Below are 50,712 nucleotides of genomic sequence, written 5' to 3'. Positions count from 1 at the left end.
TCAAACTGGTATATGTTTAGATAGGCATTACAAATGTTTCTAGCGTATTATCTCATTTTTCATGTCCTTTCTGTTTTTATCACCTTTAAGCTACCGAGCCATGAAAATAGAGAAGCAAAAATTACCATGTTTGCAGATGATACACAACTTTATAATGAAAATGACCAATCCATCACACATGCCTTTGAAATTTTGAAATTATATGAAAAGGCGTCTGGTGCAAAAATAAACTACGAAAAAACTGAAGGTTTATACATTGGGGCTTCCAGAAATAAAAATCCAACTTTTGACTTAATTAAATGGACTAAAACAAATGTCAAAACTCTGGGAGTCCATCACGGGTATGATATTGATGATGATAAAATATGGAGAACAAAAATTACAAAACTAGAAAATTGTATACATATCTGGAAGACAAGAAATCTTACATTCAAAGGAAAAATACTTATTATCAAAACCTTTATAATATCTATGATAGGATATGAAATTGAAGCTCGAGGAATTCCCCAGAAATATGTACAAGAATTGAACAGCCTCATTTGGAACTTTCTGTGGGATTGGAAAACACATCAATTAGATAGAAAGATATGTTGTAGTAATATAGAGTATGGAGGTATGGGAATGATAGACATTGAAACCTTCATACAGTGTAAACAGTTAAAAACAATTTTCAAAATACTCCATTCAAATATGGATAAATGGAGTATTATTGGTAAACATTTTTTAAGAAAATTGGACGAGTTTGGTTATGAATACTTTCTGTGCTCCTGCTCAGATCTAAAAGGCATAATCAATGAACAAACAATTTCTAAATTTTATTTAAATTGTCTAAAGGCATGGTCCAAATTTTTAAGTCAAGTACAAATACAGGTATACAGTAAAACTGATGTACTTAACCAAAATCTCTTTGGTAATATTCATATTCAATATCAGGGTAAACCGCTTTACTTCACTTCTTTTCTAAAAAGTGGCATGAAAAAAGTTTCAGATATTTGGGATATTGAAAATAATGATTTCATAGTAAGTGAGAGACTTTTTGAAAAACTTGTATCTAGGAGAAACTGGATAGCTGAGTATGCTCAGATAAAAAAAATCAATTCCAAGAAATTTTATTAGAATTGTAAAGGAAGATAACCAAGAGATTGTAGATACTCAAGCATCAAATCCGAAACAAATTATATCCATTAATGACAATTTTGAACTGCTACTTAGACAGAAATGTAACACTAAAACAATGAATTCAAAAGATTTTAAAATCCAACTGATACAACAGGTCATGTTACCAAACAATAGACCAAAAGCAGAATCTAAATGGGAAACTGAATTTCAAAGAACATTTAATTGGAAAATAATTTGGACAAACAGTTTAGGTAAAATGACAGCAACAAACAACAAGATAAAAGAATTTAACTGGAAATGTTTGCACAAAATTATTTACACTGAATATAAATTAAGAATCATGAACAGATCCAATGGCAAATGTCACATGTGTAATAACCAGATAGAAACACAAAGTCACATGTTCTACCACTGCCCGTTCGCAACACAGTTATTTCAGTTAATATGTGATTTATTAGCAAATTTGATCGACACACGTTTAGAAGACAAGGACATTTTGATTGGTGTAGACGACGATGAAAATCCGTTTGTCAGTACAATAACTTTCACTTTTAAATGGGTCATATGGAAAGTTAGAAATATAATTAAATATCAAAACAAACGACAGACACCCTAATCAGCCTTCAAAATATTTAAAGCGATCCTATCAGAAAACCTTCACTTATTTTTACAAGTTAATAATAGGGTCCACTTGACTGGAACCAAAATTTCAACCCTCCTAGAAAAATACTCCGAACTCAAAAACATTCTGACATAATCAGCTGATAATTATGTAACCACTGCCTATAGTTTCCAATTTTTCTAATTTTTCATAATCACAGACAATCAAAATACTTTGACTAATGTGTAATATGTAAGACATGATAATATGATACAAATGTGGATATATATTTACCATTTTATTCAGCGTTAGAATCTAGTATAATCCAGGACCTCGTGTTTTTGAACCGGATGTTATGTGGTACTACCTAATAAGTTTTGCTATGGATCCGGAAAGGTGTATTATATCCGGATTTTCTATCAATGTACTTTTTTCTCTGACCGTCTTCTACTTACTTACTTACTTACCAAAATAATATCAATATAATATACTAAGTAATTACAAAAGGCCTGGTCAATTGTACAGATAGCCAGATCGATGTGGCTAGAGTTGATATGACCAACACGGAAATTTGGCTCTCTGTGCAATTGATCAGGCTCCGCGCGCCTTCGCCTGCTTTCGTTATATGCTTACATTACTTATCAGCATCCATGATGGATGAATTGTATTTATTTCTTTACTTATTAATATTTGAAAAATATGTAAATAAAATAATAATCGTTCACCCACTATGATGAAACGAGAATATTAAGTGAGCAAATTAAACTAATCAATTATATTATTTGATGAATGAGTGATTATTTTCAAATGTTACAAAAGGTATTTAGATGTAGATAATAAATGTGTACAATATGTATGTATGTATGTATGTATGTATGTGTGTGTGTGTGTGTGTGTGTGTGTGTGTGTGTGTGTGTGTGTGTGTGTGTGTGTGTGTGTGTGTGTGTGTGTGTGTGTGTGTGTGTGTGTGATGGTGTGTGTGTGTAGGTATGTAAGTATGTATGTGAGTGTGTGTGTGTGTGTGTTTGTGTATTTGTGTATGTATGTATGTATGTATGTATGTATGTATGTATGTATGTATGTATGTATGTATGTATGTATGTATGTATGTATGTATGTATGTATGTATGCATGTATGTACATGTATGTATGTATGTATGTATGTATGTATGTATGTATGTATGTATGTATGTATGTATGTATGTATGTATGTATGTATGTATGTATGTATGTATGTATGTATCTATGTATGTATGTATGTATGTATGTATGTATGTATGTATGTATGTATGTATGTATGTATGTATGTATGTATGTATGTATGTATGTATGTATGTATGTATGTATGTATGTATGTATGTATGTATGTATGTATGTATGTATGTATGTATGTATGTATGTATGTATGTATGTATGTATGTATGTATGTATGTATGTATGTATGTATGTATGTATGTATGTATGTATGTATGTATGTATGTATGTATGTATGTATGTATGTGTGTATATTGCATGAATCGGTATTTTTATGAAAATGAAAAGAATAAAAGAAAATGCTCAAAAAATTAATATTCTCAACTCTGAGTGGGAAAAAAAAATAAAAAAAAAAAAAAAAAAAGTATAGAATTGAGTTTGATCGTTTTATCGGATTTAAATACCAGTTTTCATTGTCTGCTCTATTACGGTAAATAGTAACTTCCTTGTACAAATAACTGTAAATCACGCGTCCTGATAGATACGTAAACACAAAACCATTTAAAATGTTAATTAAAGAGTAAATGTATTTCTTTAAAACGACATGTGACATTGGTTGTCAGGACCAGAGAGAAGTTTGATATGATTTATTGGTCTTACCAAGGACAAATATCTCAAATATTCGCTAAACCATATTTAGGTATCTTTATGTTTCTCCGTGATCCATTGGTTTGACATCATAATCGGAATGTGATTATTTTTATTATTATTAAATTCAAACTTAATGCCAAACTGAATGTCTTTTTAAGAATCTGACATTGATTTGCTCTTAAAGCCCGGATCAAGAATGTCACGATAAATTCTTTTGTAGAATTGTATCATAGATAGATATGTAGTGGTATCCAGACGTTACCAATATTAAAACTGTTTGCAATCGAAATCGACTGACAAAAATGTCTTGTAGTTAACTCAAACATTCTGATCAAGTTTATCCAGTTCCTCAATGACTCAGTGCCTATCCAACCTTGGTGGGTAAATCGAAATCACAAAACGTTACAGTTATCTTATCTTGAATGTATTTTTTAAATTTCATTTTGATATTATGCCTTAATATTGTCTAAATCTATCGGTTGTTATTTTGATTCATTAATAATGCATGATTTTCCTTTGTTTTATGCTTCTCACCAGATGTGTTGAATCAAACGTACACAAGCAAGACAATGTTCGACCGACGACTAACACAATCTCACAACTGCTCATTTTTCGTAAAGGAATTGTCGATCGAGAGGTGGAAGTCCTCAATATACAGGAAGACACATTATACGATTTGGCTACCAAGGTCCCTAATGGTAATCCATTTTAGAAGGTCACAAGGTCTGCAAAGACGATGTCCTAGATTTTCCAAGCGGGAAAATTGATTTTAATTAAATAGTTTAGCAATATATTGAACGTAAACAAGATTTCTGCAAATGTATGTCTAAATATGGAACTTAACGATTATATGCCAAGTTCTCTATCGTGAATATAGCTTTGTCTGTTGATGCGGTTCTAATACTTTATATGTGTCGCTGTTCACCATGATCTTAATTGGTAGGAGCAATAAAAGTACCTGTGAAAATCTGACTCGTCTAACGTAAGGTGATACGAAACACCTCACACGAGATAATTAATATTCTGATATCCTATTAAAGAGACAATTGTAAAATTCTAGTGTATATATTATCTTTATTTCCCCTGGTCATCCATTTAATTATATTTTGAATGTAATCACAAAACGTATTCCTTAAATTATCTTAACTATTATTATGACAAAAATGTATATTTTTGTAGGTTTTACGGACTGTAAAGTAACAATAATCTACATTTCTCGGTGAGACTAACATCATAAATGTCTGTAAATAAAGTAAAATCAGTTATTTACTTACCTCTGTCAATGTGAGCTTACAAAGTATGACATATATTCCAAAATATTATTTCAAATGATCTGTATATCATATATACAGGTGTAAGGAGTCAAGGTAAGTGAATAGCACGTATTAGACTCACCTGTATATATCATCAAGGAATGAAAAGCATTTTCCTCCGAACCCAATTGAGTGAAGTCCACTAACTGTATATAATACAATTAAATCTTTTCCGACCAAGTCAATAAAAGTCAACGACCATCGCATACCATGACTCAACTAGCAAATCAGAAACATGAAAGTAGAGTGGATATGGGTTTTCTTTTTCTCTGATCACTTGGTTGATCGCGCAGCGTAATATACTGAACAGGTAACGTTATATATCGCTGATAGGTCTGAACGGTATGCACAATGGATCGCATGGTGGTATCCACGGCACTTTTAAAACAGTTGTGATTCTCTATACGCTGGAGATTGTGTTATATTCATAATCCATCTCACTCGGGTTTCAAACGGATCGACTGTGTATAGAGCAAAACGGGATCTACACTAGCACATATATCCATGTAATTTAAATATCGATATGTTGATTTTCTCATCTGAATTTGATTATGTGGTTTTTATTCATATACATATTTGTGTGTACAATCAATCATTTCTATGTTTTCGTCTACAAATACAAAGAGATTATATATTGTATTTTAATAGCTCTTGATAGAAAAAGTATGTACCTGTGATTTACCTGAAGTTTGAATGGCGGGAGTATTATGTTACCAGATTCGCGAGCGATTGTGTGCATGGGACGAGTCTATTGACTTATATGACTGTCATGACGAAGCCTGACACACCAATTAACGAAATAAAAATGTATTTAATACACAAAAAAAAAAAAAAAAAAAAATGTTGAAGGCAGGTATTGGTACGTATTTCACGTCGCAATCTGTACATGATTCCGCCACGTGCGCCAGCAACTGATGCAGACTTATTAGTTGATAGTTTTTGTCTTCTGGAGGTACATTCTACCTCTTATCTGAGGGACACAGACGTACCAGTGGAGATGACATTTAGCGAGACGGTGTTTTCAAAAAGTGATTCGCGGAATGATTCGTGTATTGTATTGTTGCGATTTGACCCTGATGGTTGAATTTAGTTTACCAGTCCACACAAGGCTGTGATATTCAATGCAAGATCAAATGGATTGATCAAGAAAAGGTCAACTAAAGAAATTAGCTACTTACGGAAACAAATATAGTTGGAATATCAAAGAGGATAAAAGTGAAAACTTTTGATTTGCAAGCCATTTAAAATTCTGGTTAACTAATAGCCCGCAGTGAAAATAGTATTTTGACAACCGAATCGCTAAAGAGAGAGAAAAAAAAAACTTCGAACTAACTTTCTGTAAATTAATATATATATTTTATATAATTATATTTGCAAACATATACAAAAAAGCTCAATGTTACAAGACCCATTAAAGGTCTATATTCTCCTTTTCATGAAAGAAACGTCATTGACTGATTATGTAGTTCATAGTCACAATGATTTGAATTATGAATTAATAGTTACATGGAGTTGTGCTTGAATTGTATATAGCAAAGGTAGTTATTTGACACACTATCTGGATTTAGAGAAATTGGACTGTTTTGACCAAGCATAAGACACACTGAAAATTCATAGTTACACATAGTCTTGTTAAAAGAAGCAGCGCATATTTTCAAACATTTTCCAAATTTTGTAAGACCTCAAAGCTTTATTATAAGTATTGACTAACATTTAAAAAATAGCATTGCATCTTAAAAGCAGAAGGGTTAATCATCACAAAAATGGAAACACCGAGTCAATATGCTATATATTTAACGTCACGTGACCATGTATTAGCCAATGAAAATCGTGGAAAATCAGAGCATATCTAATATACACTGATAATTGTTTTAACAACAGTCACAGATGTCGTCAGTACATGCAATTTGCTCCATCACTGGAACAAGTATCTTGCAACGGCAGCAATGCCCAATGTCACCATAAGTCTCCCAGCGGCATGTATCTCTGAAGCATATTAAAATAATTTATTGAATTGAAATGGACATATGGGATAAATGTTTCAGCAATATTGAGAGAAAAACATGATGATTTACCTCCTCCCATACTACAATTTGGAATTTCTTCCAATCCAAACGTTGTATAAAGCTCACCTTAATATTCTTGATATAAATGACTGTGATTGTAATTTTATTCAATGTAGTTACTCGTCTATTCTTTATTTTTAGAAACTGAAAATAACTTATATTCAAATATTGACCATACGACTTTCAATGCACAATATTTTGACAAAATTGGCAAGCGCACGATATATATATAAAAAAAACTAATACCTGTGGCATCACTTGTGCGAAATTGGTCTTTTGTACTTATTACTTGAAACTGTAGGTTTGCTTTCATCATTTCAGCTTTGTTTCGTTTTCTTTTCCTCGATGGCTGTAAACGATGATCATACTAATTGTAGGCGGTAGATATATACAATTTCTGATGTTACTATGCATATCAAACTGATAGTTTAATACTGCCCCATATTTTCCTTTCATTTGATTTATTAAGTATCAATTTCAGTAAAGGTTATGGCAGAAAATTCAAATACATGGCAATAATCATCGTTTAAAGGATTCCATGCAAATAAAATTGATATCTTTTATTACATTTCACATTTTATCATTTGAAAATCAATAGTTTCAATAAATTTCTCTTAACTGTTAAATATGTTGAAATATTACTTACTGGACAGCCAGGCGTGTCACATAACTGGATGGTACATTCTAGATACACAGAGGTCGATTGCACTAGTCGAAAACCTGTCATTTTTACCAACAATGGGTGTTTGTCAATGCCAGCAGAAGGCGCAGGAGTAGGATTAGGTATAGTCATGATATCTATCGTGTCACTAAAAAACAGAGAATACATTCTCTAACATATGTTGGTTATTTATATTTCCTATAATACGAATCTTAATCACTTGCTGTTTCTGTATTACAAGAAGTGAGATGAATTGTGCTCTCCGTTCTTTTAGTATTTTATATTTAATTTAAATGAACATTTTACCAACCTGTCAGAAGTATAAACTGGAACAGCATGTTTCATGTCGCTATTGGCATCCGCATGGCAGCTCTTTAATTTCATGAAATGATCTCCTATTAAATAGTTAAACAAATCAACGTTAATAGCCTATATGTTGTATTTGAAAGTAATGTATCGCAACTGCTTAATTAGTACTTCGGAATTTTTAACATGATTTTATTATATGGTGTAATCTAGTATATTTGACTTGAAAATGACGTTTCGTTTTTAAAATGTATAGGATGGCTGCAACGTCATATAACCCGAAACGATAATAATTTGTATTTTATCCAATATACTACGAAGTTAATATGTAAATGTGACGCAGATAAATGCTACCCAGCACTGACGCAATAAATACATTGACTTAAACCCTCCAGTGATATACATATATATGTGACTGACGGGTGAGCTTTGAACCGATGGTTTGTTGAGTAGGATAATTAACCGATTTGTATCGATTGAAATAATCTGATTTACCCGGACAGAGATACCTGTACTTCCAGTGAGGGTAAAATATCTTCCTTACCCAGGACAAAACAGCCTACACGCGTAGAACATATTCGCGTGGTAAAGCGGAAATTGTAAAACATCAACTACAAATACACGTTAACTTGTACAGTCCAAGTGGACATGCTATATCACATTTGACCCCAAGTCAGTGAAAAACGCGTGTGCTGACCTAACGATCATCGCAGTCGGAAGTCAACCTGCCTTCACATATTGTGTTGATGTTTACCGAAGAAAACGCCTTATACATACGGTTTTTGATAAAAAAAACATATTAAAGTTTCTTTGGTCTAAAGTTTTTCAAAATGATTTATATTAGTATTTGTCACAGTGTAGAAAAATTTACAATGTTAAATTGCGTATACATTGTATGTAGTTTTTAAACCTTTTTTTTGGAAATTACTGAACAAAAACAACAACTACTACTACCACTATTACATTATATAAATAAAACTAAAGCTATTTTCAACACTTTCATATTAAACTACCTGAAATGTTAACGACGTACATATATTTAGAAATGATTGACTGTGGTCAATAGTTTGACTGTCGACCAGTCATTGTTTACGTCATTAACATTTAAGCGTCGCAACCATGTTTTCTTCAGACGTATGTCTTTTTAAATGGTAGATGTAGAGTTTAATAACTAAGCACGTTATAAGGAGAGAAGTGAGAATTTTCACGGAATTATAAGATTAAAATAATATTTATACCGGGAAGGCACCATAGGCCAGATCTTATTCACGGACACATTAAATAGATAATAATGTTAATGTATTGTTTATTAAGTGGTTCGTTATTCATCTTTTCAATCATCAAGTCATTCATAAACATAACAATATATTGAAATATATAGATATTCATGTTTCTGGAGTATTAAGGTAACAAAGCACGTGTGTCCTCAGCCAACAGTCAAAACTATTCCCCCGCGTTGTTGGGACCAACCCCAAAAACAAAATATTTGGCCAACATGACCCATCTGCATTACGTTTTACTGGTACTGTTACTGCAAGTACGCTATAGTAATTAATATGGTTAGAACTAATTAATAATTATTGAATGGCCACTTTCGTCTACTTTTCGATTTATCTCATTTGTATTTATAACTTGCAAAAGAGACGTACATGGTTCCTCTAGTTATATGCTACCGTGGTTATTTGAGTTGATTAACGGGATCAGGAAAACTCTTTTAATGACCAGAAGAATACATTAATTAGCAATAGGACACCGTAATGGTTAAAAATGTCGCAGTTTATTTTACTTAGACACTGTAAAAACTAACTATGTATCTTATAAAGCTTAAAGATAAAAAAAGTATTTCCAGAATCGTTTATGATGCATTCCTCTGTCGAAGACCGCATTGTCTTTCTTTGACAGCATCCCAAGGCACTCACCGACCTTTATATAAAGCCAATGGACCATTATATATACGCACAACTAGCTGGTGTCCACCATCCCTACCTGTAAGTTGTATTCGGGCTTGTCTTCGCGAGAGGCATAATTTCTTTAAAAAGATGCATTTTCTTAAAATAGAAACCCCACATAATCAAATAAAATTATGAAATTCCAAATATCAATATCCATTTCTCCACGCTTAACAACAAATTCGGCATAAATTCATTCAACTTATCTTTCAATTTACTTAGTTGTATTCTGCTGGAAATTAACTATTCGGAACATCTTGGGCGTCTTATACAAATTAACAAGGACACTGATGTTACATGTAAATTCAAACCATGAACCCACTACATATTGGAGTGGTTTATCAGTGATTATTGTCTCTTACTGGGCATTTATTGGGACCTAGTTGATAGTACCTATTACAATAACACACTGTAAGGTCAATACAAAGCTTATTTTCAGTTTGAAATGTTACCGAAGTAAGTATGAATGCACGTGTTACAATTGCCGTGCATTATATAGGGGTCGATCAGAGCACTGGTTTCCAAGCAGCGCAAACAAAATGGCTACTCACTTCTTCGGATACGGCACTATTATGATATGGCAGTGTCTCAGCAACGATTTTGGAAAACATTATATTTCGATGAAATTATCAGATGGATTTTTCAAATGCATTGTCAGATTTAACTTTTCACCCATACGTTATCATTAAAGTCCCATTATGCTTTCATCAAACTTTGCTAAAATATACATTAACATCCCTTATAAAAGGTTCTTCATTTGGTTTCTTTCCATTAAAGATAATTACGCAATAATCAATTAGTAAAGAATTCTTAAAATAGCACGGATTGGTTTGCATAGTTAGAAATATCTCGTGTATACGTATATGTTCGATACCCGGATATATAGTAAACGAAACAAGCATGGCCGAGAGAGAGGGCAGTTTTGAGCAAACGTTGGGTAATACAATGTTATATAATTGTTTTAGTATATGAAACATATCAGATTTCACAGATTATAAATGTGTCCTATCAAAGGTTACGTATAGGTTATATAAAGCTTAGTACAAAATACGTATTAATCGAAAAATAGTGGATGTAAATACTAAAATGCATACATGGGGCACAATATATGGGGTATTTTATCGTACAAATATAAACACGTGGCCTTGTCAATTTTGGTGATGATCGGTTGATATCCTTTCCTCTCGTGTAATAATTTGAGATAAATACAGTATTTATCCCAAACTATATATATATAAAAAAATATCATAATACTACTAATCTATTCATAATTTGAGAGTTGAGAGAACACAATTAATATATAACATACTTAAAGAGGTTGACTAATAGCTTACTATATACATGTATCATAACTGCTTTATATTTCTTCTTATTCTATATTATGATACTGTGTTTCTTTGATATTTAATATTTACTAAACACAATGTATCATATTCACTATGTGTTGTTGATCCAAAGATTTAATTTGACAATTTCCACAGTGATCATGTCAGCATATCGAACCGACTATCACTTCGTCATTGAAACATCCTTTTTTGGGGATGTGGATGTGGCGCAGTGGTAGAAGGCGCAGATATGTTTGGCTAGGCGATTGGGTGCTGTAGATCGTGAGTTCGAGGCCCGGATAGGGCACGAGTCAATAAATTGTCATGCTTTGTTAAATTGTGTTTCTTTGATATTTTATATATTATATATATATATTTACACTTGCTAAGCTTGGTCACTATACGCTAATACTAGCCGATTTTGTTTACCATAACTGCATGGTAACATTGAACTTTGAACTTGCGTAAGGAAATGTTCTGTGCAACGTAAAAGGACTACTTTTTTTAAAAGAAACACATGGCTTTTGTTTACATTTTGACAAAAGAAACATTACGTGTATATTGTTGTTTTTCATAGAATTTTGGAAAAAATGTAAACAATATATACATGTTTTATATTTATATGTGATTCAAACAATTTTTAAATTAACAATTGTATAAAGAAACGGAAAAATATCCCGACCGGGGCGACGTGCTTTCATTTTTGTTAAAAATGATGGGTGTCAAATGTAAACATTACCTCTGTGCCTATGTTCGTCCTACGATCGAGCCTTTGGGGTGGACGGGTGTGAGACCCTCTGATAGAGGTCAGTTATAAACATATCCTCTTGTCTTTGTTCTTTGAGTATTTAATCATGTGTATTATAAAACATGCACCGCTAATAATCCACGTGTTGACAGTTCCGCGTCACCACAAATACATTGTATCCATCGAACACAAGTGAATTTGTTTCATCTATCGAAGGCGATATGGATCTAAGCGTAGATTATATAATCACATGGCTCCCAAGGATGTAATATCGTCAAGTCAGACGACATCTCAAACACATAGAGCTACTTGAAAAATGCATTTAGTTTCATAAGCAATTCACGCCATCTTGCAGGATAGTCGTGTAGAAAGAACGCTTGAACAACCATCGCTTTTTTTTCTTTGAAGTAATATTAAAACGAATTACGGAAACATACTTTAATCTGTCCTGATTCGGACGCCATCTTTCTGATAAAGCATGGTAGCATAGCGCTTGTGTAACGGGAGGGGTGTACTCACACGTGCATCCGCTCCGCGCACATGTGTGTACTGACCAACCCACGTTCGAATTGAGGTCACCGATGATCGACCCAGTCCAATCCCGCTACACTTGCATCCGTTCAGATTTCAGTGTAGGACAAGTCTTTTCAAAAAATTAATCGGGCATTTTAAATGAAATCTGGTTCCATTTACAGATGAAACAAATATATCTGTAGTAGTTGTATACTATGTTCGAGACATTACGTTTATATTTCTCATTTAATTTAGATTACCATCGTGTAACAATAATAACCAGACAATGCGTAGATGCTAATTAACGGGACACAAAAACAAATGACAGTGCGTACCAAAAAGCGGAAAGAAAACGGAACATAGAAAAACAGAGAAATATATGAAATATTTTCTTTGTCTTTTCTTTGAGCTTAGCAATCTCTGCATAAACCCTTTTTATTTTGTTAGTAGCAAAAGCAATATTAAAACTGTTCGTCTGTCTGCATAAACCCTTTTTATTTTGTTAGTAGCAAAAGTAATATTAAAACTGTTCGTCTGTACAAGACCTGGCTACCTTGCACTAAACAAGCTCACAAATTATAAAATGGCTTTCAACAGAACAATTAAAATCAGCAATTACCATTGTAATTATAAGTTTGCTAAATGCTTGCTTTCCATTCAAGAACAAAAACTTTTTGAATAGTTCTAATAGAATCGCTGAGATGTATGTGATGAGTCTTCAGTGCGTTCGACTTGATGTTGAAGTTTGTTAGGGAAATTCCACTTTTTATGTGCCAACGCATGCGTACTAGATTGTTTTGGCTCTGGGGCGGAACTGCGGATTCCCCCCTCTCCGAAGAGGGGTTTTCTATTGTTTTTGAAAAACATGGAACTGTTGGGCATTTTTATTAGCGGATATTTCATAAGGATATATGCTCTACCATTCAGCAAAGTTTGGTACTTCATGACGATATTTTTTCACCCCAAAAGATAATGGGGCTTTAACAAAGTATCGAATAACAATGTATTCGAAAAATCACCAATAAATAATATCGTCAAAGGAATTTTAAAGAAATATAAATAGATTATATACGCACCAGCACCAGTAATCTTCAAGTCATATGTTGTACCTATAACAACAGTTGTTGTTGCCGTAGTTGTTCCGTTGTTATATAATGACATCGAAAGCTGAATAGATAGTTTTGCTGTAACGGGTGTAGCAGCAGTACCACTGTCAAAAAAGACAATATTTTTCATATTTATTAGATATCACCATTGAAAACAAGAAACATATGTTAAAATGCAGTGATGGTAGAGTATTGCGAAAAGTTACCTTTCCGAAAACGAAACTTGCGCCTTATATTTCCCGTTACCAAAAGTGCATTTCAAAACAATGTCACCAGCAGGATCTTTCACGGTTGCAGGTGTCGGAACAGTATTATACAAATGAATAATTGTCGTATTTCCCTACAACAAAAAATCGATACATTGAAAATATGTTAGTAAACATTGTAGATTTTTATCATTCCCTTTTTCGTATTTGTTACATCTTGTATATTCGGATTTTTTCTTCATTTTGGTATTTTTCAAATCGCCTGTACTCTGTGGTCTATATGATCCGTCCGTATCAAATTCTTGTTACCGCTGTTTTTCGGCAAGTACTAAAGAATCCTGTCTTTAGTATAAATACATAGTGTCCCCTTATGCCATAGTGATGCATATTGGAACCGATAATTCAACAAGATGGCAGACAGACAGCTCTCTTGGAATTTGATTGTTGTATTTTGTTAACACTGTTTCTCAAACGTTATTTAAGGGACGGTTGTCAAAATTTCATTTATAGAATCCTCGAGGCCCCTACGATTTTGACAATGTAGTTTGCTACTTTTGATCTTTCTCATTTACTTCATGCACAGATGTTTCCGTCTTGAATTTGTTAAGTGCTCATGGGTAGTGTCCTCATGGTATAAAAGATTCTAAAGGAAAAGTAAATAAGTGAAAAGAAAAGAAAAAACTATTTCTTTGAGTTGAAAGATAATGATTTGTCATCGGTAGCCGTCTTACTGGGATGATATCTTGTTAGTTATTATTTGCCTAGTTCTGTTTTTGTCAAAGTCGTCTCTCTGAGGAATATGAGCCACAACGTTTTCTCTCTAAATAGACCATTTAGTCTTTTGAACAGCATACATTTTAATAACACGTTTTCTCTCATACCTACACGTGTAATACTGGTTGGTCTAAGGCAATTTACTTGTGTCGCCTGAGGATGTATTGCATGGTTACCCATGCAATAAAGCCTCGTTACGTCATAGCGTTAATAAAGTTAATACTTTTTGGGTACAATTTTAACAAGGTTTTTCAGAAATTATTTTGTTTTTACTTGAAAAGATACAAGCAACGGGAATTGAGTTGAAAATATCACGTAATTTTCATGTATGGAGAATTGACTTGCAGTCCCGTTTTCATTAGAATTGATTTCAAAATGGCAGAAAAACCATAGTAATACATTTCAATAAAACGTCGAGGTATGAGAGAAAATATACTCTTTCATACGTGGATATGACGGATAGGGATATTCTACCCTCGGGATCATAAAATTTGGTAAAACTTTCGGCAAGCCTCGGGTCTTACAACATTTTGTGAACCTCGATAGACTATCCCTATCCTTCATATCCACATATGTAAGAGTCTTATATTATCAAATGCCAAATTATCCGCTGAAATTCTGTCAAAGTTCTGTAACGCATTGTTATTAGAGACAGTTTCCATTCATGTTAAATACTTTTAAAACATATGAACTTTACTCAAACAAAGATTTCCTTGTTACAATAGGCCTGAGTGCATACGTACCGCAGAAGATAAACAAAATAAATACGCTTAATAAATACACTCACTACTTGGCACCCCGTTATTGTCACCGTCTTCGCAGTTTGGTTCAGGCTGGCTGTACCGCAAGATGTGGTAACCGACTTAACATCTGCTTTTGAGTGCGTGTAGGTTATTGTTCCAGCCGAATTGCAGGCTAATTAATGTTAAAATATATTTTCATATTAGCAAATTAATTATAACCAATTTTTGATACAATTGACTGTGATAAACGATAAAATACTTATCGATGCCCGATATAACATTTTAAATATGCGCCCCCGCATATTATTATTTTATTTTTATTATTTTATTTTTTAAGACATGATGGGTTAGTGTATAAAAGTGAACTTTAATGACAGAAATCATCTAAAACATAATTTAAATTTTATTAAAAAAGGAATATAGGTGTGATTAAAAAATCTTTTGGTATTAACTTTTGGTAACAAACCACATTTTGATGCGATGATATAACCTAACGGGTTTGGCGTTGTCGGCACATCTGCAGTTACTTCGTCCACTGATACATAATGAAAGACGTATACACAAAGGAAAATGCACAACATCTGCATGTTTATCTTTATTAGTGGACACCTTGACAAATCTGAATAAAAAAGGGCGTTTCATCAGTGGAAGGTGCACGCACTTCTTATCAAGGATATATATCCTTCTCTCATATCACGCTATGTTATAAAGGGTTTGCCCATGTAAGACAGCTATGTAAGATTATAAGACTCTTTCATATGTGGATATGAAGGATAGGGATATTCTACCCGAGGGTCACAAAATGTAGTAAAACCCGAGGCTTGCCGAGGTTTTTGCAACATTTTGTGATCCCGAGGGTAGAATATCCCTATCCTTCATATCCACTTATGAAAGAGTATTTTTCTGTCATACCTCGAGGTTTTATTGCAATTTTACAACTATAATATCCGCCATTTTGAATTAAATTCGAAGAAAAAACCACGACTGCAAGTCAATTTTCAATATATGAAAAATTACATGATATTTTCAATACAACTTTCGTTGTTTGCATCTTTTATAGTAAAACCAGTCAAGTTGGTGAAAAAAAATGTGAAAATTAAGCGAGAAAATAGTTATTTGGGTAGCCATGCAATATAGCTTCAGGCGACATGAATGTATTGCCCTAGACCAGCCAGTATTACATCCCTAGGTATGAAAGAAAAATCTGTCTTACATGGCATTTCACGCGCGCGGATTAATTTGTGTTAGTTTAATAAAGAAAATGTGTGTTATTGTCAGGTTCGGTTCGGACCGTTGGTAACGAGTATAAATTGCAGGACACAAAACGAAGAATTCAATTGGTATTTGATTTTCTCTTGTATTTCTTTCTCATATATCAAACGTATGTGGCACATTACATAGAAATAAAATGAAAGTTCACTTGTATTGGTAATCCAACGAAGACACCGAATTAGTTGTCCGTAGATGGCGATCCACCTTATAAAAGTTCCGAATTTGAATAATGTTCACACACAGTTCACTATGTATTTGGTAATCCAAGAAATATCCGTAGTGACCGCTTTGAAGGTTGGGAATCCAACTGACGTTCATAAATCAGACATGGGTTTTTTTATAATAAAATGACCATTGTCCAATAGGTAAACCCGGATGTAATCAAGATTAATAGCATAAAGATATTATCACAATTAAACGACTTGACAATATATCGACAGTTTGATATGAAATATATCTACTTAAGCTTATCAATGGCACCATTGCCTCAAGGAAGGTTATAAACACTTTGACATGTGAATAATATGTGTAACTGTCGGTCGCTCCACAAAAGTTAGACCATAATGCCTTAGGGTAGATTTTAAACTTATCAACACATCTATAGGTAAAATATACAATTATATAACAACAAAGAACATCTCAAATTCCTCTATGACAACTTCCTTCTCGCTCAGGAAGACTCTGTCAGTCAGAGTTGATAATCTAAATACACCTAGGCTTTTCTCAACTGTATAACGTTCATTCAATAGATTGTCCATCAAATTAACACACATGTAATAAAAGTGGATACTGTTGTTTTCAAGAGACTGTCATTGAATTTCATTTACTTCTTCAAATCTAGAAGTAAAATTAGCTTAAGCATGGGTTAAGCAAAACCGCTAAAAATTTAATAATAGCCGAATTGATTTCCAAAATTTCTTCGTCTTCGATTTGGCCGAAATGATTGGTTATGATTGGGAGGTGCGTAATATTGACAATTTTGTCGAGGCGTTTGAGAATTTACAAGCGAATTTTCTCTTTCGAAATTCTGAATCTTGCTTTCAAGATTAGCGATTGTTTCCTTGTATTTTGTTTTATCTTTTTCGAGACGATCTATTTGACCAGATTTATCGTTGTTTCTTTTTTCAAAAAATGCATTCTCCCGTTTTAAAACGCTCATGTTCACTCTGGTACAAATTAAAAGTTTCTGCAAAGCTTACTCTTAACTCATTGGTATAAGTTTGATTCTCGTTTAGTTCTAATTTCAAGCGTTCATTTTCCGCTTCAAGATTTCCATTGGTGATTTTGAGCTCTTTAATTTCCAGCTCGTTTACATTTGTGCCATTGTTGCTTTTGATCGGTGTTACAATTTGCACTTGAATTTGATTTCTTTTGTTTATTTTGGTGAATTCTGAGTCAGAAAGGTCCGAAAATGGAAATGCACATACGATTGATTTTCGTAAGATGAACTCTGACATGCGTTTTGCGTCCCTGCTTTTGTGAAATTTACTTTTTGATTTACGATTTTGGTTTGATTGGTCCGAAATAGGGCGCTTTGAAAAACAAGCCCGTGAGAAATGTCCGAATTTGCCACATTTGAAACATTGGGCTGATTTTGCCTGACAAGTGATTTTAACGTGCTCTTGAAAACAATGGAATACCCACTTACCACATCTAAAACACTGATTCCAAGGCGACGATTTTGGACCGATTGATGACATTGGGGGGTCCCTGGTGCCTTGTAGCCGTTGTTTGACAGGCTTCGTCAGGTGAACGTGTCCATCTTCGGTTGAAAGGTAGATTTGGTAGAAACGTTGTTCGTGTCGTTGAGGGGAATGCTCTTTGGTACGACATTTCGTTGGGGTCTCGCTGAGGTTCCCGGGGATCTTGTGCGTAACTTGGCTTACCAGTGGCAAGTTACTCCGGATTCTCTCACCAATTTTAATAAAGAAAATGTGTGTTATTGTCAGGTTCGGTTCGGACCGTTGGTAACGAGTATATAATTGCAGGACACAAAACGAAGAATTCAATTGGTATTTGATTTTCTCTTGTATTTCTTTCTCATATATCAAACGTATGTGGCACATTACATAGAAATAAAATGAAAGTTCACTTGTATTGGTAATCCAACGAAGACACCGAATTAGTTGTCCGTAGATGGCGATCCACCTTATAAAAGTTCCGAATTTGAATAATGTTCACACACAGTTCACTATGTATTTGGTAATCCAAGAAATACCCGTAGTGACCGCTTTGAAGGTTGGGAATCCAACTGACGTTCATAAATCAGACATGGGTTTTTTTATAATAAAATGACCATTGTCCAATAGGTAAACCCGGATGTAATCAAGATTAATAGCATAAAGATATTATCACAATTAAACGACTTGACAATATATCGACAGTTTGATATGAAATATATCTACTTAAGCTTATCAATGGCACCATTGCCTCAAGGAAGGTTATAAACACTTTGACATGTGAATAATGTGTAACTGTCGCTCACTCCACAAAAATAAGACCATAATGCCTTAGGGTAGATTTTAAACTTATCAACACATCTATAGGTAAAATATACAATTATATAACAACAAAGAACATCTCATCAAATTCCTCTATGACATTAGCATGGAGACAACTGTTTATACGTCATCTAGGCCTACCTGTTGCACAGGGGCATGCATATGCTGTTAATATAATATTTGATCATGTATCAGTACCGTGTATCGTATTCGTTTAGGATATGATGTACATGTTTATCGACTAGGCCTAGTATACATAATCATTATTGAATATTTTGCATACCCCTGTGTCTGTTGTGAACGTGTCCAACCCGTACGGCTAGTCCAAAAATGACGGGACACACATGACCTGGCAGTACGGGACTATCATGTCCCGTAGGACCCCTACTGCCAGGTTGCTGTTAACATACTGGCCACAAAAACACAACATTGCTGAATGATTATAGAACTCTGAATGATAGACACAAATTTACGATTTCAAACATGAAAAACACATAGCGTACGGTATCCTACCATCTGAGCGAGAACAGTCCTCCTCTTCGCTTCTAAACAAGAATGACAATTCAATAACGCTAACAAGAAGCAAAAATATGACATACATGTATTGTTCTACATCCCTTATGAAACATATGTATAACATGAAATATTGACAAAGTCTACATCATTGTGAAGTATTTTAATTGATACCGTTGACATTCTAAATGGTTATAGCAATACGATTAAGAACTAATATGTACGCTGTACCAATACCCCAGCCAATATCACGAACGTTAAACAAATAAAATACATAACCATTGAGGAGTTGGTGAAATGATTTTTGAGGCAATTTACCTTGCACACATATCACCGCCATTGGCTTTTCTAGCATATCACAGTAATACTAACCAATATTATTTCCATTAGAACTAGTTTGTGTCCGATATATGTGCAAATATTAGAACACTCTTAGACTGAATTGTCCCTTTAAATACATAATCCTGTATCACAACAAAGGTCGGACATTCGTATCAAAATCTTGGTCGATCCTATATGAAATAAATGATAATATACCAAAACAAACTCCAGAACCAAAATATCGTCTAATCATAGTGACCGAGAGCGATTCAGAGTAGGCTTTATCACCAATATATGAATGGAATTCCGACGAAAGTCGTTACGTCACGTATGGCGCAATGCTTTGACTATAGTGACAAAACAGTATTTTTTTCCGCTACATTTCTTAAAAATGTCAACAATGTTATATTTAAAATTGAAATACCTGTAACACATAAAATCAATCATTTCTCTTTGATTTTTCTTTCGTTCTGAATATCGGCGTTATAGATTTCGCGAATGTTCACATGCGTGTACGATGTGATTGGGTACAGGGAAAAAATCGGTCAGGGTCACAAATTATTTTTCAGAGAATTATACATCCACCTGGATAAGATACGACAAAATTATCTTGTTTCGTCCGCAAAGTTTCAGTTTGCCATAAACGGGTATACTCTTTAAGAATATATATTTATCTTATATGAAATTATGTAATACAAATTCTGAAAAAAAAAGTAAAATGAATGACCGGAAGTTATTTTAACGGAAATCTGATATAATGATATGAGAGAAAAAAATACTCTTTCATATGTATACATGGAGGATAGGGGATACTCCACCCTCTGGTCATAAAATGTGGTAAAACACTCGGCAAGCTTTGGGTTTTACAACATTTGTTGACCCCTCGGGTGGAATACTCTTATCCTCCATGTATACATATGAAAGTTCCATTAATTTTAGGGGAAGAGCCCCTGTGTAACATACATATGTGGCAGTAGCTGTGCCTTATCCAACTAACGGCATGTCGAGTGTACTACAGTTTTAAACCTTCGCGACAAAATATCGGGTGCGTTTGGATTTCTAATCATATCTAAGTAATAGATATTATGAATATCCTTATCAAGACTGACAAGTATTGCATGGGTTCCGCTCATAACGATTACAATACCCCTGGACTATCTCTATCAACACGACAAGGCGACAACACGACAAGTCGACAACTCGACAACACGACAAGTCGACATTTTACCGCGACAACACGAGATTCTGTACGCGCTAATTAGCGTGTTTGAAATGTCGACTTGTCGTGTTGTCGACTTGTCGTCTTGTCGTGTTGTCGACTTGTCGCGGTTCGAAAACGCGACAAGTCGACATTTTAACTGTTAAATCTCGGGTTGCCGCAGTTTGAGACCGCGACAACTCGACAAGGCGACAACACGACAAGGCGACAACACAACAACACGAGATGGCCGTAATCAGCCACCATAATTTAACGCCATTTTCTGGATAAGTAGTTCTAATTCATTACAGTCGCGGTTCTGATCTTCTGATTTGCTATACTTCATACGACATTTGTTCTAGTTAATAAAGCTAACAAGATATTGCTAAGAATAGATCACTACCGATACGGAGAAAGCGAAATCCTAAGATCACAGCATTATACAGACCACATCTATATCTTTGTGGTTTCAAATTATTCCAAATAAAAAAGTATCATAACGAGTTTGCCTTTTTAATTGATTGGAATAATAGGCAATGATCGATAAATTTTCGGCCAATTAAAAACTTAAAGTAATGACTATATGATTTAAATGTAAATCGTATAGTAATAATACGCAATGGTTAATACAGATATCTACATTAATTTGAAAACCATTTTTAGGAAATAATCCCCATGACATTGTACTGTTAACATTGTCGTCTATCTGGCTGGAATGCGCAGTTAGCAAAGAGGACATCACGAGATGACATTGTATATTTTGTCAGTTGTACTCTTGAATCTGACTACCATCATTTGATAGGTTTAAAAAACGTGTCATATTTCAGTTTCTAAAGAAATGGATTACGACCGAACAACAAGATAAACAATAAAGTAGCATGTTATCACCATAATTGACAAGAAGTATAAATTGTCTCTATCATTTACTGAAATGTAAACTAATATTCAGTAGAATATCAAATTGAAATGTTATCTAAATCAATTAAAATAAGTATAATAGAATGACGATGATATCATACCTGCGGACGTCAAACTGCCGGTATCCGGTATTACATGTGTATTACTGTGCCCACCCCAGGTGGTCGGTTTTATATGTCTTCTGATACGAGTGAGATATGCATAATGTAGTATTTGGACGTCAACAGGCATGCGCTTCGAGTTTTTATCACAAACTATATCAGTGTATGCGTCTCGGTTAAATTATTATTCCAACCTATACTGGAGGGAATTATTATTGTAACTGATGTAATTAATGGAGTTTGATGTTGTTATAACGTTAACATAGTCAAATCATAAGATGGCGATTTCTGGGCTAGTATTCGTTTCATAAATTATTTCCGTAATAGTGTATCAATCTCTCATAAAATACATGATACCTAATAAGGGTTTAAGCGTATTTTGATAACTTCAATACTTACACACAAAAAAACGATTATCATTCTTACAATTGCGTATTTTAAGTTATAGTAATAATAATTTACGACAATTTCACACGAAAATAGCAATTGAAATATTTCAAGTTACTCGATAATTGTATGCATGGGTAGAAGGTGTTAGGAGCTACCCTAAATTAAAACAATTTTAAAGGTCATAATAATTAACCTGTAATAATGAACGGAAATCCTCACTGATGACAAAAAAATCCCTTGTACGTACCGCTGCTCTAGTTGTATACAAATTGCTATGAAAATTGCTTACCAAACACTCTGCAGATGCCGATTTTGTTTTTGTTGAATATATGTGAATATGTGAACATGTGTGATATGTACTTTGTGATTTTAATAAAATTTCACTCTTTTTACAATAGACACAACAATCAACAGCAACATCGTCCGAATGGGTTGTTGATATACATGTATTAACAAAATCAGTGAATGCTCTGAGAAATAATGGTAACATACATCCAATTCGTTGTCTTTATTGACAATAGCAGCATATATTATTTATAACTCTAACATTACGTGTATGTGATGGCACATGTGTATTTGTGTAATTGAATCTGCGAACGACGAATATGTCTCCTCCTGTGAGAGGACATTCATGTATTGCTATTCTGAAACGAGAGGCCCATTGGGCCTGAATCGCCAACCTATTTCAGTCTAAGAACACAAGCTACCAACTTGCTTTAGAATTGGTGTTACTTTACACCAGATCCTAACTTGAAAGTGTAACCTTACACCACAGTGGTGTTACTTTACACCAAAGTCTAATTTGAAACGGTAACGTTACACCTCAGCGGTGTTACTTTACACCAGATCTTCGTTTGAAGTGTAACCTTACACCACAGTGGTGTTACTTTACACCAAATCATAACTTGAAAGTGTAACCTTACACCTCAGCGGTGTTACTTTACACTTTACAGATCTTCGTTTGAAGTGTTACCTTACACCACAGTGGTGTTACTTTACACCAAACCATCTTATGACGTGTTACATTAAGAAGAACAAGATGCTTTTTGGTTTGTTTTGTATTTTTTTCAGGATGTAGATGGTGCTATAAACAAACGTGTACAGGAACCACACAATTTGGGAAGACGGTTACACCGATCTTGGATGAAGGTTACACCAATGTGGGAAGAAGGTTACACCGATCATGGATGAAGATAACATCAATTTGGGAAGAAGATTACACCGATCTTGGATGAAGGTTACACCGATTTGGGATGAACTTTACACCGATCTTGGATGAAGGTGACACCAATTTGGGAAGAAGGTTACGCCGATATTGGATGAAGGTTACACCCATTTGGGATGAAGGTTACACCGAAACTGGATGAAGGTTACTCCAATTTGGGATGAAGGTTACACCTATTTTGGATGAAGGTTACACCAATTTTGGATGAAGGAAACACCAATTTGGGATGAAGGTTACACCAACCTGGGATGAAGGTTGCACCTATTTTGGATGAAGGTTACACCAATTTTGGATGAAGGTTACACCTATTTTGTATGAAGGTTATACCTATTTTGGATGCAGGTTACACCAATTTGGGATGAGGTTACACCGATCCTGGATGAGGTTACACCTTTTTTGGATGAAGTTTACACCAATTTAGGAAAATGGTTACACCTATTTTGGATGAAGGTTACACCTATCCTAGATTAAGTTGACACCAAAAGAGGTGGCACCACAGCTGCCTCCTTTTTTGGTGTAACGTTACACAATTTTTTTAGGATTAAGGTTACACCAAAAAAGGTGGCACCACAGCTGCCTCCTTTTTTGGTGGAACTTAACACCAGTGGTGTAACTTTACACCAGTGGTGTGACCTAAAAATTTGGTGTAACATTGCACCAAAAAAAGGAGGCAGTTGTGGTGCCACCTATTTTGGTGTAACTTATCACTCAAAAGTTTACAGAGAAGGGTCCCGCCTCCAGGCCCCTGGGGGGACCTGACCCATCGTTTTTATAAAATGGGTTTCCCTTCACCCAAAGGAGCTTCAGACCAAAATAGAACTAATTCCCTTCACTCCTACGGAAGAAGAAGGAATTTAAAGAATTTGCTATATTTCCATATAGGGTCCCGCCCTCCAGGACCCTTGGGGGGACCTGACCCAGCGTTTATACAAAAATTGGTTCCCCTTCACCCAAGGAAGCTTCAGACCAAATTAGAACTAAATCCCTTCATTCCTACAGAAGAAGAATAATTTTAGAGAATTTGCTATATTTCCCCTATTGGGCCCCGCCTCTCAGGCCCCTGGACGACCAGGGTCACCGTTTATACAAGATTGGTTCCCCTTCACTCTAGGAAGCTGCAGACCAAATTGGTGAAAATCCATTCACTCGTTTATGACTACTTGGGATTTTGTTTGAAAAGTTGACGGACGACGGTTGGCGGACGATGGATGCCGCGCCATTACATAAGCTCACCGGCCAGAGCTAAAAAAACCCTAATCGTTCCAATTCGTTTTGTTAAACGGGGATTTTAAGAAATGATCCGATTGCCGACCATTTTTAAAATGTGCATTTTTTCGCTTTGCGTAGAGCCAAAGTTTTACCATTTTTTGCTTAAATTGTTTTTACTTAAATGATCATTGCGCCATTGTGTTTAGGTTTATCGAGCACATTTTTGCTTTAAATCTTTACTAGGTTCGTAGTAATTAAAATATTAAGCATGGATGTGTGAAATGAAACGATTTTGTCACTTTACATTTAATGGCAATTTAAGCATATGATTTTTTACTCTAAAATACAGAAAAATAATAAACATTTAAATCGGGCAAAAATATGCACACGGGCCCCATTTTTATGCCTGGATTTAGAAACAGCAATCCTTTCCTAATGATAAATGAAATATTTTCTAAAGTTTAATACAAGCACTGTTTCTATAAAGGGTTAAATATGGCAAAAATGGCTAAAATGGTGCATTTTGTAGCTCAAAATTAAGGGGTAGGTGTAGCAAATGTAATTCCTCTAAGAAAATATATGATGTCAATTTAATCATACCTGAATATTGTTAAAGAAGACCACTAGAAAATAAATTCTGCAAACATCCGTGCATATCAAACACCTCATCAGGAAATTATGGCTTTAATATCTTGTGTATATGGTCAAAACGACATAATTCCCATAAAATCCAATATTTGTCAATTAAGTATCTTTGAATGGCAATAGCGCAAAAACAGACACACGGACATATGCTTTTCTTAATTTTTCTTCTATGGTATGACCTCATATTTCAAAAAAAAGAGAACAAAAGTTCAATAAGGACATTTTGACTTCTCAAAGGTTTACAACCTTAAAGATATCTTCCCTAAGGATTTACATTATCTAACAGGTTTCCTTTTAGTGATAAGTGGTCCGAAATGCTCATCAAATTAACGGATGCAAATAATGTACAGTTTAAAAAGACATTTAAAATACATTTTGATTACCTGGCAATATTGGCTTTGGACCAATATCATGATCGGATTACATGTTTAATGTCCACCACTTTACTTGCCAACTTAAGTAAGAACATCCGGTAAGCACTACACACGTTCTCCATAATTATTCACACTTATGAATATGAAAAAAAAAAAAACAGAAATGTAACAATTATTAAAAACGTCTCAGCATTGTAAAATGATGGGGTTCATTTCTCTTCTTCAGAGGCCGCGGTGGCCGAATGGCTAAGATGTCTCGACATATAACCACAAGCCTCCACCTCTGGGATACCGGTTCGAATCCCATGTGGGGCAGTTGCCAGGTACTGGCCAATGTTCTGTGGTTTTTTCTCCGGGTACTCCGGCTTTCCTCCACCAACAAACCTGGCACGTCCTTATATGACCATGGTTGTTAATAGGATGTTAAACTAATAAAACCAAACCAAAAACATGTCTCTTCTGAATCAGTAAAGCAACTGTTTGATGTATTCAGTGTTTGGAGTTTTATCTTTTAATATTCACAGTTATTAAAACATTATTCGCTAAAAGGTGTGTCGTTAAAACAATTAAACCAACAAAACACAAAATGGATCAATATGTTGCGTATCTGTTTTTATTTTTTTTTTATATATTTTTTTTTCACATGTCGAGAGCTCAAAACAAACAAGTTTATGTACTCACTATAGATTCCACAGTGATAAACAGAGGCGAAGTCAACTATAAAAAAAACCCCATATATAGCAGCTCCGTAAACGTTCGGATTATGGAGAGAGGTATAAAGGAATCGGTGGTTTATTTTTCATTATATGTTTAATTTCATAACGATATTCTTGAAATAAAGATATAATTGTCACGAGTCCAGTATTCATTCGGCGTAATTGACGTAGCCCAAACTTTTACGATTATATGAAGTGCGACGTGGTCTTTTGAATACGTCACGTGACATTTTCTAAGACACATTTAGCAGTGTAGACATGCTTCAGTGTATTTTCTACCTTTTTTACATTAGTTTGTCTATCAAAATATTCAAATAATTATACTGACCATATCAACACCAACCTAGTCTCAGTTCTACTTAAAAGTCGAATACTATGTGTGCATATACTATAATTGTTCACAATTTGAATCGTTATAAATAGCTGCGTATCACCCATACTTGATCCTGCCTAAAACAAGGAATCCTAACAATAATACAGTATTCACTTGTTTTTCTAAGTGTTTTCTCTATGTCATGTCATGAATCGACGGTCACAAATAGTTTACATGTAAGACTTAAACAGCGCCCTAAAATCCACACTAGCATCACTGCCATATCTCAATGTCAATTTTTGGTGATAAACTTTGATAACCTTATATTGATTAATAGATACACGGTATGTGTTAGAGTCACTATGTTAATCAGTTGGACGTGGTAGATATATCTTGTATTACACGAAATCGTGATAATTTTGTCAGTTTTCATATTTCATATCAAGAGTAATCTTTCTGTAAACATTGTTGTCTCCCATATGCTAATTGAATGACAGTTATATTCCGGGTAGATATAGTCCATCCTTCCGCCATTACCGAGAATTTCAAACGACATCTCTACATAAGTTATCTCATTTGACAATATGGGTCCTCATCTCTCTTCATTTAAAGATACTACTCGAGTAGCGGCGTCTCTTGTCATATTATTAAGTTGGCTGATAGGGACTAAACCAATGCGGCATCTAATAACCAGTAATCTATATGCATGAGGCATTTTCTTGTTGTTGTTTTTTAAACCTGCATTTTGCAGAATTCGGAAAACATGCGTTTGATTATACAGCTGTATATATAAACAGATTGAACAATACCGGTTACACACTGTAAGGATGTGTTGGATATCTGGAAAACGTTGTAAGGATATTGTTTATTTCTATGTCAAGAAGGTGTCTAGCATCGATATTATATTTTCGAAAAAAAAGAAAGAAAAAAACTACAAAAAACAAAACAAAAAACAAAAAACACAATAAAATAAACGGGAGCAAAAAGACTTCTATACCAGTTATGAAGCAGCATTGAATTACAAATGGAATTGAAATTTGAAATAGGTACAAAGGCATGTTTACTATATGTACATTACTTTGTATTGGACATGCTTAATTGTTGCAGATCTAAATATAAGAAGAATTATGAATGCACACTAAGACCCATATAAAATCTGACACGTATTTCAGTGATTGGTGATATGGTGATCTCGTATTTACCTCCTTTGTTTCGTAAAGAGTTGTTTTCATTCTGTTTATGATCAGCAGGCATTTTACTGTAGCATTAAACTTTGACCAAGAGATTCTGGCATGGCGGGAAATGATGACCATCAGATATGTAGCTACTCCTTTGATGTCTTAGAGATTATATCACCTACTTTCTGATTGGGACAGATGATATTTGTTGACTTTACCGTAGACTCTTGACATCAAATGACTTATTATTTTTGGGCTTTCCAGATGTCACAGAAAATATGGCTACTCCCCTTCATGTCAAAGCTTACATATAGCACTTCACATTGTTACACTTTAGGCATTTGTCTTCCAACGATATTTTCCCTGTGGGTGTTTTCCTTTGGTGAATTTTCTTCTATCCTAAATTTGTCTGCTCGTTGGGATTTTAGGATTTGATAGTTACGACTACGAAAAGATTATCATAAAATCATATCCCCGAAAAATGTCAAAATGGCGAAGTTTTGACCACCATATTTTTGTGAAAAATACGTTTGTGACAAATCTAAGACACTCCATAGGAAACAGTTTTATTCTTATTTATTTATTGTAAAATTAATTTGTCTGTCTTTAAGCGTTTGATAATACATTTTAGATTTAGTATTAATTGTTTATATAATTAATGTAAAGAATATGTGAAAACTTCTTACAGTCATAGAATTAAAAAGATAAACTTATTGATATACGTATATAGAAAATAAATATCAGGTAGGTTTTAAAAAAATATATACAGGAAATTGTACCTATTCCAACATTGTCATACGGAGAAGACTTGGGATCTAAGCGAGAAATATTTTCGTTATTTATCTTTATTTTGGACACATTTCTTTCCTCTGTCTACCTTGTCATAGCCTTATAACTGACCGGAAGATTGATCTCTGTCGACATGGTTGTGAAAATTATTTGATTTTAAGGCATACGCATTCAAGAATGAGCGCAGCTACATAGGCTATATAATAGGATTCTAACCATAACTCTTATAACTCTCATAAAATATTTCAATGACATGCAAATTTCTATTTTCTTTTCTGGAATAGTTCATATATTCAATTTTGAGATTAACATGCATGCTAAAAAAATTCTGTGCCGTCATGACATGCAAATTATATTTTGGAAACTAACATTTATTGCGTTGTTCTTGTATTGGGGTATATTAAAACAAAGAAAATTCAAAACAATTTATTTCCAAATCGGATAGTTCAATGTACTTCAATTTTGTTTTTATCCTAGATAGTTAGCAGACGAGAAAACTAGGCTTCATTTGTTCAGGAATTCAGAAAAACAGTCAGGTTGCCATGCTGACATAAGATACGCGCGAATCCTGTGCCGTCATTTGAAGTGTCGTCGATGTTCAATATCACGAGGGCTTTGAACCATACTTTATACTGTTGTCTATTGATATATTGGTGTGTACCAACTATAGTCATTTATTGCGTAGTTCTTGCTATATGTTAAAGCACGCGCGATTGGGTTTATATTAAAACTAGTTGATGATGTGTGTGTGTTTGGGTGTGTGTGTGCAGTTAGATTTTATACAGCGTATTAGAACAACGTTGTGGATAATTGTGGACACCAAATTTATTGTACTTGTACAGAAATTATCAAAACCATCTCTGTGTAAATGACCGTAAAGTGTGTGCGAGTGGAGTGTGTGAAGTCTTCATCACATACACACTTAATTGCGTTATTTATCTGGGTCACGGGTCACCTGCAGCTGTTGCTGCTGCAGTGGCTAGTGTAGGTCAGTTCCTTATCAGTAATGATCTTCACATGCCAAAAGGGTTTTAGGGGTACAATGTGGGGCACTTTTATGAGTTGTACATTGAATAAAACTCTATGCCACATTATTAACCTACCATGAACCCCACAAGTTTCCCGCAAAAATGTCAAGTAAGCTGAGTAACCAAAAGTCCAGTTTGGCTGCTGATGGTACACGTGGACATTGGTAAGTTACATTTTGTTTTCTTTCTTCTTCCTTCCTTTTGATAAGATATGTTATTTAATTGTGAGTGAAAGGCATTGGATCAAAAGGTTGTATTTCTATAATAGTTTCCCTTAAATTAAAGTGAATTCGAATGGTACGTGTACTTTATATATATATATTTAATCACATGTAAATATTGAAGGTACTATATAATTAATGGAAATTCATATTAAAGCAAAATGTAAAATAAAGATCCGTTTGAAATATTACCTTAAATAAAATTAAAAAAAATATATCACTTGATGCATAGACAAAAAGTCATATTTGGGTTTTTTTATCTAATGGTCAACGCTTTTGTTTTCTTGCTAGGGTGCTAATTTGGAATTACATATAGAATGGGAAAGCGGAAGAAAATTCTTAAATCAGATTTTGCGTTGAAAACACCGATCAATGAAAAGAATGTAAGTATATACAATATATACTATTCTATACTTATATATAATATCACCACATACAGATAAATGAGGCAACGAACGGCCTTCTATCAATATATCATGCCATTTGATTAATCTCTTCATTTCGAATAATAGAAGTAGAACACCCGATTTCGGCTTAACTTATATATATATATATATATATATTTATACCAAGACTTAAGTGCCATATGTAAAATACATCCATACATCCTATATGTGTATTAGATGTACTTGTATTTCTTTCATCGATATAATTGTAATTGCATGCTGACTGCCATAAACATAAATCTATAAATCATACTAAGATAGATATGAATGTGTAGTTTCGATTCCATGCCTTATACATAAAAAAGGTAACCAAGGAAAATGAGTTTGTTGGGTTATTTATATTGATTTGTTATCATGAAAAGACAGAAATCGTTGATTGTCTAATACCTGAGAAATATCGTAACTCAATGTATCTACGCATTAAGGTCGGTATTGCCCCTCGAAAGAGGAGACGATGTAAACCAGAGGACACTGCAAAAACATTTCTCCTTAAAAACGAAGATCAACCTGGTTTTGAGGATCGTTATATAAATGATTTCATCGGTAAGTTAGCGTTGATAGTCTAAATGGATACTTGTTAATACGTATCCTTAATATTTTATTAGTGTTTACATTTATAGATTGCTTTACATTTTCAAATGAAGAGGAATTAATACTTGTAAAAGTATTTGCAGCTAGATACAACACGTATAATCGATTAATATTATTTGTTAATGTTCATATAACAAGTTTTCATTAAATAGTCAAAACAATCATTCCATGCTCTAAAACATTCATTAATACATCATACGTTTTGGTACCTAAGCCTAAATGTATATGTTATTGAAAATCATCTTAATACTTCACAACAAGTATTAAATGCGAGTGGTGTGTTTCAGGTAGGGGAGTATTTGCTCTCAGATTCATCTCTAAGGGTGATTTTCTTCTTGAGTATGCCGGGAAACTCATCGAAGGAAAAGCTGCGGAGATAGTTCCTGATACCAATTACACATTCCACTTTGTTTTTAAAGGAAGGAAAGCATGGTAAGTATATCACTGTAGAACATGACGCTAAGCTTACAACACTACTGAAAAGGCAGATAGAATTTAAAATCAAATTCATATTCATGTAAATGACTTTCTAGAATATGGAAATGTGGATGTTGTATTCATGTAATCGTCTACTACAATTCTAAAAAAACACTGAAAAAGAAACACCTTGTGCATATTCACATATCCGTCAAAAATTAAAAGAAATAAATTCCAACCTTTGTGTTTTTCTGAAGTGTTGACGCTACGGAAGAACCTACCGAAGGAGCACTTCTTGGACGCCTGGTAAATCATGCGAAACGTGGAATAGCAAATTCAACAATGAGATTGATTGATTTAGATGGCACGCCACGTCTTTGTCTTTTCAGCCTTCGGTAATTGGTTGTATTATTTTAAATTGAACCCAGTTAACATACGAAAGTTAAAGTAAAATGAAATACTATCAATTGATTCTATTTCGAAACTATTATTATATACTTAAAGATGAGAGCAATATGTGTATATTGTTATTTTTGCTTACATTTATACTAGGCCAAATGAAGAGTGCCTTTAGAAAGGATTAATGAATTCTTAAAATTGAATTCCTCGAATTATGAAAAAATAGCTCTCTAACCACATTTGCCAAGAAGATATTTCCCAATTATATTGATATGTTTTAAAGGGATATTGCACAAGGTGAAGAACTAAGATACGACTATGGTATCGACAAATTACCTTGGGAGAATCAATTTGCTGAGGTGAGTTATAATCAACACTTTCTTAATCTGACAGAAAAGCAATGTCTACATTATTTGGCTCATTTTTCTCGTCTTACATTGTTTTGTTTGATAATGTATTTTGATAGTGTTAACTGCAATGAAAATTCAAAGGGAATGACTAAATCTAATTTAGAAATGTTTATAATTATATGTTTACAGTTTCTTATCATATATTTCAATGATTCTATACCAAACAATTAGGTACAAAACCGTTTCTCGTAATCTTTAAAGATAAATAAGACTTTAATTCTTTTCATATTAATGTAGTTTGAGTACAGTGCCTCATAAAAGATATAGATAGAGCTCTTTAACGATTTTAATTTTTATCAAAGTTGGTATTTTATTCATAACTTCCGGATCATTTTCTATTTCTGATTTACTTCATGATTTGGAAATCAACCAAAACAATATCGAATGTAGTTTACTGAGTTTATTATAAAATAATAATGATACTTTTTTTTTCATTTATCAGCAGGAATCATCGGAGACGATACATTCAATACCTGAAGATGAAAACGATGATATGGCTATTGGCAGAAAGGTAATTATTATTCTTAATATATTTTTTTACTTCATTTTTGATATTAGAAAAGAATAACGATATTTCAAGCTGAATTTCCACCATCTTTAAATAAGGTTTTGCAAATAATATGTTTACGGAGATATCTCATTTACTACACAGGGAAACAAATCATCTCATATTTATCCATTTTATTATCGCTATTGCGGAGAGGGCAATATTTTCGCCATTTTTTATTTGAATTAATATGGAAACAACTGCTTAATCAGTTTGATAGTAATACGCCGCAGGTAAAACAAATAGTACAATGTAGTCATAATAGATTGCGAGTTGTATTCTCTTACATCATGTTTATCGTTGAAATATAAAATGATATTTTTCATCCCTAAAATAATCAGCGTTATGTAAAGATGTAAACTATATCATCCCAGGCAATGATTTGACAAATAGGATGCTGCAAATAATTACAGCTGTGTCTGTTTTCATATTTCCTGTATGTGTGGTTACATTGTGGACACCGTGTCCACAAAGCAGGATTCTATACCAAACATGTGTGTGAAATAACATTGCGGATAATTTGGTTCAAAACTTTTCTTGTAAATTTTGTAAGATAAATATGACTTTTATTTAGCTCTGTTCAGATACATTTAGCTTGAGTACAATGTCTCATAAAAGATATAGATTAAGCTCTTTAACGTTTTATATTTTTATTAAAGTTGGGTTTTTATTCCTAACTTCCGGATCATTTTCTATTTGTTATGTTATTTACTTTATGACTTGGAAATCAACCAGAACAATATCGAATGTATTTTACTGAGTTTAACATACAATAATAATGTGATACTTTTTTTCATTTATCTGCAGGAATCATCAGAGACGATACATTCAGTACCTGAAGATGAAAACGATGATATGGCTATTGGCAGAAATGTAATTATTACTCTTTATATTTTTTACTTCAGTTTTGATATTAGAAAAGAATAACGATATTTCATGCTGAATTTTTACCATCTTTAATAAGATTATGAAAATAATTTATTTACGGAGACGTCTCATTTACTACACAGGGAAACAAATTATTGTATCCATTTTATTATCGCTATTGCGGAGAGGGCAATTTTTTCGCCCTTTTTCATTTGAATTAAAATGGACACGACTGCTTAATCAGTTTGATAGTAGTACGCCGTTGTTACAATAAATAGTACGATTACGATATAGTCAAAATAGATTGCGAGTTGTATTCTTTTAATTCATGTTAACTGTTGAAATATAAAATGATATTTTTCATCTCAAAAATAATCAGCCGTTATGTAAAGATGTAAACTATATCATCCCAGGCAACGATTCGACAAATAACATGCTGTCAATAATTACAACTGTGTCTGTTTTCTTCTTTCCTGTGTGTGTGGTTACATTGTGGACACCGTGTCCACAAAGCAGGATTCTATACCAAACCTGTGTGTGAAATAGCATTGTCGACAATTTGGTGCAAAACCTTTTCTTGTAATTTTATGCGATAAATATGACTTAACTTCTTTTCAGATACATGTTGTTTGGGTACAGTGTCTAATGAAAGATATAGATTAAGCTCCTTAACGAGTCTATATTTTTATTAAAGTTGGTTTTGTTAATAACTTCCGGATCATTTTCTATTTGTGATTTACTTTTATGACTAGGAAATCAACCAGAACAATATCGAATGTATTTTACTGAGCTTATCATAAAATAATGTGAAACCTTTTTCATTTACCAGCAGGAATCATCAGAGACGATACATTCAGTACCTGAAGATAGAAACGATGATATGACCATTGGCAGAAATGTAATTATTACTATTTTTTTTCTTCATTTGTGATATTTAAAAAGAATAATATTTCATGCTGACTCTTCACCATCTTTTAATAAGGTTGTGCAAATAATACTACACAGGAAAACAAATTATTTTATATTGTATGCATTTTATTATCGCTATTGCGTATAGAGCAATATGTTCACCTTTTTATTTGAATTAATATGGATACGACTGCTTAATCAGTTTGACAGTAATACGCCGCTGATGCATAAAAGTACGATGTTGTCAAATAGATTGCAAGTTGTATTCTTTGAATTCATATATAGCGTTGAAATATGAAATTATATTTTTATCCCAAAATGATCAGCCGTTATGTAAAGATGTAAACTATATCATCCCAGGCTTCGATTCGACAAATAACATGTCGCCAATATTTACAACTGTGTCTGTTTAAATCTTTCCTGTGTGTTTGATTACATTGTGGACACCGTGTCCACAAAGCAGGATTCTATACCAAACCTGTGTGTGAAATAGCATTGTGGACAACTTGGTGCCAAAACGTTTCTTGTAATTTCATAACATAAATATGATTTTAATTAAGCTCTTTTCAGATACATGTAGTTTCAGTACAGTGTCTCATAAAATATATAGATTAAGCTCTTTAACGATTTAATATATTTTTTTCATTAAAGTTGGGTTTTTATTCCTAACTTCCGGATCATTTTCTATTTGTTATGTTATTTACTTTATGAGTAGGAAATCAACCAGAACAATATCGAATGTATTTTACTGAGCTTATCATACAATAATAATGTGATACTTTTTTCATTTATCTGCAGGAATCATCAGAGACGATACATTCAGTACCTGAAGATGAAAACGATGATATAGCCATTGGCAGAAATGTAATTATTATTCTTAATATTTTTTTACTTCATTTTTGATATTAGAAAAGAATAACGATATTTCATGCTGAATTTTCACCATCTTTTAATAAGGTTTTGCAAATAATATGTTTACGGAGATATCTCATTTACTACACAGGGAAACAAATTATCTCATATTTATCCATTTTATTATCGCTATTGCGGAGAGGGCAATATTTTCGCCCTTTTTTATTTGAATTAATATGGACACGACTGATTAACCAGTTTGATAGTAATACGCCGCTGATACAATAAATAGAACGATGTAGTCAAAATAGATTGCGAGTTGTATTCTCTTAATTCATGTTAACTGATGAAATATAAAATGATATTTTTCATCCCAAAAATAATCAGCGTTATGTAAAGATGTAAACTATATCATCCCAGGCAATGATTTGACAAATAGGATGCTGCAAATAATTACAGCTGTGTCTGTTTTCATCTTTCCTGTGTGTGTGTGGTTACGTTGTGGACACCGTGTCCACAAAGCAGGATTCTATACCAAACCTGTGTGTGAAATAGCATTGTGGACAATTTGGTGCAAAACCGTTTCTTGTAATTTTATGCGATAAATATGACTTTACTTCTTTTCATATACATGTAGTTTGAGTACGGTATCTAATAAAGGATATAGATTAAGCTCTTTAACGAGTCTATATTTTTATTAAGTTGGTTTTGTTCATAACTTCCGGATCATTTTCTATTTGTGATTAATTTTATTAGTTGGAAATCAACCAGAACAATATCAAATGTATTTTACTGAGTTTATCATAAAATGATAATGTGATTGTTTTTTTTTTATTTATCAGCAACAATTATCAGAGACGATGCATTCAGTACCGGAAGATGGAAACGGTGATATGGCCATTGGCAGAAATGTAATTATTACTTTTTATATTTTTTACTTCAGTTTTGATATTAGAAAAGAATAACGATATTTCATGCTGAAATTTCACCATCTTTTAACAAGGTTGTGCGAGTAATATGTTTACTTAGACCTCTCATTTACTACACAGGAAAACAAATTATTTTATATTGTATCCATTTTATTATTGCTATTGAAGAGAGGGCAATATTTTCTACCTTTTTAATTTGAGTTGATATGGACAGACTGATGAATCAGTTTAATTTGTTAGTAATACGCTGCTGATGCAATAAATAGTGCGATGTAGTCTAAATAAATTGCAAATTGTATTCTCTGAATTCATGTTAACTGTTGAAATATAAAATGATATTTTAATCCCAAAATGATCAGCCGTTATGTAAAGATGTAAACTATATCATCCCAGGCAACGTTTTGACAAATAGCATGCTTCCAATATTAACAACTGTGTCTGTTTTCATCTTTCCTGTGTGTTTGATTACATCGTGGACACCGTGTCCACAAAGCAGGATTCTATACCAAACATGTGTGTGAAATAACATTGTGGACATTTTGGTGCAAAAACGTTTCTTATAATTATATTAGAGAAATATGACTTTAACTTAGCTCTTTTCAGATACATTTAGCTTGAGTACAGTGTCTTATAAAAGATATAGATTGAGGTCTTTAACGTTTTATATTTTTATTAAAGTTGGGTTTTATTCTTAACTTCCGGATCATTTTCTATTTGGGATTTACTTTATGACTAGGAAATCAACCAAAACAATATCGAATGTATGTTTACCGAGTTTATCATAAAATGATAATGTGATACTTTTTTTTCATTTATCAGCAACAATCATCAGAGACGATACATTCAGTACCTGAAGATAGAAACGATGATATGGCTATTGGCAGAAATGTAATTATGAATCTTTATATTTTTCACTTCATTTTTGATATTAGAAAAGAATAATGATATTTCATGCTGACTTTTCACCATCTTTTTATAAGGTTGTGCAAATAACATGTTTACGCAGACGTCTCATTTACTATACAGGAAAACAAAGTATTTTGTATTGTATGCATTTTATTATCGCTATTGCGGAGAGGGCAATATATTCGCCTTTTTATTTGGATTAATATGGACACGACTGCTTAATCAGTTTGACAGTAATACGCCGCTGATGCAATAAAAAGTACGATGTTGTAAAAATAGATTGCAAATTGTATTCTCTGAATTCATGTTTACCGTTGAAATGTAAAATGATATTTTAATCCCAAAATGATCAGCCGTTATGTAAAGATGTAAACTATATCATCCAAGGCTTCGATTCGACAAATAACATGTCGCCAATATTTACAACTGTGTCTGTTTAAATCTTTCCTGTGTGTTTGATTACATTGTGGACACTGTGTCCACAAATCAGGTTTCTATACCAAACATATGTGTGAAATAACATTGTGGAAAATTTGGTGCCAAAACTTTTCTTGTAATTTTATAACATAAATATAACTTTAATTAAGCTCTTTTCAGATACATGTTGTTTCAGTACAGTGTCTCATAAAATATATAGATTAAGCTCTTTAACGATCATATATATATTTTTTTTTATTAAAATTGGGGTTTTTATTTTTAACTTCCGGATCATTTTCTATTTGTTATTTACTTTATGACTAGGAAATCAACCAAAACAATATCGAATGTATTTTACTGAGTTTAACATACAATAATAATGTGATACTCTTTTCATTTATCAGCAGGAATCATCAGAGACGATACATTCAGTGACTGAAGATGAAAACGATGATATAGCCATTGGCAGAAATGTAATTATTATTCTTAATATTTTTACTTCATTTTTTATATTAGAAAAGAATAGCGATATCTCATGCTGAATTTTCACCATCGTTTAATTAGGTTTTGCAAATAATATTGACGGAGGTGTTTCATTTACTACACAGGAAAACAAATTATATCATATTTATCCATTGTATTATCGCTATTGCGAAGAGGGCAATATTTTCTACCTTTTTTTATTTTAATTAAAATGGACACGACTGCTTAATCAGTTTGATAGTAATACGCCGCTGATACAATAAATAGTACGATGTAATCAAAATAGATTGCGAGTTGTATTGTCTTAATTCATGTTAACTGTTGAAATTTAAATTGATATTTTTCATCCTAAAAATAATCAGCCGTTATGTAAAGATGTAATCTATATCACCCCATGCAATGATTCGACAAATAGCATGCTGCAAATAGTTACAACTGTGTCTATTTTTATCTTTCCTGTGTGTGGTTACATTGTGGACACCGTGTCCACAAAGCAGGATTCTATACCAAACCTGTGTGTGAAATAGCATTGTGGACAATTTGGTTCAAAAACATTTCTTGTAATTTTATAAGATAAATATGACTTTACTTCTTTTCACATATATGTACTTTGGGTAGAGTGTCTAATAGAGGATATATATTAAGCTCCTTAATGAGTCTATATCTTATTAAAGTTGATTTTATTCATAACTTCCGGATCATTTTCTATTTGTGATTAATTTTCTTAGTAGGAAATCAACCAGAACAATATCGAATGTATTTTACTGAGTTTATCATAAAATGATAATGTGATGCATTTTTTTTTTTCAATTATCAGCAACAATCATCAGAGAAGATGCATTCATTACCGGAAGATGGAAACGGTGATTTGGCCATTGGCAGAAATGTAATTATTACTCTTTATGTTTTTTTACTTCATTTTTGATATTAGAAAAGAATAACGATATTTCATGCTGAAATTTCACCATCTTTTAATAAAGTTGTGCAAATAACATGTTTACGTAGATGTCTCATTTACTATACAGGAAAACAAATTATTTTATATTTTATCCATTTTATTATTGCTATTGCGGAGCGGGCAATATTTTCTACCTTTTTAATTTGAATTGATTTGGACATACTGATGAATCAGTTTAATTTGTTAGTAATACGCTGCTGATGCAATAAATAGGGCGATGTAGTCTAAATAGATTGCGAGTTGTATTCTCTTAATTAATGTTAATTGTTGAAATATAAAATGATATTTTTCATCCCTAAAATAATCAGCCGTCATGTAAAGATGTAATCTATATCATCCCAGGCAACGATTCGACAAATAGGATGCTGCCAATAATTACAACTATGTCTGTTTTCTTCTTTCCTGTGTGTGGTTACATTGTGGACACCGTGTCCACAAAGCAGGATTCTATACCAAACCTGTGTGTGAAATAGCATTGTGGACAATTTGGTTCAAAAACATTTCTTGTAATTTTATAACATAAATATGACTTTAATTTAGCTCTTTTCAGATACATTTAGTTTGAGTAAAGTGTCTCATAAAAGACATACATTTAGCACTTTAACGATTTTAAAGTTGGGTTTTTATTCTTAACTTCCGGATCATTTTCTATTTGGGATTTACTTTATGACTAGGAAATCAACCAAAACAATATCGAATGTATGTTTACCGAGTTTATCATAAAATGATAATGTGATACTTTTTTTTCATTTATCAGCAACAATCATCAGAGACGATACATTCAGTACCTGAAGATAGAAACAATGATATGGCCATTGGCAGAAATGTAATTATTACTCTTTATATTTTTTACTTCATTTTTGATATTAGAAAAGAATAAGGATATTTCATGCTGAAATTTCACCATCTTTTAATAAGGTTGTGCAAATTTCCTACTTTTTTAATTTGAATTGATATGGACAGTATGATGAATCAGTTTAATGTGTTAGTAATACGCTGCTAATGCAATAAATAGTGCGATGTAGTCTAAATAGATTTCGAGTTGTATTCTCTGAATTCATGTTAACTGTTGAAATATAAAATGATATTTTTCATCCCTAAAATAATCAGCCGTCATGTAAAGATGTAAACTATATCATCCCAGGCAACGATTCGACAAATAATATGCTGCCAATAATTACAGCTGTGTCTGTTTTCATCTTTCCTGTATGTGTGGTTACATTGTGGACACCGTGTCCACAAAGCAGGATTCTATACTAAACCTGTGTGTAAAATAGCATTGTGGACAATTTGGTGCAAAACCGTTTCTTGTAATTTTATAACATAAATATGACTTTACTTCATTAGCCTGCTTTAGATATTTATAACTGTGTCTGTTTGCATCTTTCCTGTGTGTTTGATTACATTATGGACACAAGTTGAATTCTTTACCAAACCGTTGCATGAAAATACAATGTGGACACTTTAATGGTAATTTCTTGTAATTTTATGTGGAAAAAATTAATATGATTTTAATTATTTTCAAATAGTTTGGGCATAGCGTCTTAAAATAGATATATATTAACGCTTCAAATAGTTGGTAGTTTTATGCAGGCTGGGTATTTTTTCATTTCTTCCAGATCTTTTTCCGTTAATGATTTATTTTGTGAATAACAAATTAACCAGAAAAATTTCGAAGGTATCTTAGTTAGTGTACTAGTTACTGATAGATTCAGTGGCTAAAGATAAAAATGGTGATCGCTTGTTCACCATCTTTCAACGGGGATGTGTGTACTATAATGTGGGCAATGTGATAATATGGAATCTGCTTATACATGTTTTTTAAGATGGCAAGAGTCAAGTGGCAAAATATATGTTTATTAATTTCCAGATATCTACATCGGATGATATATCTGTCAATGTTGATGACGATCCAATAGATAGTATCTCGGAGTCTGATGTTATCTTAGAAAGTGAGGATGAGGGCATGGAAAACGTCACCTGTGACATAATTCCGATTGCTCCAATCACGCATTATCCGGTACGTAAATAGACAAATTAAATGCAATTTGACAACTTGATTATCAAAATGCTATGTAAGTGCTAGTACATATGTTGGTTTATAAAAGATGATGTACATCTTAATCTAACTTGACCAATATATATGTATTAATTATAAAAGCGCGTGGATTTGCATTCAATTCTTATTGCAGTCAATTGAAGACAAATATGGCGACTTTTATCATTTTTCGTACACTGTAATTGCTATTATTATTTTTTTTTATCTATTTTTGGTATTTTAAAATTACGAATTTCATCATAAATGTCTGGACACTTATTGCTAGTTGATTATTGAATATTGAACCTCTATGCAAGAGTTCCTGTCGTTTTACTCTAGACAAACTTCTATGGGAGCATCGTAGTTATTAGTGCAACTGGAGAAGATGGTGCAGCTTTCCCTCTCACAGCTTCTACATGCTTAATCGGAAGGTATATATAATTTTGGCTTCGACGAAATCAACTTCAAATTATTTTCTCTAGCGCTTTTTCGCAGACCTATACCAACATCACTTTCAAGTCATCATTATTGAAATACAATAGATGAGAGAACGTATATCACCTGTACCGCATCTAATGATTCCCATTTTTCAGATACATTGCCAGTAATGTATACAAATGAGAAAAGTAGTTATCGTGATTTTGAAATTAGATCATTGCTTTTTGTTTCAGGTCGAAGAATTGTGACATAATAATAAATCGGGAAATGATAGCACCTGAACATTGCAAATTGTCGGTAAAGAACAACAGACAGGTAAATGAATGAAAAATCTACATTTTTGATAAAAACACATTGTATACAATCACACATCATAAGTTTTTATCGTAGGCTATCTTTCTGATAGCTGAGTCACGGGAGCTACTAATTTTCAATGGAAAATGGATGGATTATTCTGCATTACATTAAAAAGGATGATAAAATGTATTTTTCACTGTAAAAGCAAAACAACCACTGTCACAATTTCTTGTGCCATATAATTATTTTTGTCTGTATTTGTACCACTAGTTTTACAAATGCTGAATCCTTTAGAATTATAATTTCATTTTGTTATTTCAGCTGCATTATTTTGTGTTTTGTAGGTTTACTTGGATAATTTATGTACGACACACTCGGTACAGATTGACAAGAAAAATGTCCGTGGCTCTACAAGATTATATCATGATGACGTTATTTCCGTTGGAGACCGGTCCTTCCGTTTTCAATACCCTGTTTCGTCATCAAAGGTATTGCATATGTAAAGAATGGTTAAAAATGGTATAGTAATGACTTAATCTTCAACTTTCCTTGCAAGGTGAATTTATTACAGTATGGTATACATTTTATATCAAGTGAAAACAAGATAAATGTATTGAATTGTAAGATTATTCACACGTTTTGCTGCAAATAGAAATTCAGTGTTATATAAAGAATAACTAGAATGATATTTAATATTTCATCTAGAATATGGAGAAAAGAAGACGCACGCCGCAAAACGACATCGAACATTCGGAAAATGATGTGAGTAATTTGACCATGTTTCCATTCTACGATCCCTTCTGTTTGAATAATCTTGACAATATCCAGTGTCGAAACGATATGATTTTTGTGATTAATCGTGTATATTTCAATCATAATTATTTACATGCAATGACAAAATTTTCAGTTTTCCATGTCAGAAGATGATTCTGATGCGGACCCAGATTACAAGGTGCCCGAGATAAGTTCAGAAAGTGACGATGAGGATGAGGATGAAACAGCACGCTCGGAAATAATTCCGATATATTCAAATAAAACTCATCAAGTGAGTAATAACTGAATTTGATTCAACGGCTATTGATAGGTTTTGAACTAACATGTACGGACACGAAGATGTTATATTTGTTATTTCATCTGTATTTCAACGTAAAGATAAATTGTAATTCGTCATGCACAGCACAAACTTAATCTTAACTTTTGCTTTAATATTTCAATAGATCATGCAAAGACCAATCGAGGAAGACAATGTCGAACCCACATTAATAACAGATCCTGTTGATGGCCAAAGTATGTTCATTTGCTTTGTATTAGTAACCGAGATAATAAGAACATTACATATTTTCAACGAATTCAACATACTCTGGTCAGAGGTTTTTTCATCAGTTCTATTTATTATGTTGCATTAGACAAAATGATATTTACCAAGTGTATTAAATAGGATTGTCAACGTTTAGTTTATCAAACGGTTACAAGGTCAGATGTCTCATAACCTATTGCGAAACTACGTTACCGAATAGCCATGAATTATGTATACATATATAAAATAATGGTAAAACTGTTGACTTCATAAATATGCAGATACCTGTGAGCTACACATTCGCACATAAATTATTTCACTGTGGCAGTTAATTTTTTTTTGTCAACATGTATTATTTCCGTAAGATCATATTAGAATGTAGTGATTACTCAAAATCGCAATCACCGTCGTTAGATACAATGCAAACCCATTAAACTTACGTTAATGATTAGACTCAATATTTATACATTTTTTACAGTTGTCATTAATGAAACAACCGCTTACAAAGACGGGCGTCGTGTAGTAGACAAGCAGCACAATTGCCTTTTTTGCAATAAGTTACAGCTAAGAATTGGTCGACATTTGCAAACGGTACACAAAAATGAGCCACAAGTTCAGCAGATCCTAGGAACGTCAATGAAGAAAGAAAAGGAAAAGAAATTGGACAAACTACGATTGGAAGGAGACTATAAACATAATATCAATGTTTTGAAGAGCAACACTGGGTTTTTAATTTTAGCGAGAAGACCAAGTTCGAACTCGTGTAAGCAGAAGAACTACTTACATACAGACTTTCTTCCGTGCGAATTTTGCCTTGGATTTTTCTTGAAAACGGAGCTGTGGAGACATCGCTCAAATTGTCTATTTGCACCGACTGAAACCAAAAAGCATACAAGGGTACAGAGAAATAGTGTTCTTCTTCTCGAGTCGTCAGTATCGGATCCAGACCTTCATAAGGGTTTCAGGGACAACGTCGTCAGCACCCTCATTGTGGATGACATTTCACTGATTATTCGTAATGATCGTGTTATTTTAAAGGTAGGAGAAAACCTTTATCTCAAACATGGGAAAAAACAAAAACCATACATCAGCCAAGAGATAAGACTATTGGGAAGGCTGGTAATGGAGATGAGGGCCACTGTAGGAAATCCCAATGGTTATTTAAAAGACTTTCTGAAGCCCGCCTTCTTTGACAGTACAATCGAAGCCTGTCAAAATCTTTCAGGAATAGAGCAAACCAATGACGCTTGTAAATTCAGAACACCATCTGTTGCTTTAAAATGTGGCCCCATCCTGAAGAAATGCTGTGTAGTATTGAAGGGTCAGGCTCTCCGAAACAGTGATGACACATAGGGGAAAAGGACGCAGAGCGATTCATGAAGCTGATAGAGGAAGAATGGAAGCATAAGATCACAGCTGTAGCTTTACGATCAGCCAAAGAAACAAAACGAAACCAGCAAGTTCTCCTTCCAACAACAGCAGACCTTGTTAAATTGAAGGACTATTTGGATGCAGAGCTCCATGATGCAACCAAAGTACTAAAGAATTGTGTCAACATGGAAAATTTTCAAAAATTATCATCAGTAATTCTCTGTCGGGTGATGATGTTGAATCGTCGCCGAAGTGGAGAAACCAGCAAAATTCTTCTACAAGACTTTGAAAAGAGGCCTAATTGGCAACTAGGCCATAATACAGAGATCATCAATTCAATGCCGCTAACAGAACAACAGCTTGTGAAACGGTATGCAAATGATACTTTGTTGTATAATATCTTCATTGCATCATAATGGACAAGTCAGTTCTGTTAAGAACAACATGTGCTTATTAGTAATCACTGTTGTAATATGGAATCTTTGAAGTATTTCTATATCAATTGTATTATTTATTTTCTCTAAAATGAATTTTAGAATGACTTAAATGATAGGAAGCTCACGCACATCAGGATGCATTTTATTCCCCATAAAACGCATTTGCGAGGGATATTAATTTAGGCTCTGTCCGCCTGTCTGTTCGTCGGGACTATAACTCCAAAACCGTTAAATTAGCGCCATGAACCTTTACCTGTATACAAATGAACTAATTTTGGGTTTTGCTATTTGAACCTCCATTTTTTTCATATCAATACATATCAATGACCATCCAATGAAACACACATAACTTCTATTATAAATATTTTCTATTTTATATACATATACTGTATTCCACTGCGTGTGGCATTGATAATAATGTCGATTATTATGTATACAAGGCTTTAATTTTGTAAAAGTTCGTAATTATTGTTACAGACTGGACATGATTGAAATCAGGGGTAAACGAGGTAGAAACGTCTCCCTGATAATGACCCCCGATATCAAAGAATCCATCCAAGTCCTTAACCAGAAGCGACATCAAGTAGGAATAAGTGAAACAAATGGTTACCTCTTTCCCAGAGGAAACGGAGACGGCCACATCGAGGGCCATGTAGCCATGCGATCATTTGCATCAAAAGCGGAATTAGAGTATCCGGAAAGGGTTGGATCGACAAACATGCGAAAATACATCGCTACTGTTACACAGGTAGATCTTTCTGTCGACATTTTAAGATTATTTATTGATATTTTTGTATTGCAATAATACAAATTTTTTTTTCTTATGCCTGTTTAATAGCATCTCGCATATCATTTACATAAATTTTATTTCCTAACGTCAATGATCCCAAATGACCCTTTCGGGATCATGTTAAAGTTCATTGAATAAAATTCATGTTTGTTTTTTTAATCTAGATGATGAACCTAAATGATGGAGAATTGGAATGGCTATCTAACCACCTTGGCCATTCAATAAATGTTCATAGGGAGTATTATCGAAATCAGGAATCTGCCATTGAATTAGGGAAAGTTGCCAAGATGCTGCTGGCAGTAGATGCAGGCAACGCGCTTGCAGATGTCAGGAAAAGAGGTTAGTTCTTCATAGATATTTTAATTCATATTTGCATTTTTATATTTTAACTTCAGATTTAAATTGAATTTTAATATGATATTATAACATTCTTTATATACAGATGTTGATGTCGCTATTGACGAGAGTGGAAGTGAACAGGAGCTCGAGGATGACGGCATTGGAGAGATTGCAGGTGTGTTGCGAGATGAATTTGGTCCAGTACTTATCCTCCTATTTTTTGCTCTGATTTAAACCTCATCCTCTGCTTAGAAAATTATCAAAATCGAATACATGTATCTTCAATAACAATGTGTTCTCTCTTGTATCAGTTTTAAGAATAATACATGTTGTGGATACATCTTCATAGCAATTCTAACAAAAGATACTGTGTTTATTCTTATAGTTGAGGTTGCAATGGAAGGGGGGCAAGACGTAGGGGAACCAGATGCTCGATTCGACAAAACCCAGATAGATCAGCCAAGAAAAAAGAAAGCTTCCAAAACATCCACAAAAATCGCGTGGACTACAGAAGAAACTGAAGCAATACAGAAACTTTTCAAAAAAAATTACAATCTGCGCCAAGTCCCCAACAAAAAAGAATGCGATCTAGCAAAACAAAAAGAACCTGCCCTATATAGACGAGATTGGAAATCAATCAAATACAAAGTTTATAATGACATTCAAAGACTTAAGAAAACTTAAAACTTAATCTGCAAATGTACATGTACATATTCCGTCTTTGTAAATTACAGAGTTAGCTAACTTGCGGGTAGGTATCGATTGTTACGTCTTTATTTTGTGAGCGCAATTCACGTCGTTTTCTCCGAAATGTATGACTAAATACGCTCGCAAACACATGACGCCACAATCAATACCTACCCGCAAGGGCAGATAACTCTGTAACATACAAATACAGAATTGCCCTATCAAGGTTTTGCTTGAAATTTTATGTCTACTTTGAAAAGAAAAGGAAGTTTTCCCTTTAATTATATTTTACATATTGCATATGTCCTACCTTTGTTATCTTAATACCTTAATATGTTAGTAATCTAAACACATTTGCTAACCAAAATAGGAAATATGGTGGGATATTTCATCAAAATACAATCAGAATATGTTGATTTCCTAAGAAATTAGTTATAATTTCAAACAATGTTTGAAACAATGTTTTCAAACTTGATATATATGTATATATTTTTTTCATATTTTACTGTTTTTTTATATTTCATGACCGATGAAATTTTTATTTTCATTGATTTATTTTCGAGCCAATTTCACCGACACAATGTGATTTATAATATGACCGATTCATTAAGGGAATTATTTTCGAATATAAATGTGTAAACATTTGAATGTTATATTGATAGATTATTTTTCTTTGATTCATACCGTTCACTTTGCATTTTGCTTGTCTAAATGCAACAATTTTCCCCTTAAATCTAGTTTTGTGTCCATACAGATTAGGTTTATTGATTGTAGAAACTCTTATTTGAATACTGTGTATTGATACTTGACTTTATATTTTCATAATAAATATTGGTAAAAGGTAACAACAATTGTTGTTGTGAATGTCAAAACTATTCTTTGAAGTTCAGACTAATTGATATGTCTATATTTATCATTTCATGAATGAAGTGTGTGTGATATATTCACTGTCTTTGTGGACACGGTGTCCACAACTCAAAAGTGGTGTCCACAATTACGGGTATCGTAACTTTCCAAAATTTGCATTTAACAAAAAATCTAAGGAATGTTTATATAAAAGAAATAGACATGAGAACATTTGCATACAATACAACTTAAATTCATAACCGTAAGACAAAGTGTCCATAAAGCTGGTCCACAGATGGTGGTTCACAACTATAGTAACCCGAGTATGTGTGTGTGTGTGTGTGTGTGTGTGTGTGTGTGTGTGTGTGTGTGTGTGTGTGTGTGTGTGTGTGTGTGTGTGTGTGTGTGTGTGTATACTAAGTTGTACCTACATGGTATTACGTTTTACTTACAAGATATCAAGTTGTATATACAAGATAATGACGTGTACGTACAAGCTAGAAAAGTATATAGTGGCCCTAATAAGCCGCCTTAGGTTTGCCTAAAACCCCAATAACTGTTTTATTTACCTCTGCATAGTCCGCTGTGCTTACACTTTCCGTGACACTTTTGGCCACCATGATTCCCAAATAAGCCCACATCACATTCGTGGGAAAAGTTTGTAGATGTATGTTGCTATCATAATATTTATTTACATACTCGTAAATATTTATTATATGCACATGTGGGACCCTCCTAGCCCATGGCTAATGGTACTTACCGAGACAGTTCCCCGAGGTTTTATCACATGTGTTAGTGCTACAAGTTGTGTGGCATGGTGTACAGGTAGGCCCGTAGTATCCATCGTTACAGTCTGAAAAACAATGATTTGATACTTTGTATCATAAGTTTTAATAACCAATTTAGGCTGCACATTTGCAGCCAAAATGCACAACGAATTGCGTAAATCGATGCGAATTTAATCTTGAGAATATCCATTGTTTCTCAAGCAAAATATCATTTAAGCTTCCATCACACTCGATGAAAATAATTATTCAGTTACTATTGAAGATATTTATTTAAAAAAATTACAAATCAAGGAATAAAAGTATATGGTATTTTTAGTATCATATATGAGAGCAATTCTAATATGCTTCATGATTTTTATTGTATTTGTATCTACAATATCGTTAATGTTTTTACCTATACACAGACCGCTGTCCTTGTTACACGTGAGGTTCTGACAGTTTCCAGGACATGTCTGGTCACAGTGGTTCCCAAAGAAGCCGATATCACATTCTAGAGAAAGCAAGTGTATGCATGTACTTTTTATCATATACACGAGAAAAACATATAATGAATATTGTCAAAGTAATACGAATCTAAAGCAAGGCCTCGGAAGAGCGTAGCCACATGTAAATACAGGAAATTCTACATTTTTTACTACGAGATTAACAATGTTTAAAATTGTAGCCCGTCAAATTATGATTTACATAGGAAATAACATAATGTAAACCGGTAATCATAAACAATGAAGTAGTTGGTATCATCCCTGACCACCTCCCTGACCACCGCGTTCACTATGCGGTCAGTGTGTGACATTCGGAACTAGCTCCTCTACTGCACATTATTGGAGCTGCGTTTCGCAGGTCGAAACCAAACCTGCGCTATTGGAGACCATAAAAACATTCAATACAGCGATCTAACTGTGATTCGCGAAGTCGTTGGCCAGGAAAACGTGAAACCAAATCGCCGTGACGATAAGCTAATTAATAGTAATCTATAGCTTTTATTTTTGGACACTATTCTCTGGTCGTATCCACCCTTACATCCCCATCTTCCAACCCTACCACCCCCTCCAGCCCCACCCCACCAAACATGACGTATCAGGCTGCATGGTATGCAAAATGTTAATTAAATGTTAATACCAAAGAATTATCGACCATTCATTCAAAATTTAATGATACTCACTTAATATTAGTTATTGTTATAGACTAAAGTGTTAATAAAGAAAACACATCTTTCTACTCTAACACGGTTGATTCTGTATAGTATAATTAAGATAAACATACAATTATGCTTGTATTTCATTATTTTCGGACAAAGATGAATTTCATACAAAATAAATCAGTTTTGCTTCAAAGTTTGATCGTGCCATAATATGTACGGTTACAATACGTGCCATACCTGCGCACTGACCATTGGCCATGTCACAAAACATTGTTTTTACAGTTAGACGGACAGTTCTGGTTACAATAGTCACCGTAGAAACCAACCTCACATTCTGAAAAAGAGGGAAAAATATAGGAAAATATTGTAAGTATTATTATTATTATAAAACAATGAAATAGAAAAATAGAAATCAAAACTTAAAATCACAGTTATTCATATTCGTATGTTTAAATGTCTGATTTTACCTATTTTACCTGTTTAGATGCATGGTCATGCACGGAAAATTGTTTTCTCTAATAAAAGAGGAAATTAACAACTCAGAGATAGCTATTTGCTGTATTTGCGAACCTTGCGGAAGTCAGGCGAAAGGAGACCATAAAAACATTCAATACAGCATGCTTGTATTTCATTATTTTCGGACAAAGATGAATTTCATATAAAATATATCAGTTTTGCTTTAAAGTTTGATTGTGTCATACTATGTACGGTTACAGTACGTGCCATACCTGCGCACTGACCATTGGCCATGTCACAAACATTGTCTTCACAGTTAGACGGACAGTTCTGGTTACAATAGTCACCGTAGAAACCAACCTTACATTCTGAAAAAAGATGGAAAAATATAGGAAAATATTGTAAGTATTATTATTATTATAAAACAATGAAATAGAAAAATAGAAATCAAAAACTTAAAATCACAGTT

The 50,712-nt window shown here is 33.3% G+C and overlaps 3 protein-coding genes across 5 annotated transcripts; 2 read left to right on the top strand and 1 right to left on the bottom strand.

Moving 5' to 3' along the window:
- Positions 1-30,410: 30,410 nt before the first annotated feature.
- LOC138313002 (uncharacterized) lies at positions 30,411-44,743 on the top strand. Of its 3 annotated transcripts, none has more exons than XM_069253688.1 (21): positions 30,411-30,570; positions 31,059-31,176; positions 31,512-31,656; positions 31,899-32,036; positions 32,324-32,399; positions 32,896-32,961; positions 33,805-33,870; positions 34,694-34,762; positions 35,572-35,637; positions 36,468-36,536; positions 37,374-37,442; positions 38,282-38,350; positions 39,178-39,246; positions 41,189-41,338; positions 41,696-41,787; positions 42,028-42,109; positions 42,436-42,579; positions 42,797-42,853; positions 42,999-43,136; positions 43,309-43,378; positions 43,867-44,743. In XM_069253688.1, the coding sequence occupies exons 1-21, from the start codon at positions 30,505-30,507 to the stop codon at positions 44,739-44,741; spliced, it is 2,694 nt and encodes an 897-aa protein (XP_069109789.1). In that variant the 5' UTR covers positions 30,411-30,504; the 3' UTR covers positions 44,742-44,743. The 3 variants fall into 3 exon arrangements, with proteins under 3 accessions (XP_069109789.1, XP_069109790.1, XP_069109788.1); XM_069253689.1 differs by having other exon boundaries at positions 32,893-32,961; positions 38,285-38,350; XM_069253687.1 differs by having other exon boundaries at positions 30,413-30,570; positions 32,893-32,961.
- Positions 44,744-44,764: 21 nt separating this feature from the next.
- LOC138313003 (uncharacterized) lies at positions 44,765-48,257 on the top strand. Its single transcript, XM_069253690.1, has 5 exons — positions 44,765-45,129; positions 45,674-45,944; positions 46,151-46,325; positions 46,429-46,500; positions 46,711-48,257. Exons 1-5 carry the CDS (start codon positions 44,765-44,767, stop codon positions 47,007-47,009), a joined length of 1,182 nt encoding a protein of 393 aa, XP_069109791.1. The 3' UTR covers positions 47,010-48,257.
- Positions 48,258-48,569: 312 nt separating this feature from the next.
- On the bottom strand, positions 48,570-50,606 carry LOC138313000 (endothelial cell-specific molecule 1-like). The gene is made up of 4 exons (XM_069253686.1): positions 50,516-50,606; positions 50,025-50,121; positions 49,041-49,136; positions 48,570-48,711 (listed from the first exon to the last, which is right to left on the bottom strand). The coding sequence occupies exons 1-4, from the start codon at positions 50,546-50,548 to the stop codon at positions 48,605-48,607; spliced, it is 333 nt and encodes a 110-aa protein (XP_069109787.1). The 5' UTR covers positions 50,549-50,606; the 3' UTR covers positions 48,570-48,604.
- Between the last annotated feature and the right edge of the window lie 106 nt (positions 50,607-50,712).

The sequence above is a fragment of the Argopecten irradians genome, unplaced genomic scaffold (genome assembly GCF_041381155.1).
Source record: "Argopecten irradians isolate NY unplaced genomic scaffold, Ai_NY scaffold_0560, whole genome shotgun sequence".
Taxonomy (NCBI): domain Eukaryota; kingdom Metazoa; phylum Mollusca; class Bivalvia; order Pectinida; family Pectinidae; genus Argopecten; species Argopecten irradians.
The sequence above is the reverse complement of the archived record's forward strand: the minus strand, read 5'-3'. Positions and strand labels throughout refer to the sequence as shown.

Coding starts and splice junctions, on each gene's coding strand:
- LOC138313002 (XM_069253687.1), top strand. CDS start 30,505: ATGGGAAAGCGGAAGAAAATTCTTAAATCAGATTTTGCGTTGAAAACA. Junction 30,571..31,058: donor CACCGATCAATGAAAAGAAT/GTAAGTATATAC, acceptor CTACGCATTAAG/GTCGGTATTGCCCCTCGAAA. Junction 43,137..43,308: donor ATTCAAATAAAACTCATCAA/GTGAGTAATAAC, acceptor ATATTTCAATAG/ATCATGCAAAGACCAATCGA.
- LOC138313003 (XM_069253690.1), top strand. CDS start 44,765: ATGAAGCTGATAGAGGAAGAATGGAAGCATAAGATCACAGCTGTAGCT. Junction 45,130..45,673: donor GAACAACAGCTTGTGAAACG/GTATGCAAATGA, acceptor TTATTGTTACAG/ACTGGACATGATTGAAATCA. Junction 46,501..46,710: donor CGGCATTGGAGAGATTGCAG/GTGTGTTGCGAG, acceptor TTATTCTTATAG/TTGAGGTTGCAATGGAAGGG.
- LOC138313000 (XM_069253686.1), bottom strand. CDS start 50,548: ATGTTTGTGACATGGCCAATGGTCAGTGCGCAG. Junction 50,122..50,515: donor GGCCAATGGTCAGTGCGCAG/GTATGGCACGTA, acceptor CCTCTTTTTCAG/AATGTGAGGTTGGTTTCTAC. Junction 49,137..50,024: donor GGCCAATGGTCAGTGCGCAG/GTATGGCACGTA, acceptor TGCTTTCTCTAG/AATGTGATATCGGCTTCTTT.